Source organism: Pleurodeles waltl, unplaced genomic scaffold, assembly GCF_031143425.1.
Source record: "Pleurodeles waltl isolate 20211129_DDA unplaced genomic scaffold, aPleWal1.hap1.20221129 scaffold_65, whole genome shotgun sequence".
Classification (NCBI taxonomy): Eukaryota; Metazoa; Chordata; class Amphibia; order Caudata; family Salamandridae; genus Pleurodeles; species Pleurodeles waltl.
The window spans coordinates 1,630,145-1,702,233 of NW_027150363.1; the positions used below are offsets into that span (position 1 = coordinate 1,630,145).

At 47.8% G+C, this 72,089-nt stretch overlaps 1 protein-coding gene across 1 annotated transcript; it reads left to right on the top strand.

Annotated features, from left to right (window-relative positions):
* Nucleotides 1-29,460: 29,460 nt before the first annotated feature.
* On the top strand, nucleotides 29,461-47,057 carry LOC138278821 (avidin-related protein 4/5-like). The gene is made up of 4 exons (XM_069219331.1): nucleotides 29,461-29,553; nucleotides 36,060-36,243; nucleotides 37,164-37,284; nucleotides 46,870-47,057. Exons 1-4 carry the CDS (start codon nucleotides 29,479-29,481, stop codon nucleotides 46,991-46,993), a joined length of 504 nt encoding a protein of 167 aa, XP_069075432.1. The 5' UTR covers nucleotides 29,461-29,478; the 3' UTR covers nucleotides 46,994-47,057.
* The last annotated feature ends 25,032 nt before the right edge of the window (nucleotides 47,058-72,089 follow it).

Consider the following 72,089-nt stretch of genomic DNA (forward strand, 5'->3'; position numbering starts at 1 on the left):
ATGTTAGAACTAGGAGTGGTTGAGCACTCTGAAAGTCCATGGGCTTCTCCTGTGGTACTTGTACCAAAACCCCATTCCAAAGATGGAAAGAAGGAAATGCGGTTTTGTGTAGACTATAGAGGTCTCAACTTGGTAACCAAAACTGATGCTCACCCTATACCCAGGGCAGATGAGCTCATAGATACACTGGCATCTGCCAAGTATCTAAGCACTTTTGATTTGACTGCAGGGTATTGGCAGATCAAATTGTCAGAAGATGCTAAACCTAAGACTGCATTTTCAACCATTGGAGGACATTACCAGTTTACTGTAATGCCTTTTGGTTTGAAAAATGCACCTGCCACTTTTCAGAGGTTGGTGAACACAGTCCTGCAAGGGCTGGAAGCTTTCAGTGCAGCATATTTGGACGATATAGCTGTCTTTAGCTCCAGCTGGGATGATCACCTGGTCCACCCATGGAAAGTTTTGGAGGCCCTGCAAAAGGCAGGCCTCACTATCAAGGCTTCAAAGTGCCAGATAGGGCAGGGTAAGGTGGTTTATCTGGGACACCTTGTTGGTGGGGAACAGATTGCACCACTACAGGGGAAAATCCAAACAATTATTGATTGGGTTCCCCCTACTACACAGACTCAGGTGAGAGCCTTCCTATGCCTCACTGGGTATTACAGGAGGTTCATTAAGAACTATGGCTCCATTGCAGCCCCTCTTAATGACCTCACTTCCAAAAAGATGCCTAAAAAGGTATTATGGACAGCAAACTGTCAGAAAGCTTTTGAGGAGCTGAAGCAGGCCATGTGCTCTGCACCTGTCCTGAAAAGCCCTTGTTACTCTAAAAAATTCTATGTCCAAACTGATGCATCTGAATTAGGAGTAGGGGCAGTCCTATCACAACTTAATTCTGAGGGCCAGGATCAACCTGTTGCTTTTATTAGTAGGAGGTTGACCCCTAGAGAAAAGCGTTGGTCTGCCATTGAGAGGGAGGCCTTTGCTGTGGTCTGGGCTCTGAAGAAGTTGAGGCCATACCTGTTTGGCACTCACTTCATTGTTCAGACAGACCACAAACCTCTACTTTGGCTAAAACAAATGAAAGGTGAAAATCCTAAATTGTTGAGGTGGTCCATATCCCTACAGGGAATGGACTATACAGTGGAACATAGACCTGGGAGTAGCCACTCCAATGCAGATGGACTCTCCAGATATTTCCACTTAGACAATGAAGACTCATCAGGTCATGGCTAGTCTTATTGTCTTTCGTTTGGGGGGGGGGTTGTGTAGGAAAGTACCATCTTGCCTGGCATGTTACCCCCATCTTTCACTGTATATATGTTGTTTTAGTTGTATGTGTCACTGGGACCCTGGTAACCCAGGGCCCCAGTGCGCATAAGTGTGCCTGAATGTGTACCTGTGTAGTGACTAACTGTCTCACTGAGGCTCTGCTAATCAGAACCTCAGTGGTTATGCTCTCTCATTTCTTTCCAAATTGTCACTAACAGGCTAGTGACCATTTTTACCAATTTACATTGGCTTACTGGAACACCCTTATAATTCCCTAGTATATGGTACTGAGGTACCCAGGGTATTGGGGTTCCAGGAGATCCCTATGGGCTGCAGCATTTCTTTTGCCACCCATAGGGAGCTCTGACAATTCTTACACAGGCCTGCCACTGCAGCCTGAGTGAAATAACGTCCACGTTATTTCACAGCCATTTTACACTGCACTTAAGTAACTTATAAGTCACCTATATGTCTAACCTTTACCTGGTAAAGGTTAGGTGCAAAGTTACTGAGTGTGAGGGCATCCTGGCACTAGCCAAGGTGCCCCCACATTGTTCAGAGCCAATTCCCTGAACTTTGTGAGTGCGGGGACACCATTACACGCGTGCACTACATATAGGTCACTACCTATATGTAGCTTCACAATGGTAACTCCGAATATGGCCATGTAACATGTCTATGATCATGGAATTGCCCCCTCTATGCCATCCTGGCATAGTTGGCACAATCCCATGATCCCAGTGGTCTGTAGCACAGACCCTGGCACTGCCAAACTGCCCTTCCTGGGGTTTCACTGCAGCTGCTGCTGCTGCCAACCCCTCAGACAGGCATCTGCCCTCCTGGGGTCCAGCCAGGCCTGGCCCAGGATGGCAGAACAAAGAACTTCCTCTGAGAGAGGGTGTGACTGTAGGAGGCTGGACTGGCTTGTAGTGAGTACCAAGGGGTACTTGCACCTTGCACCAGGCCCAGTTATCCCTTATTAGTGTATAGGGTGTCTAGCAGCTTAGGCTGATAGATAATGGTAGCTTAGCAGAGCAGCTTAGGCTGAACTAGGAGACGTGTGAAGCTACTACAGTACCACTTAGTGTCATATGCACAATATCATAAGAAAACACAATACACAGTTATACTAAAAATAAAGGTACTTTATTTTTATGACAATATGCCAAAGTATCTTAGAGTGTACCCTCAGTGAGAGGATAGGAAATATACACAAGATATATATACACAATAGCAAAAATATGCAGTATAGTCTTAGAAAACAGTGCAAACAATGTATAGTTACAATAGGATGCAATGGGGAAACATAGGGATAGGGGCAACACAAACCATATACTCCAAAAGTGGAATGCGAACCACGAATGGACCCCAAACCTATGTGACCTTGTAGAGGGTCGCTGGGACTATTAGAAAATAGTGAGAGTTAGAAAAATAACCCTCCCCAAGACCCTGAAAAGTGAGTGCAAAGTGCACTAAAGTTCCCCTAAGGACAAAGAAGTCGTGTTAGAGGAATAATGCAGGAGAGACACAAACCAGCAATGCAACAACTGTGGATTTCCAATCTAGGGTACCTGTGGAACAAGGGGACCAAGTCCAAAAGTCACAAGCAAGTCGGAGATGGGCAGATGCCCAGGAAATGCCAGCTGCGGGTGCAAAGAAGCTTCTACTGGACAGAAGAAGCTGAGGTTTCTGAAGGAACGAAAAGGGCTAGAGACTTCCCCTTTGGTGGACGGATCCCCCTCGCCGTGGAGAATCGTGCAGAAGTGTTTTTTGCCGCCGAAAGAATGGCAACAAGCCTTGCTAGCTGCAAATCGTGCAGTTAGCGTTTTTGGGCGCTGCAGTGGCCCTGGAGGGACCAGGAGGTCGCAAATTGAACCAGCAGAGAGAGGGGACGTCGAGCAAGACAAGAATCCCTCTCTGAAGCAGGTAGCACCCGGAGAAGTGCCAGAAACAGGCACTACGAGGATGCGTGAAACGGTGCTTGCCGAAGTTGCACAAAGGAGTCCCACGTCGCCGGAGACCAACTTAGAAAGTCGTGCAATGCAGGTTAAAGTGCCGTGGACCCAGGCTTGGCTGTGCACAAAGGATTTCCGCCGGAAGTGCACAGGGGCCGGAGTAGCTGCAAAAGTCGCAGTTCCCAGCAATGCAGCCCAGCGAGGTGAGGCAAGGACTTACCTCCACCAAACTTGGACTGAAGAGTCACTGGACTGTGGGGGTCACTTGGACAGAGTCGCTGGATTCGAGGGACCTCGCTCGTCGTGCTGAGAGGAGACCCAAGGGACCGGTAATGCAGCTTTTTGGTGCCTGCGGTTGCAGGGGGAAGATTCCGTCGACCCACGGGAGATTTCTTCGGAGCTTCTGGTGCAGAGAGGAGGCAGACTACCCCCACAGCATGCACAAGCAGGAAAACAGTCGAGAAGGCGGCAGGATCAGCGTTACAGAATTGCAGTAGTCGTCTTTGCTACTATGTTGCAGGTTTGCAGGCTTCCAGCGCGGTCAGCAGTCGATTCCTTGGCAGAAGGTGAAGAGAGAGATGCAGAGGAACTCGGATGAGCTCTTGCATTCGTTATCTAAAGTTTCCCCAGAGACAGAGACCCTAAATAGCCAGAAAAGAGGGTTTGGCTACCTAGGAGAGAGGATAGGCTAGCAACACCTGAAGGAGCCTATCACAAGGAGTCTCTGACGTCACCTGGTGGCACTGGCCACTCAGAGCAGTCCAGTGTGCCAGCAGCACCTCTGTTTCCACGATGGCAGAGGTCTGGAGCACACTGGAGGAGCTCTGGACACCTCCCAGGGGAGGTGCAGGTCAGGGGAGTGGTCACTCCCCTTTCCTTTGTCCAGTTTCGCGCCAGAGCAGGGCTAAGGGGTCCCCTGAACCGGTGTAGACTGGCTTATGCAGAATTGGGCACATCTGTGCCCAACAAAGCATTTCCAGAGGCTGGGGGAGGCTACTCCTCCCCTGCCTTCACACCACTTTCCAAAGGGAGAGGGTGTCACACCCTTTATCAGAGGAAGTTCTTTGTTCAGCCATCCTGGGCCAGGCCTGGCTGGACCCCAGGAGGGCAGATGCCTGTCTGAGGGGTTGGCAGCAGCAGCAGCTGCAGTGAAACCCCAGGAAGGGCAGTTTGGCAGTACCAGGGTCTGTGCTACAGACCACTGGGATCATGGGATTGTGCCAACTATGCCAGGATGGCATAGAGGGGGCAATTCCATGATCATAGACATGTTACATGGCCATATTCGGAGTTACCATTGTGAAGCTACATATAGGTAGTGACCTATATGTAGTGCACGCGTGTAATGGTGTCCCCGCACTCACAAAGTTCAGGGAATTGGCTCTGAACCATGTGGGGGCACCTTGGCTAGTGCCAGGGTGCCCACACACTAAGTAACTTTGCACCTAACCTTTACCAGGTAAAGGTTAGACATATAGGTGACTTATAAGTTACTTAAGTGCAGTGTAAAATGGCTGTGAAATAACGTGTGCGTTATTTCACTCAGGCTGCAGTGGCAGGCCTGTGTAAGAATTGTCAGAGCTCCCTATGGGTGGCAAAAGAAATGCTGCAGCCCATAGGGATCTCCTGGAACCCCAATACCCTGGGTACCTCAGTACCATATACTAGGGAATTATAAGGGTGTTCCAGTAAGCCAATGTAAATTGGTAAAAATGGTCACTAGCCTGTTAGTGACAATTTGAATGAAATGAGAGAGCATAACCACTGAGGTTCTGGTTAGCAGAGCCTCAGTGAGACAGTTAGGCACCACACAGGGAACACATACATATAGGCCACAACCTTATGAGCACTGGGGTCCTGACTAGCAGGGTCCCAGTGACACATAACAAATATACTGAAAACATAGGGTTTTCACTATGAGCACTGGGCCCTGGCTAGCAGGATCCCAGAGAGACAGTGAAAACACCCTGACATACACTCACAAACAGGCCAAAAGTGGGGGTAACAAGGCTAGAAAGAGGCTACTTTCTCACACAACCCCCCCCCCCCCCCAAACGAAGGACAATAAGGCTAACCTTGGCCAGTTGAGACTTTATTGTCTAAGTGGTGATAAGTAGAGAGTAGCTCTGCAATAGACTGGTTACTCCCTTTATCATCCACTATATGGTTACTTCCCTGTGGGGATGTAAACCACCCTGTTTGAAGTTTTTTAGCTAAGCAACAATGTGAAGATGTATTTTCAGAGTTTCTATCAGTAAGTTTTAGTTTAGAGCAGTGGGAATTGTCCACTGAACCTATTTGTAGTGATGGAAATGCCAGACAGGGATGCTGTCTCAGAAAAGCCATAGCTGGGCAAAAACTTTGTCCATATGGCTGGAAGAGAGAACAGGGATGCTGTTTCTCTTGGGTTGGAGCAGGACAGGGCTGCTGTCCTATCAGCTCCACACTAGGGCAGGGATGCTGTCCTAAGTGTTGTGAGGCAGTGCAGGGTTTCTGCACTAAAGTTTCTCTGGGAGGGTTGGAGGGATGCTCCATGTTAACTAAAATGGTGCTCTTTTTCTCACCAATGTTAGTTATCCCACAGAGAGGTACTTCCACCTCAAGGAGTCCAGTTTTGCCAACTGATGATTCACTTGGAACAGGTGCCACCCCAGGAGAGGTTTCTCCCACCACAGGAATGGTATCCTGAATGGTAGGGTGGTTAGGGGATACTGTGATACCCTTTTTACCTGTTGATGGAGAGGGATCCTGAGTTTTCAGGCCTTCTCTCCTTTGCTTTTTCATTTCAGTAGAAATGAGAGGGAACAATTCCTCTGGGATGCCCAGCATGGCTGCATGGGCATAAAACTCTACATCAGCCCAACCTGAGGCCTCTAGGTCATTACCTAAGAGACAGTCTACAGGTAAGTTAGGTGATACCACCACCTGCTTAGGGCCAGTAACTCCACCCCAACTAAACTGAATTATAGCTCAGGGAAGAAACTTAGTGGAGTTATGGACATCAATGATCTTATACTGTTGTCCAATGATGTGTTGATCAGGGTGCACTAGGTTTTCAGTCACCAAAGTGATACTGGCACCTGTGTCCCTGTAGGCCAAGGCCTCAACACCATTTATTGAAACTGTCTGCTTGTACTTATCCATTGTAAGGGGACAAGCAGCCAGTGTGGCAAGGCCAATGCCACTAGGTGTGACAGAAACTGTCTTGGGACTGACTACCCCAGTTTCTATGATGGACCCATAAGTGAACCCAACTACACCCTTTGCTTGACTGTTGCCAGCAGTCCCACCACTAGTACCACTACTGCTAGGGGCACTAGAGCTTGATGTATTAGTGGTGGTAGGCTCAGGGGGTTTACCTGGATAGGACTTATCCCCTGGCCTATGGCCTCTGTTTTTACACACAAAGCACCAAGGCATTTTAATGTGTGTGGGTTAAGAAGAAGAGGAAGAATTTGTTTTATCCCCACCCTCTGAAGAGTGTTTAAGATTTGAAGTGGGATCTTTGGTTTTACCCTTATCCCCATGCTTATCTTGAGATTTTTCACCATCTTTCTTCTTATTGCCATCTTTGTCACCCCCTGTATGAACTTTTCTGTTCACCCTTGTTCTGACCCATTTGTCTACCTTCTTTCCCAATTCTTGGGGAGAGGTCAGATCAGAGTCTACCAGGTACTGGTGCAACAAATCAGACACACAATTATTAAGAATATGCTCTCTCAGGATCAAGTTATACAGGCTGTCATAATCAGTAACTTTACTGCCATGTAACCACCCCTCCAAGGCCTTCACTGAATGGTCAATGAAATCAACCCAGTCTTGTGAAGACTCCTTTTTGGTCTCTCTGAACTTTATCCTGTATTGTTCAGTGGTTAAGCCATAACCATCCAGGAGTGCATTCTTAAGAACTTGGAAATTATTAGCATCATTTTCTTTCACAGTAAGGAGCCTATCCCTACCTTTTCCACTAAATGATAGCCATAGGATAGCAGCCCACTGCCTTTGAGGGACATCCTGTACAACACAGGCCCTCTCAAGTGCAGCAAACCACTTGTTAATGTCATCCCCCTCCTTATAAGGGGGAACTATCTTGTGCAGATTCCTGGAATCATGCTCTTTTGCAGGATGACTATGGGGAATACTGCTGCTGCCACCATGGGTTTCTAAATCCAGTTTCTGTCTCTCCTTCTCTACTTCTAAAGTCTGTCTATCCAAATCCAGCTGTTGCTTCTTGAGCTTCAGTCTGGTTTGTTCCACTCTCAATCTATTGAGCTCCCTTTCTAACAATCTGTCATCAGGGTGGGTGGGAGGGACATGCCTTGAAACAGAAGTATGGTGAGAATGGACAGAAGGAGACCTGTCCCTTACAGAAGCCACCCTAACAGCTTGGCTAACAGAAACATCACTACCAGTATGGTGAGAATAAATGCTTTTGCTATGATGTGAGACAACACTATTTATATGGTGTGGCTCATCATCATTACCAACTATGCTAGACTGTCTAGTAATGGGCAGGCTAGGAAGTTTCTTTCCTGAATCTTTTCCTGGGGGAGTCCCTGGATCAGATTGAGAACCAGTAGCTACTTTTTCAACAGATTGGGCACTTATGGCCTTATCCTGTACTCTAAGCATGTTAATTAACAGTTCTAAGGAAGGATTCTTCCCTACACTCAAACCTCTCTCTATGCAGAGATTCCTTGCTCCTTTCCAGCTAAGGTGATCATATGCAAGTTTGGACAGATCAACATTTTGGACTGTGCCAGACATTTTTAGAGAGAGTTAAAGTGATAGAAAAAGAGAAAAAGTTTGTCTGAGCTTTTAGAAAGACAGAGAAAAAAACTTTTAAAACTTTTTAGAACTTTTTAGAAAGTTAGAAGTACTTTTCAGCACTTAGAAAAGAGTGAAAAGAGGAAATGCAAAACTTTTTGGCTATGTGTATATACGCTGACCTTGTTTTGTATATTTTTCTCTTATGAAAAGTACAATGACAAGAGTGGTAAGTAGTCTCAAAGCACTTATCCCACCGCTGCACAACCAATGTAGGAGGCTGGACTGGCTTGAAGTGAGTACCAAGGGGTACTTGCACCTTAAACCAGGCCCAGTTATCCCTTATTAGTGTATAGGGTGTCTAGCAGCTTAGGCTGATAGATAATGGTAGCTTAGCAGAGCAGCTTAGGCTGAACTAGGAGACGTGTGAAGCTACTACAGTACCACTTAGTGTCATATGCACAATATCATAAGAAAACACAATACACAGTTATACTAAAAATAAAGGTACTTTATTTTTATGACAATATGCCAAAGTATCTTAGAGTGTACCCTCAGTGAGAGGATAGGAAATATACACAAGATATATATACACAATAGCAAAAATATGCAGTATAGTCTTACAAAACAGTGCAAACAATGTATAGTTACAATAGGATGCAATGGGGAAACATAGGGATAGGGGCAACACAAACCATATACTCCAAAAGTGGAATGCGAACCACGAATGGACCCCAAACCTATGTGACCTTGTAGAGGGTCGCTGGGACTATTAGAAAATAGTGAGAGTTAGAAAAATAACCCTCCCCAAGACCCTGAAAAGTGAGTGCAAAGTGCACTAAAGTTCCCCTAAGGACAAAGAAGTCGTGTTAGAGGAATAATGCAGGAGAGACACAAACCAGCAATGCAACAACTGTGGATTTCCAATCTAGGGTACCTGTGGAACAAGGGGACCAAGTCCAAAAGTCACAAGCAAGTCGGAGATGAGCAGATGCCCAGGAAATGCCAGCTGCGGGTGCAAAGAAGCTTCTACTGGACAGAAGAAGCTGAGGTTTCTGCAGGAACGAAAAGGGCTAGAGACTTCCCCTTTGGTGGACAGATCCCTCTCGCCGTGGAGAGTCGTGCAGAAGTGTTTTCCCGCCGAAAGAACGCCAACAAGCCTTGCTAGCTGCAAATCGTGCCGTTAGCGTTTTGGGCGGTGCTGTGGCCCTGGAGGGACCAGGAGGTCGCAAATTAGACCAGCAGAGAGAGGGGACGTCGAGCAAGACAAGGAGCCCTCTCTGAAGCAGGTAGCACCCTTGAGAAGTGCCAGAAACAGGCACTACGAGGATGTGTGAAACGGTGCTCGCCGAAGTTGCACAAAGGAGTCCCACGTCGCCGGAGACCAACTTAGAAAGTCGTGCAATGCAGGTTAGAGTGCCGTGGACCCAGGCTTGTTTGTGCACAAAGGATTTCCGCCGGAAGTGCACAGGGGCCGGAGTAGCTGCAAAAGTCGCGGTTCCCAGCAATGCAGCCCAGCGAGGTGAGGCAAGGACTTACCTCCACCAAACTTGGACTGAAGAGACACTGGACTGTGGGGTCACTTGGACAGAGTCGCTGGATTCGAGGGACCTCGCTCGTCGTGCTGAGAGGAGACCCAAGGGACCGGTAATGCAGCTTTTTGGTGCCTGCGGTTGCAGGGGGAAGATTCCGTCGACCCACGGGAGATTTCTTCGGAGCTTCTGGTGCAGAGAGGAGGCAGACTACCCCCACAGCATGCACAAGCAGGAAAACAGTCGAGAAGGCGGCAGGATCAGCGTTACAGAGTTGCAGTAGTCGTCTTTGCTACTATGTTGCAGGTTTGCAGGCTTCCAGCGCGGTCAGCAGTCGATTCCTTGGCAGAAGGTGAATAGAGAGATGCAGAGGAACTCGGATGAGCTCTTGCATTCGTTATCTAAAGTTTCCCCAGAGACAGAGACCCTAAATAGCCAGAAAAGAGGGTTTGGCTACCTAGGAGAGAGGATAGGCTAGCAACACCTGCAGGAGCCTATCACAAGGAGTCTCTGACGTCACCTGGTGGCACTGGCCACTCAGAGCAGTCCAGTGTGCCAGCAGCACCTCTGTTTCCAAGATGGCAGAGGTCTGGAGCACACTGGAGGAGCTCTGGACACCTCCCAGGGGAGGTGCAGGTCAGGGGAGTGGTCACTCCCCTTTCCTTTGTCCAGTTTCGCGCCAGAGCAGGGCTAAGTGGTCCCCTGAAACGGTGTAGACTGGCTTATGCAGAATTGGGCACATCTGTGCCCAACAAAGCATTTCCAGAAGCTGGGGGAGGCTACTCCTCCCCTGCCTTCACACCATTTTCCAAAGGGAGAGGGTGTCACACCCTCTCTCAGAGGAAGTTCTTTGTTCTGCCATCCTGGGCCAGGCCTGGCTGGACCCCAGGAGGGCAGATGCCTGTCTGAGGGGTTGGCAGCAGCAGCAGCTGCAGTGAAACCCCAGGAAGGGCAGTTTGGCAGTACCAGGGTCTGTGCTACAGACCACTGGGATCATGGGATTGTGCCAACTATGCCAGGATGGCATAGAGGGGGCAATTCCATGATCATAGACATGTTACATGGCCATATTCGGAGTTACCATTGTGAAGCTACATATAGGTAGTGACCTATATGTAGTGCACGCGTGTATTGGTGTCCCCGCACTCACAAAGTTCAGGGAATTGGCTCTGAACCATGTGGGGGCACCTTGGCTAGTGCCAGGGTGCCCACACACTAAGTAACTTTGCACCTAACCTTTACCAGGTAAAGGTTAGACATATAGGTGACTTATAAGTTACTTAAGTGCAGTGTAAAATGGCTGTGAAATAACGTGTGCGTTATTTCACTCAGGCTGCAGTGGCAGGCCTGTGTAAGAATTGTCAGAGCTCCCTATGGGTGGCAAAAGAAATGCTGCAGCCCATAGGGATCTCCTGGAACCCCAATACCCTGGGTACCTCAGTACCATATACTAGGGAATTATAAGGGTGTTCCAGTAAGCCAATGTAAATTGGTAAAAATGGTCACTAGCCTGTTAGTGACAATTTGAATGAAATGAGAGAGCATAACCACTGAGGTTCTGGTTAGCAGAGCCTCAGTGAGACAGTTAGGCACCACACAGGGAACACATACATATAGGCCACAACCTTATGAGCACTGGGGTCCTGACTAGCAGGGTCCCAGTGACACATAACAAATATACTGAAAACATAGGGTTTTCACTATGAGCACTGGGCCCTGGCTAGCAGGATCCCAGTGAGACAGTGAAAACACCATGACATACACTCACAAACAGGCCAAAAGTGGGGGTAACAAGGCTAGAAAGAGGCTACTTTCTCACAGTGACACCCTCTCCCTTTGGAAAATGGTGTGAAGGCAGGGGAGGAGTAGCCTCCCCCAGCCTCTGGAAATGCTTTGTTGGGCACAGAGGTGCCCAATTCTGCATAAGCCAGTCTACACCGGTTCAGGGGACCCCTTAGCCCTGCTCTGGCGCGAAACTGGACAAAGGAAAGGGGAGTGACCACTCACCTGACCTGCACCTCCCCTGGGAGGTGTCCAGAGCTCCTCCAGTGTGCTCCAGACCTCTGCCATCTTGGAAACAGAGGTGCTGCTGGCACACTGGACTGCTCTGAGTGGCCAGTGCCACCAGGTGACGTCAGAGACTCCTTGTGATAGGCTCCTTCAGGTGTTGCTAGCCTATCCTCTCTCCTAAGTAGCCAAACCCTCTTTTCTGGCTATTTAGGGTCTCTGTCTCTGGGGAAACTTTAGATAACGAATGCAAGAGCTCAGCCGAGTTCCTCTGCATCTCTCTCTTCACCTTCTGCCAAGGAATCGACTGCTGACCGCGCTGGAAGCCTGCAACACTGCAACAAAGTAGCAAAGACGACTACTGCAACTCTGTAACGCTGATCCTGCCGCCTTCTCGACTGTTTTCCTGTTTGTGCATGCTGTTGGGGTAGTCTGCCTCCTCTCTGCACCAGAAGCTCCGAAGAAATCTCCTGTGGGTCGACGGAATCTTCCCCCTGCAACCGCAGGCACCAAAAAGCTGCATTACCGGTCCCTTGGGTCTTCTGTCAGCACGACGAGCGAGGTCCCTCGAATCCAGCAACTCTGTCCAAGTGGCCCCCACAGTCCAGTGACTCTTCAGTCCAAGTTTGGTGGAGGTAAGTCCTTGCCTCACCTCGCTAGACTGCATTGCTGGGAACCGCGACTTTTGCAGCTACTCCGGCCTCCGTGCACTTCTGGCGGAAATCCTTTGTGCACAGTCCAGCCTGGGTCCACGGCACTCTAACCTGCATTTCACGACCTCCTAAGTTGTTCTCCGGCGACGTGGGACTTCTTTGTGCGACTTCGGGTGAGCACCGGTTTCACGCATCCTCGTAGTGCCTGTTTCTGGCACTTCTCCGGGTGCTACCTGCTGTTGAGAGGGCTTCTTGTCTTGCTCGACGTCCCCTCTCTCTCCTGGTCCAATTTGCGACCTCTTGGTCCCTCCACGGCCACAGCAGCGTCCAAAAAAGCTAACCGCACGATTTGCAGCTAGCAAGGCTTGTTGGCAATCTTTCGGCGGGAAAATACTTCTGCACGACTCTCCACGGTGAGTGGGATACGTCCACCAAAGGGGAAGTCTCTAGCCCTTTTCGTTCCTGCAGAAACCGCAGCTTCTTCTGTCCAGTAGAAGCTTCTTTGCACCCGCAGCTGGCATTTCCTGGGCATCTGCCCATCTCCGACTTGCTTGTGACTTTTGGACTTGGTCCCCTTGTTCCACAGGTACCCTAGATTGGATATCCACAGTTGTTGCATTGTTGGTTTGTGTCTTTCCTGCATTATTCCTCTAACACGACTTCTTTATCCTTAGGGGAACTTTAGTGCACTTTGCACTCACTTTTTAGGGTCTTGGGGAGGGTTATTTTTCTAACTTTCACTATTTTCTAATAGTCCCAGCGACCCTCTACAAGGTCACATAGGTTTGGGGTCCATTCGTTGTTCGCATTCCACTTTTGGAGTATATGGTTTGCGTTGCCCCTATCCCTATGTTTCCCCATTGCATCCTATTGTAACTATTCATTGTTTGCACTGTTTTCTAAGACTATACTGCATATTTTTGCTATTGTGTATATATATCTTGTGTATATTTCCTATCCTCTCACTGAGGGTACACTCTAAGATACTTTGGCATATTGTCATAAAAATAAAGTACCTTTATTTTTAGTATAACTGTGTATTGTGTTTTCTTATGATATTGTGCATATGACACTAAGTGGTACTGTAGTAGCTTCACACGTCTCCTAGTTCAGCCTGAGCTGCTCTGCTAAGCTACCATTATCTATCAGCCTAAGCTGCTAGACACCCTATACACCAATAAGGGATAACTGGGCCTGGTGCAAGGTGCAAGTACCCCTTGGTACTCACTACAAGCCAGTCCAGCCTCCTACAATCACCTTAGCTGGAAAGGAGCAAGGAGTCTCTGCATAGAGAGAGGTTTGAGTGTAGGGAAGAATCCTTCCTTGGAACTGTTACTTAACATGCTTAGAGAACAAGAAAAGGCTATAGGTGCCCCATCTGTTGAAAAAGTACCTAATAGTTCCCAATCTGATTCAGGGACTCCCCCAGGAAAAGATTCAGGAAAGAAACTTCCTAGCCTGCCCATTACTAGACAGTCTAGCATAGTTGGTAATGATGATGAGCCACACCATACAAATAGTGTTGTCTCACATCATAGCAAAAGCATTTATTCTCACCATACTGGTAGTAATGTTTCTGTTAGCCAAGCTGTTAGGGTGGCTTCTGTAAGGGACAGGTCTCCTTCTGTTCATTCCCATCATACCTCTGTATCTAGGAATGTCCCTCCCACCAACCCTGATGACAGAATGTTAGAGAGGGAACTCAATAAGTTGAGGGTGGAACAAACCAGACTGAAGCTTAAAAAGCAACAGCTGGATTTGGATAGACAGTCTTTTGAACTAGAGAAGGAAAGACAGAAGTTGGGTTTAGAAACCCATGGTGGCAGCAGCAGTATTCCCCATAGTCATCCTGCAAAAGAGCATGATTCCAGGAATCTGCACAAGATAGTTCCCCCTTATAAGGAGGGGGATGACATTAACAAGTGATTTGCTGCACTTGAGAGGGCCTGTGTTGTACAGGATGTCCCTCAAAGGCAGTGGGCTGCTATCCTATAGCTATCATTTAGTGGAAAAGGTAGGGATAGGCTCCTTACTGTAAAAGAAAATGATGCTAATAATTTCCAAGTTCTTAAGAATGCACTCCTGGATGGTTATGGCTTAACCACTGAACAGTACAGGATAAAGTTCAGAGAGACTAAAAAGGAGTCTTCACAAGACTGGGTTGATTTCATTGACCATTCAGTGAAGGCCTTGGAGGGGTGGTTACATGGCAGTAAAGGTGCTGATTATGACAGCCTGTATAACTTGATCCTGAGAGAGCATATTCTTAATAATTGTGTGTCTGATTTGTTGCACCAGTACTTGGTGGACTCTGATCTGACCTCTCCCCAAGAATTGGGAAAGAAGGCAGACAAATGGGTCAGAACAAGGGTGAAAAGAAAAGTTCATACAGGGGGTGACAAAGATGGCAACAAAAAGAAGGATGGTAAGTCTTCTGACAAGGGTGGGGACAAATCTGAAAATGAGTCTTCATCAGGCCCACAAAAACACTCTGGTGGGGGTGGTGGGCCCAAATCCTCTTTTAATCAGAACAAGGAAAAGAAACCATGGTGCTATTTATGTAAAATAAAAGGCCATTGGACAACAGATCCCAGTTGTCCAAAGAAAAGCACCAATGCTCCTACCACTACAACCCCTACTGCTACCCCTAGTGTCCCTACTAATAGCAGTGGTGGTGGGATCAAACCTACTAATAGCCAATCCAAGGGAGTAGCTGGGCTTACTATTGGTAACTTAGTTGGGGTTGGCCTTGTTAGGGAGGCCACAGAGGCTGTTAGTCTCTGAGGGGGCTATTGATTTAGCCACCTTAGTTGCTTGTCCCCTTAATATGGATAAGTACAAGCAGCTACCCCTAATAAATGGTGTTGAGGTTCAGGCCTACAGGGACACTGGAGCCAGTGTGACTATGGTCATAGAGAAACTGGTCCACCCTGAACAACACCTACTTGGTCACCAGTACCAAGTAACCAATGCTCACAACAACACACTTAGCCACCCCATGGCTGTTGTTAATCTCAACTGGGGGGGGGTTACTGGTCCAAAGAAAGTTGTGGTAGCCTCAGATTTACCTGTAGACTGTCTATTAGGGAATGATTTGGAGACATCAGCTTGGTCAGATGTGGAGTTGGAGGCCCATGCAGCAAGGCTGGGCATCCCAGGGCATATTTTTGTTTTGACAAGGGTTCAGGCCAAAAAGCAAAAAGGACAGGGAAGCTTGGATCCTGGAACAATGGACCAAGTGCTCCCTAAAGCTAGGGCTAGTAGAAGCCAACCACTTCCTACTATCCCTCCCTCTACAGTGGATTCAACTTCTGAGGAAGAAGAATTCCCTCCCTGTGCAGAACCTACACCAGAGGAGCTGGAAGCAGACACTGCTGAGCTTTTGGGTGAAGGGGGGCCTGCCAGGGAGGAGCTGAGTGTGGCACAGCAAACCTGTCCCACATTAGAGGGTCTCAGACAGCAGCTGTCAAACAGGCTAATGGGGATGTCAGTGACTCTCACAGAGTTTACTGGGAGGACAACCTCTTGTACACTGAGCATAGGGATCCTAAACCTGGAGCTGCCAGGAGATTAGTGATTCCTCAGGAGTACAGAAAGTTCCTCCTAACACTGGCACATGACATTCCCCTAGCTGGGCATCTAGGACAAATGAAAACTTGGAACAGGCTTGTTCCCCTGTTTCATTGGCCTAGAATGTCTGAGGACACAAAGGAATTTTGTAAGTCTTGTGAAACCTGTCAAGCCAGTGGCAAGACAGGTGGCACCCCAAAGGCACCCCTTATTCCACTGCCTGTGGTTGGGGTTCCCTTTGAAAGGGTAGGGGTTGACATAGTTGGCCCCCTTGACCCTCCTACTGCTTCAGGCAATAGGTTTATCTTGGTGGTAGTGGACCATGCCACAAGATATCCTGAAGCTATTCCTTTAAGGACCACTACAGCACCTGCAGTGGCAAAGGCCCTCCTGGGAATATTTTCCAAGGTGGGCTTCCCAAAGGAAGTGGTATCAGACAGGGGAAGCAATTTCATGTCTGCATACTTAAAGGCCATGTGGAAGGAGTGTGGTGTAACGTACAAGTTCACAACACCCCATCATCCACAAACAAATTTACTGGTGGAGAGATTTAATAAAACTCTCAAAGGCATGATTATGGGTCTCCCTGAAAAACTCCGCAGGAGATGGGATATCCTTCTACCATGCCTCCTTTTGGCCTACAGGGAGGTACCCCAGAAAGGAGTGGGCTTCAGCCCCGTTGAACTTCTTTTTGGACACCCTGTTAGGGGTCCACTCACACTTGTAAAGGAGGGTTGGGAACAACCTTTAAAAGCTCCTAAGCAGGATATTGTGGATTATGTACTTGGCCTCAGATCAAGAATAGCTGAGTACATGGAAAAGGCCAGTAAAAACCTTCAGGCCAGCCAAGAGCTCCAGAAGCAATGGCATGATCAGAAGGCTGTTTTGGTTCAGTACCAACCAGGGCAGAAAGTGTGGGTCTTGGAGCCTGTGGCCCCAAGAGCACTCCAAGATAAATAGAGTGGTCCCCACACAATTGTTGAGAAAAAGGGTGAAGTCACCTATTTAGTTGACTTAGGCACTGCAAGGAGTCCCCTTAGGGTACTCCATGTAAACCGCCTGAAACCCTACTATGACAGGGCTGACCTCACCCTGCTCATGGCAACTGATGAGGGACAGGAAGAAGACAGTGATCCTCTACCTGATCTCTTCTCTTCCACAGAACAAGATGCTTTTGGCTGATTGTCTTACTGCTGAGCAGAAAGACCATTGCATAAATCTCCTAGATCAATTCTCTGAACTCTTCTCTACTGTGCCAGGTACCACTTCTTGGTGTGAGCACACTATAGATACTGGAGACAGTTTACCTGTCAAAAGTAAGATCTATAGGCAGCCTGACCATGTCAGGGACTGCATAAAGCAAGAGGTCCAGAAAATGTTAGAACTAAGAGTGGTTGAGCACTCTGAAAGTCCATGGGCTTCTCCTGTGGTACTTGTACCAGAACCCCATTCCAAAGATGGAAAGAAGGAAATGCGGTTTTGTGTAGACTATAGAGGTCTCAACTTGGTAACCAAAACTGATGCTCACCCTATACCCAGGGCAGATGAGCTCATAGATACACTGGCATCTGCCAAGTATCTAAGCACTTTTGATTTGACTGCAGGGTATTGGCAGATCAAATTGTCAGAAGATGCTAAACCTAAGACTGCATTTTCAACCATTGGAGGACATTACCAGTTTACTGTAATGCCTTTTGGTTTGAAAAATGCACCTGCCACTTTTCAGAGGTTGGTGAACACAGTCCTGCAAGGGCTGGAAGCTTTCAGTGCAGCATATTTGGACGATATAGCTGTCTTTAGCTCCAGCTGGGATGATCACCTGTTCCACCTATGGAAAGTTTTGGAGGCCCTGCAAAAGGCAGGCCTCACTATCAAGGCTTCAAAGTGCCAGATAGGGCAGGGTAAGGTGGTTTATCTGGGACACCTTGTTGGTGGGGAACAGATTGCACCACTACAGGGGAAAATCCAAACAATTATTGATTGGGTTCCCCCTACTACACAGACTCAGGTGAGAGCCTTCCTAGGCCTCACTGGGTATTACAGGAGGTTCATTAAGAACTATGGCTCCATTGCAGCCCCTCTTAATGACCTCACTTCCAAAAAGATGCCTAAAATGGTATTATGGACAGCAAACTGTCAGAAAGCTTTTGAGGAGCTGAAGCAGGCCATGTGCTCTGCAAACATTCTATGTCCAAACTGATGCATCTGAATTAGGAGTAGGGGCAGTCCTATCACAACTTAATTCTGAGGGCCAGGATCAACCTGTTGCTTTTATTAGTAGGAGGTTGACCCCTAGAGAAAAGCGTTGGTCTGCCATTGAGAGGGAGGCCTTTGCTGTGGTCTGGGCTCTGAAGAAGTTGAGGCCATACCTGTTTGGCACTCACTTCATTGTTCAGACAGACCACAAACCTCTACTTTGGCTAAAACAAATGAAAGGTGAAAATCCTAAATTGTTGAGGTGGTCCATATCCCTACAGGGAATGGACTATACAGTGGAACATAGACCTGGGAGTAGCCACTCCAATGCAGATGGACTCTCCAGATATTTCCACTTAGACAATGAAGACTCATCAGGTCATGGCTAGTCTTACTGTCCTTCGTTTGGGGGGGGGGGTTGTGTAGGAAAGTACCATCTTGCCTGGCATGTTACCCCCATCTTTCACTGTATATATGTTGTTTTAGTTGTATGCGTCACTGGGACCCTGGTAACCCAGGGCCCCAGTGCTCATAAGTGTGCCTGAATGTGTACCTGTGTACCTGTGTAGTGACTAACTGTCTCACTGAGGCTCTGCTAATCAGAACCTCAGTGGTTATGCTCTCTCATTTCTTTCCAAATTGTCACTAACAGGCTAGTGACCATTTTTACCAATTTACATTGGCTTACTGGAACACCCTTATAATTCCCTAGTATATGGTACTGAGGTACCCAGGGTATTGGGGTTCCAGGAGATCCCTATGGGCTGCAGCATTTCTTTTGCCACCCATAGGGAGCTCTGACAATTCTTACACAGGCCTGCCACTGCAGCCTGAGTGAAATAACGTCCACGTTATTTCACAGCCATTTTACACTGCACTTAAGTAACTTATAAGTCACCTATATGTCTAACCTTTACCTGGTAAAGGTTAGGTGCAAAGTTACTTAGTGTGAGGGCATCCTGGCACTAGCCAAGGTGCCCCCACATTGTTCAGAGCCAATTCCCTGAACTTTGTGAGTGCGGGGACCCCATTACACGCGTGCACTACATATAGGTCACTACCTATATGTAGCTTCACAATGGTAACTCCGAATATGGCCATGTAACATGTCTATGATCATGGAATTGCCCCCTCTATGCCATCCTGGCATAGTTGGCACAATCCCATGATCCCAGTGGTCTGTAGCACAGACCCTGGCACTGCCAAACTGCCCTTCCTGGGGTTTCACTGCAGCTGCTGCTGCTGCCAACCCCTCAGACAGGCATCTGCCCTCCTGGGGTCCAGCCAGGCATGGCCCAGGATGGCAGAACAAAGAACTTCCTCTGAGAGAGGGTGTGACACCCTCTCCCTTTGGAAAATGGTGTGAAGGCAGGGGAGGAGTAGCCTCCCCCAGCCTCTGGAAATGCTTTGTTGGGCACAGAGGTGCCCAATTCTGCATAAGCCAGTCTACTCCGGTTCAGGGGACCCATTAGCCCTGCTCTGACGCGAAACTGGACAAAGGAAAGGGGAGTGACCACTCCCCTGACCTGCACCTCCCCTGGGAGGTGTCCAGAGCTCCTCCAGTGTGCTCCAGACCTCTGCCATCTTGGAAACAGAGGTGCTGCTGGCACACTGGACTGCTCTGAGTGGCCAGTGCCACCAGGTGACGTCAGAGACTCCTTGTGATAGGCTCCTTCAGGTGTTGCTAGCCTATCCTCTCTCCTAAGTAGCCAAACCCTCTTTTCTGGCTATTTAGGGTCTCTGTCTCTGGGGAAACTTTAGATAACGAATGCAAGAGCTCAGCCGAGTTCCTCTGCATCTCTCTCTTCACCTTCTGCCAAGGAATCAACTGCTGACCACGCTGGAAGCCTGCAACACTGCAACAAAGTAGCAAAGACGACTACTGCAACTCTGTAACGCTGATCCTGCCGCCTTCTCGACTGTTTTCCTGCTTGTGCATGCTGTGAGGGTAGTCTGCCTCCTCTCTGCACCAGAAGCTCCGAAAAAATCTCCCGTGGGTCGACGGAATCTTCCCCCTGCAACCGCAGGCACCAAAAAGCTGCATTACCGGTCCCTTGGGTCTCCTCTCAGCACGACGAGCGAGGTCCCTCGAATCCAGCAACTCTGTCCAAGTGACTCCCACAGTCCAGTGACTCTTCAGTCCAAGTTTGGTGGAGGTAAGTCCTTGCCTTCCCACGCCAGACTGCATTGCTGGGAACTGTGACTTTTGCAGCTACTCCGGCCTCTGTGCACTTCCGGCGGAAATCCTTTGTGTACAACCAAGCCTGGGTTCACGGCACTCTAACCTGCATTGCACGTCTTTCTACGTTGTCCTCCGGCGACGTGGGACTCCTTTGTGCAACTTCGGGTGAGCACCGTTTCACTCCTCTTTGTAGTGCCTGTTCCGGCACTTCTGCATGTGCTGCCTGCTTCTGAGAGAGTTCCTTGTCTTGCTCGATGCCCTCTCTGTCCCCAGACGCAATTGGCGACATCCTGGTCCCTCCTTGGCCACAGCAGCATCCAAAAACGCTAACTGCACGACTTGCAGCTAGCAAGGCTTGTTGGCAGTCTTTCGGCGGGAAAACACTACTGCACGACTCTCCACGGCATGAGGGATCCGTCCTCCAAAGGGGAAGTCTCTAGCCCTTGTCGTTCCTGTAGAAAACTAAGCTTCTACTGTCCAGTAGCAGCTTCTTTGCACCCACAGATGGCATTTCCTGGGCATCTGCCCATCTCCGACTTGCTTGTGACTTTTGGACTTGGTCCCCTTGTTCCACAGGTACCCTCGACTGGAAATCTATCGTTGTTGCATTGTTGGTTTGTGTCTTTCCTGCAGAATTCCCCTATCACGACTTCTATGTCCTTTGGGGAAATTTAGTGCACTTTGCACTCACTTTTCAGGGCCTTGGGGTGGGCTATTTTTCTAACCCTTACTATTTTCTAATAGTCCCAGCGACCCTCTACAAGGTCACATAGGTTTGGGGTCCATTCGTGGTTCGCATTCCACTTTTGGAGTATATGGTTTGTGTTGCCCCTATCCCTATGTGTCCCCATTGCATCCTATTGTAACTATACATTGTTTGCACTGTTTTCTAAGACTATACTGCATATTTTTGGTATTGTGTACATATATCTTGTGTATATTTGCTATCCTCATACTGAGGGTACTCACTGAGATACTTTGGCATGTTGTCATAAAAATAAAGTACCTTTATTTTTAGTATATCTGTGTATTGTGTTTTCTTATGATATTGTGCAAGTGACACTAGTGGTACTGTAGGAGCTTCACTCATCTCCTAGTTCAGCCTAAGCTGCTCTGCTAAGCTACCATTATCTATCAGCCTAAGCTGCTAGACACCCTATACACTAATAAGGGATAACTGGGCCTGGTGCAAGGTGCAAGTACCCCTTGGTACTTACTACAAGCCAGTCCAGCCTCCTACATTGGTTGTGCAGCGGTGGGATAAGTGCTTTGAGACTACTTACCACTCTTGTCATTGTACTTTTCATAAGAGAAAAATATTTAAAACAAGTTCAGTGTGTGTACACATAACTAAAAAGTTTTGCATTTCCTCTTTTCACTCTTTTCTAAGTGCTGAAAAGTACTTCTAAACTTTCTAAAAGTTCTTAAAAAGTTTTGAAAGTTTTTTTCTGTCTTTCCAAAAGTTCTGAAAAACGTTTTCTTCTTTTTTTCTATCACTTAAACTCTTTCTAAAACGTCTGGCACAGGCCACAATGTTGATCTGTCCAAACTTGCATATGATCACCTTAGCTGGAAAGGAGCAAGGAGTCTCTGTGTAGAAAGAGGTTTGAGTGTAGGGAAGAATCCTTCTTTGGAATTGTTGCTTAACATGCTTAGAGAACAGGATAAGGCCAGAAGGGCCCCATCTGTTGAAAAAGTAGCTAATGGTTCCCAATCTGATCCAGGGACTCCCCTAGGAAAAGATTCAGGAAAGAAACTTCCTAGCCTGCCCATTACTATTATTCCCTTGTATATGGTACTTAGGTACCCAGGGTATTGGGGTTCCAGGAGATCCCTATGGGCTGCAGCATTTCTTTTGCCACCCATGGGGAGCTCAGACAATTCTTACACAGGCCTGCCACTGCAGCCTGAGTGAAATAACGTCCACGTTATTTCACAGCCATTTTTCACTGCATATAAGTAACTTATAAGTCACCTATATGTCTAACCTTCACCTGGTGAAGGTTGGGTGCCAAGTTACTTAGTGTGAGGGCACCCTGGCACTAGCAATGGTGCCCCCACAATGTTCAGGGCAAATTCCCCGAACTACCTATGTATAGCGTCACAATGGTAACTCCGAACATGGCCATGTAACATGTCTAAGATCATGGAATTGTCACCCCAATACCATTCTGGTTTTGGGGGGACAATTCCATGCATCCCCGGGTGTAGGAAAGTACCATCTTGCCTGGCATGTTACCCCCATATTTCACTGTATATATGTTGTTTTAGTTGTATGTGTCACTGGGACCCTGCCAGCCAATGCCCCAGTGCTCATAAGTGTGCCCTGTATGTGTTACCTGTGTTATGACTAACTGTCTCACTGAGGCTCTGCTAATCAGAACCTCAGTGGTTATGCTCAGTGGTCACTCCCCTTTCCTTTGTCCAGTTTCGCGCCAAAGCAGGGCTGAGGGGTCCCTGAACCGGTGTAGACTGGCTTATGCAGAAATGGGCACCATCTGTGCCCATCAAAGCATTTCCGGAGGCTGGGGGAGGGTACTCCTCACCTGCCTTCACACCATTTTCCAAAGGGAGAGGGTGTAACACTGTGAGAAGGTAGCCTCTTTCTAGCCTTGTTACCCCCACTTTTGGCCTGTTTGTGAGTGTATGTCAGGGTGTTTGTCACTGTTTTCACTGTCTCACTGGGATCCTGATAGCCAGGCCTCAGTGCTCATAGTGAAAACACTATGTTTTCAGTATGGTTGTTATGTGTCACTTGGATCCTGCTGGTCAGGACCCCAGTGCTCATAGGTTTGTGGCCTATATGTATGTGTCACTGGGACCCTGTCCCACAGGGCCCCAGTGCTCATAGGTGTGCATGTATATGTTCCCTGTGTGGTGCCTAACTGTCTCACTGAGGCTCTGCTAACCAGAACCTCAGTGGTTATGCTCTCTCATTACTTTTAAATTGTCACTAACAGGCTAGTGACCAATTTTACCAATTCACATTGGCTTACTGGAACACCCTTATAATTCCCTAGTATATGGTACTAAGGTACCCAGGGTATTGGGGTTCCAGGAGATCCCTATGGGCTGCAGCATTTCTTGTGCCACCCATAGGGAGCTCTGACAAATCTTACACAGGCCTGCCACTGCAGCCTGAGTGAAATAACGTCCACGTTATTTCACAGCCATTTTACACGGCACTTAAGTAACTTATAAGTCACCTATATGTCTAACCTTTACCTGGTAAAGGTTGGGTGCAAAGTTACTTAGTGTGAGGGCACCCTGGCACTAGCCAAGGTGCCCCCACATTGTTCAGAGCCAATTCCCTGAACTTTGTGAGTGCGGGGACACCATTACACGCGTGCACTACATATAGGTCACTACCTATATGTAGCTTCACAATGGTAACTCCGAATATGGCCATGTAACATGTCTATGATCATGGAATTGCCCCCTCTATGCCATCCTGGCATAGTTGGCACAATCCCATGATCCCAGTGGTCTGTAGCACAGACCCTGGTACTGCCAGAGTGCCCTTCCTGGGGTTTCACTGCAGCTGCTGCTGCTGCCAACCCCTCAGACAGGCAGCTGCCCTCCTGGGGTCCAGCCAGGACTGGCCCAGGATGGCAGAACAAAGAACTTCCTCTGAGAGAGGGTGTGACACCCTCTCCCTTTGGAAAATGGTGTGAAGGCAGGGGAGGAGTAGCCTCCCCCAGCCTCTGGAAATGCTTTGTTGGGCACAGAGGTGCCCAATTCTGCATAAGCCAGTCTACACCGGTTCAGGGACCCCTTAGCCCCTGCTCTGGCGCGAAACTGGACAAAGGAAAGGGGAGTGACCACTCCCCTGACCTGCACCTCCCCTGGGAGGTGTCCAGAGCTCCTCCAGTGTGCTCCAGACCTCTGCCATCTTGGAAACAGAGGTGCTGCTGGCACACTGGACTGCTCTGAGTGGCCAGTGCCACCAGGTGACGTCAGAGACTCCTTGTGATAGGCTCCTTCAGGTGTTGCTAGCCTATCCTCTCTCCTACGTAGCCAAACCCTCTTTTCTGGCTATTTAGGGTCTCTGTCTCTGGGGAAACTTTAGATAACGAATGCATGAGCTCAGCCGAGTTCCTCTGCATCTGTCACTTCACCTTCTGATAAGGAAACGACCGCTGACCGCGCTGGAAGCCTGCAAACCTTCAACATAGTAGCACAGACGACTACTGCAACTCTGTAACGCTGATCCTGCAGCCTTCTCGACTGTTTTCCTGCTTGTGCATGCTGTGGGGGTAGCCTGCCTCCTCTCTGCACCAGAAGCTCCGAAGAAATCTCCCGTGGGTCGACGGAATCTTCCCCCTGCAACCGCAGGCACCAAAAAGCTGCATTACCGGTCCCTTGGGTCTCCTCTCAGCACGACGAGCGAGGTCCCTCGAATCCAGCGACGCTGTCCAAGTGACCCCCACAGTCCAGTGACTCTTCAGCCCAAGATTGGTGGAGGTAAGTCCTTGCCTCACCTCGCTGGGCTGCATTGCTGGGAACCGCGACTTTGCAGCTACTCCGGCCCCTGTGCACTTCCGGCGGAAATCCTTTGTGCACAGCCACGCCTGGGTCCACGGCACTCTAATCTGCATTGCACGACTTTCTAAGTTGATCTCCGGCGACGTGGGACTCCTTTGTGCAACTTCGGCGAGCACCATTTCACGCATCCTTTTAGTGCCTGTTTCTGGCACTTCTCCGGGTGCTACCTGCTTCAGTGAGGGCTCTTTGTCTTGCATGACGTCCCTTCTCTCTTCAGGTCCAATTTGCGACCTCCTGGTCCCTCCTGGGCCCCAGCAGCGTCCAAAAACGCCAAACGTACAATTTGCGTGTAGCAAGGCTTGTTAGCGTCCTTCCGGCGGGAAAACACTTCTGCACGACTGTCCAAGGCGAGAGGGATCCGTCCACGAAAGGGGAAGTCTCTAGCCCTTTTCGTTCCTGCAGAAACCTCAGCTTCTTCTGTCCAGTCGAAGCTTCTTTGCACCCGCAGCTGGCATTTCCTGGGCATCTGCCCATCTCCGACTTGCTTGTGACTTTTGGACTTGGTCCCCTTGTTCCACAGGTACCCTAGATTGGAAATCCACAGTTGTTGCATTGCTGGTTTGTGTCTTTCCTGCATTATTCCTCTAACACGACTCTTTTGTCCTTATGGGAACTTTAGTGCACTTTGCACTCACTTTTCAGGGTCTTGGGAGGGTTATTTTTCTAACTCTCACTATTTTCTAATAGTCCCAGCGACCCTCTACAAGGTCACATAGGTTTGGGGTCCATTCGTGGTTCGCATTCCACTTTTGGAGTATATGGTTTGTGTTGCCCCTATCCCTATGTTTCCCCATTGCATCCTATTGTAACTATACATTGTTTGCACTGTTTTCTAAGACTATACTGCATATTTTTGCTATTGTGTATATATATCTTGTGTATATTTCCTATCCTCTCACTGAGGGTACACTCTAAGATACTTTGGCATATTGTCATAAAAATAAAGTACCTTTATTTTTAGTATAACTGTGTATTGTGTTTTCTTATGATATTGTGCATATGACACTAAGTGGTACTGTAGTAGCTTCACACGTCTCCTAGTTCAGCCTAAGCTGCTCTGCTAAGCTACCATTATCTATCAGCCTATGCTGCTAGACACCCTATACACTAATAAGGGATAACTGGGCCTGGTGCAAGGTGCAAGTACCCCTTGGTACTCACTACAAGCCAGTCCAGCCTCCTACAAACACCCTCTCTGTGAGGAAGTCCTTTGTTCTGCCTTCCTGGGCCAGGGCTGCCTGGACCCCAGGGGGGCAGAAACCGGTCTGAGGGGTTGGCAGCAGCAGCAGCTGCAGTGCAGACCCTGAAAAGGCAGTTTGGCAGTACCCGGGTCTGTGCTAGAGACCCGGGGGATCATGGGATTGTCTCCCCAATGCCAGAATGGCATTGGTGGGGCAATTCCATGATCTTGGACATGTTACATGGCCATATTTGGAGTTACCATTGTGAAGCTACACATAGGTAGTGACCTATATGTAGTGCACGCGTGTAATGGTGTCTCCGCACTCACAAAGTCTGGGGAATTGGCCCTGAACAATGTGGGGGCACCTTGGCTAGTGCCAGGGTGCCCACACACTAAGTACCTTAGCACCCAACCTTTACCAGGTAAAGGTTAGACAAATAGGAGACTTATAAGTTACTTAAGTGCAGTGAAAAGAGTAACGTGGACGTTATTTCTCTCAGGCTGCAGTGGCAGGCCTGTGTAAGAATTGTCTAAGCTCCCTATGGGTGGCAAAAGAAATGCTGCAGCCCATAGGGATCTCCTGGAACCCCAATACCCTGGGTACCTCAGTACCATATACTAGGGAATTATAAGGGTGTTCCAGTATGCCAATGTAAATTGGTAAAATTGGTCACTAGCCTGTTAGTGACAATTTGGAAAGAAATGAGAGAGCATCACCACTGAGGTTCTGATTAGCAGAGCCTCAGTGAGACAGTTAGTCATAACACAGGTAACACATACAGGGCACACTTATGAGCACTGGGGCCCTGGCTGGCAGGGTCCCAGTGACACATACAACTAAAACAACATATATACAGTGAAATATGGGGGTAATATGCCAGGCAAGATGGTACTTTCCTACACCCGGGGATGCATGGAATTGTCCCCCCAATACCAGAATGGTATTGGGGTGACAATTCCATGATCTTAGACATGTTACATGGCCATGTTCGGAGTTACCATTGTGACGCTATACATAGGTAGTGACCTATGTATAGTGCACGCGTGTAATGGTGTCCCCGCACTCACAAAGTTCGGGGAATTTGCCCTGAACAATGTGGGGGCACCATTGGCTAGTGCCAGGGTGCACTCACACTAAGTAACTTGGCACCCAACCTTCACCAGGTGAAGGTTAGACATATAGGTGACTTATAAGTTACTTATATGGAGTGAAAAATGGCTGTGAAATAACGTGGACGTTATTTCACTCAGGCTGCAGTGGCAGGCCTGTGTAAGAATTATCTGAGCTCCCTATGGGTGGCAAAAGAAATGCTGCAGCCCATAGGGATGTCCTGGAACCCCAATACCCTGGGTACCTATGTACCATATACAAGGGAATTATATGGGTGTACCAGTGTGCCAATGAGAATTGGTAAATTTAGTCACTAGCCTGCAGTGACAAATTTAAAAAGCAGAGAGAGCATAAACACTGAGTTTCTGGTTAGCAGAGCCTCAGTGATACAGTCAGGCACCACACAGGGAACATACACAGGGCACATACTATGAGCACTGGGGTCCTGCCTAGCAGGATCCCAGTGACACAGGGGCTAAAACATACATACATACAATGAAAATGGGGGTAACATGCCAGGCAAGATGGGACTTTCCTACACCCAGGTAACCAGAAACACAGGACACTCAGTTTCATCATCATTCATCTACATGTTAAGTGGGTCTTCCTGGGCTGGAAGGGTGGAGGGTCTGATACCTAAATTACAAAGGCCAGTGGCCTGCCCTCACACAATAGACTGATTAACCCCCCACTAGGACCCTGGCAGACAGGACTGGACTAAAGTGGGAACTTGTGCACTTCAAAACCACTCTTTGAAGTCTCCCTCACTTTGTAGGCATTTGTGGGCATATGAACTGGGTCTTTGACCCCTCCAACTCAGACCCTTCGGGACCTACAGCTGCATCCAGTCAAGAGGAACTGACTGGCTGCCCAAAGGACTCATCTGGACTGATTTGCTGAGAAGGACTGCTGCCCTGCTGTTGCCCTGCTGGCCTCCGACTTAGCTGAGAAGGACTCTGCCTTCCCCATGAGTGCTCTCCAAGGGCTTGGATTGAGCCTGCCTCATGTTTTCTGAAGTCTCAGGGTCAAAAAGACTTCATCTCTTCAGGAAATTCCTTGTGCATCAAAAACTTGATGCACCGCCTGCCGAAACTGAGGTGAAACCTGCATTGCGACCGAAAAATCGCTGCACAGCTGACCAGAACAACATAGCCTGACTTCCTGACTGGAAATTCAACGCAGCGCCTGCCTTGCAATAGAAAATTAGACTCATCGCCTACCGGATCGACACAGCACCTGTGCCTTCTGCCAGCCCATCAAGGATTTTCCATGCATTGTCCCTGGGCTTCAAAATATCCCCCCATCGCAGTGAGGAACCAAGACTTCACACCGAAAAGCGAAGGAAGCCCGTTTCAATGTGGAAAGAAACAACGCATCGTCTATGCTGCGTCGGAAAATTCAACGTACACCTTATTTTTCCACGCATCTCTTCCTCTGCGGTCTCCGTGCGTCGTTATTTTTGACCCATACCAGGTACTGAGTGTAACAAGGAGACAACTGATTATTTCTAAGGATTAAGACTCTTTTAAACCTTTTTAAAAGTGATATTTCAACTTGTTTTTATTGGATGTTTGTCGTTTTGACCTTAGTTTATTGAGATAAATATTATCTATTTTCCTAAACCTGAGTGGTGTATTTTTCTGGTGTTTTTACTGTGTCACTGTATGATTGATTGCACAAATACTTTACACATTGCCTTTTAAGTTAAGCCTGACTGCTCAGTGCCAAACTACCAGCGGGTGGCCACAGGATAATTTGGATTGTTTGTGACTTACCGTGTCTAGGATTGCGGTCCCTTCTTGGACAAGGCTGTATACCTCTGCCAACTAGAGACCCTATTTCTAACATGCTGCAAGAGCAATAACCAATTATCATACTTCCTACTGCTCTTCAACAGAACTTCACACTGTGGTTAGAAAGAAGACAGAATCTCATGAAAAAAGAGGAAAATTTTAAGCATCTGGGGAGATAATCTTGTCCACCCTACTTCTATACAACAAATTTGCCTTGTGCAAGGTTCTTCTCAGTGTGCGTATGATGCTCTGCCAAGTAGGCACTGCACTACACGGTACCCACATGGGCCACGCCAAAGAATAATGATTCCAAGTTTCATTGCTCATGTATGGGGCAGGGTGGAGCAGTGATGATTCATCAGTGTGTAGGTTTCTGTGTTAATGAAGCGCACTTGTGTAAAGTGGGAGAGACGCGTTTTATACACTATTATGCTGTCACCATCACGATAAGAGCTCATTATTTGGAGGTGGTCAGTCTCATCCTCTTAAACCATGATTTCAAAGAAAAACACCATGTTGAGTATGCATCCTCCGCCCTGATATGATGAAACATTCCTTGGGTGTGGATCATCTGGTTTTAACAACATGTCGCAACAGGTTATTACTCATATTTTAATAGGGAGTCGACATGTTTTGGTAGCGCATGTCACATGCAGAGGTATATAAGAAAGTGGCACAGTGCATATGAATGTTCTTCTTTGACAGCACCATGGCTCTCCACTGCCTTTCCGGGATCATTGCACTGGTACTCCTAGTGGCTATCGCTAATTCTGCCCATGGAAAGGTAAGATACATTGAAATTATATTAAATTCGTAATCCTTCCTAGGATCCTGTAGGGTGACAAGCATCAGACCCTCATTTTAAGATTGGCGGTAAATGCCGCCTACCACCGCGGCGACGGCCGCCAAAAGACCGTTGCCGCGGCTAACATCCATCCGTCAAATTATGACCACAGCCGGAGTTCCGCCATAAGAAGGGCGGAAATCCGGCTGTGGCCATACTGGCGGATGGTGTTAAGGTGGCGCTGCTACCACCAGCTGCGCCACACCAGTAGACCGCCACCAGCCGTATTATGACAAATAATACGGCCTGGCGGTGTTCTGCTAGCGGGCTCTACTGGCTGTAGCAGCGCCCGTCCTGTTCCCCGACAGAAGACCCACTGGATGCAGGAAAGTTGGGTTTCCGACAGGGGAGGAGGTGGAGGGTGTTGTGTGTGTGTGTATGGGGTTGTGTGCATGAATATGTGAGTGTGTGCGTGAATGTGACTGTGTGTGTAGTGTTGTTTGCGTGGGTGTATGCATGTGTGAGAATGCATGTATGAATGGAAATGTGAATGCGTGTCTGTGTGTCAGTGTGAATGTGTGTACGGATGTGTGCGAGAATGAATGGATGCATGTGTGAATGAATGCATGTATGCCTGTGTGAGTGAGTGTTAGTATGCATGGAGCGTGTCTGTGAGTGTGCATGAATGGGGGTGTGGCGGATTGGAAGAGGGGAGCGTGGATGGAGGTGGGTTGGGGGGCAGCTGGGGAGTGTTTGGGGGGGTGGGTGATGTAAGAGGCTGGACTGGCTTGTAGTGAGTACCTAGGGGTACTTGCACCTTGCACCAGGCCCAGTTATCCCTTATTAGTGTATAGGGTGTCTAGCAGCAGAGGCTGATAGATAATGGTAGCTTAGCAGAGCAGCTTAGGCTGAACTAGGAGACGAGTGAAGCTCCTACAGTACCACTTAGTGTCATATGCACAATATCATAAGAAAACACAATACACAGTTATACTAAAAATAAAGGTACTTTATTTTTATGACAATATGCCAAAGTATCTCAGAGTGTACCGTCAGTGAGAGGATAGGAAATATACACAAGATATATATACACAATACCAGAAATATGCAGTATAGTCTTAGAAAACAGTGCAAACAATGTATAGTTACAATAGGATGCAATGGGGACACATAGGGATAGGGGCAACACAAACCATATACTCCAAAAGTGGAATGCGAACCACGAATGGACCCCAAACCTATGTGACCTTGTAGAGGGTCGCTGGGACTATTAGAAAATAGTGAGGGTTAGAAAAATAGCCCACCCCAAGACCCTGAAAAGTGAGTGCAAAGTGCACCAAAGTTCCCCAAAGGACAAAGAAGTCGTGATAGGGGAATAAGGCAGAAAAGACACAAACCAACAATGCAACAACGCTGGATTTCCAATCTGGGGTACCTGTAGAACAAGGGTGTAGGAAAGTACCATCTTGCCTGGCATGTTACCCCCATTTTTCACTGTATATATGTTGTTTTAGTTGTATGTGTCACTGGGACCCTGATAACCCAGGGCCCCAGTGCTCATAAGTGTGCCTGAATTTGTTACCTGTGTAGTGACTAACTGTCTCACTGAGGCTCTGCTAATCAGAACCTCAGTGGTTATGCTCTCTCATTTCTTTCTAAATTGTCACTAACAGGCTAGTGACCAATTTTACCAATTTACATTGGCTTACTGGAACACCCTTATAATTCCCTAGTATATGGTACTGAGGTACCCAGGGTATTGGGGTTCCAGGAGATCCCTATGGGCTGCAGCATTTCTTTTGCCACCCATAGGGAGCTCTGACAATTCTTACACAGGCCTGCCACTGCAGCCTGAGTGAAATAACGTCCACGTTATTTCACAGCCATTTTACACTGCACTTAAGTAACTTATAAGTCACCTATCTGTCTAACCTTTACCTGGTAAAGGTTGGGTGCAAAGTTACTTAGTGTGAGGGCACCCTGGCACTAGCCAAGGTGCCCCCACATTGTTCAGGGCCAATTCCCTGAACTTTGTGAGTGCGGGGACACCATTACACGCGTGCACTACATATAGGTAACTACCTATATGTAGCTTCACAATGGTAACTCCGAATATGGCCATGTAACATGTCTATGATTATGGAATTGCCCCCTCTATGCCATCCTGGCATAGTTGGCACAATCCCATGATCCCAGTGGTCTGTAGCACAGACCCTGGTACTGCCAAACTGCCCTTCCTGGGGTCTCACTGCAGCTGCTGCTGCTGCCAACCCCTCAGACAGGCATCTGCCCTCCTGGGGTCCAGCCAGGCCTGGCCCAGGATGGCAGAACAAAGAACTTCCTCTGAGAGAGGGTGTGACACCCTCTCCATTTGGAAAATGGTGTGAAGGCAGGGGAGGAGTAGCCTCCCCCAGCCTCTGGAAATGCTTTGTTAGGCCCAATAGATGTGCCCAATTCTGCATAAGCCAGTCTACACCGGTTCAGGGGACCCATTAGCCCTGCTCTGGCGCGAAACTGGACAAAGGAAAGGGGAGTGACCACTCCCCTGACCTGCACCTCCCCTGGGAGGTGTCCAGAGCTCCTCCAGTGTGCTCCAGACCTCTGCCATCTTGGAAACAGAGGTGCTGCTGGCACACTGGACTGCTCTGAGTGGCCAGTGCCACCAGGTGACGTCAGAGACTCCTTCTGATAGGCTCCTTCAGGTGTTGCTAGCCTATCCTCTCTCCTAGGTAGCCAAACCCTCTTTTCTGGCTATTTAGGGTCTCTGTCTCTGGGGAAACTTTAGATAACGAATGCAAGAGCTCATCCGAGTTCCTCTGCATCTCTCTCTTCACCTTCTGCCAAGGAATCGACTGCTGACCGCGCTGGAAGCCTGCAAACCTGCAACATAGTAGCAAAGACGACTACTGTAACGCTGATCCTGCCGCCTTCTCGACTGTTTTCCTGGTGGTGCATGCTGTGGGGGTAGTCTGCCTCCTCTCTGCACTAGAAGCTCCGAAGAAATCTCCCGTGGGTCGACGGAATCTTCCCCGTGCAACCGCAGGCACCAAAAAGCTGCATTACCTGTCCCTTGGGTCTCCTCTCCGCACAACGAGCGAGGTCCCTCGAATCCAGCAACTCTGTCCAAGTGGCCCCCACAGTCCAGTGACTCTTCAGTCCAAGTTTGGTGGAGGTAAGTCCTTGCCTCACCTCGCTAGACTGCATTGCTGTGAATCGCGACTTTTGCAGCTACTCCGGCCTCCGTGCACTTCCGGCGGAAATCCTTTGTGCACAGTCCAACCTGGGTCCACGGCACTCTAACCTGCATTGCACGACCTCCTAAGTTGTTCTCCGGCGACGTGGGACTTCTTTGTGCGACTTCGGGTGAGCACCGTTTCACGCATCCTCGTAGTGCCTGTTTCTGGCACTTCTCTGGGTTCTATCTGCTGCTAAGAGGGCTCCTTGTCTTGCTCGACGTCCCCTCTACCTCCTGGTCCAATTTGCGACTTCCTGGTCCCTCCTGGGCCACAGCAGCATCCAAAAACGCTAACCGCACGATTTGCAGCTAGCAAGGCTTGTTGGCATTCTTTTGGTGGTAAAACACTTCTGCACGACTCTACAAGGCAAGTGGGATCTGTCCTCCAAATGGGAAGTCTCTAGCCCTTTGCGTTCCTGCAGAAACCGCAGCTTCTTCTGTCCAGTAGAAGCTTCTTTGCACCCACAGCTGGCATTTCCTGGGCATCTGCCCATCTCCGACTTGCTTGTGACTTTTGGACTTGGTCCCCTTGTTCCACACGTACCCTAGATTGGAAATCCACAGTTGTTGCATTGTTGGTTTGTGTCTTCCCTGCATTATTCCTCTAACACGACTTCTTTGTCCTTAGGGGAACTTTAGTGCACTTTGCACTCACTTTTCAGGGTCTTGGGGAGGGTTATTTTTCTAACTCTCACTATTTTCTAATAGTCCCAGCGACCCTCTACAAGGTCACATAGGTTTGGGGTCCATTTGTGGTTCGCATTCCACTTTTGGAGTATATGGTTTGTGTTGCCCCTATCCCTATGTTTCCCCATTGCATCCTATTGTAACTATACATTGTTTGCACTGTTTTCTGAGACTATACTGCATATTTTTGCTATTGTGTATATATATCTTGTGTATATTTCCTATCCTCTCACTGAGGGTACACTCTGAGATACTTTGGCATATTGTCATAAAAATAAAGTACCTTTATTTTTAGTATAACTGTGTATTGTGTTTTCTTATGATATTGTGCATTTGACACTAAGTGGTACTGTAGTAGCTTCACCCGTCTCCTAGTTCAGCCTAAGCTGCTCTGCTAAGCTACCATTATCTATCAGCCTAAGCTGCTAGACACCCTATACACTAATAAGGGATAACTGGGCCTGGTGCAAGGTGCAAGTACCCCTTGGAACTCACTACAAGCCAGTCCAGCCTCCTACATTGGTTGTGCAGCGGTGGGATAAGTGCTTTGAGACTACTTAGCACTCTTGTCATTGTACTTTTCATAAGAGAAAAATATACAAAACAAGGTCAGTGTATATACACATTGCCAAAAAGTTTTGCATTTCCTCTTTTCACTCTTTTCTAAGTGCTGAAAAGTACTTCTAACTTTCTAAAAAGTTCTAAAAAGTTTAAAAAGTTTTTTTTCTCTGTCTTTCTAAAAGCTCTGATAAACTTTTTTCTCTTTTTCTATCACTTTAACTCTCTCTAAAAATGTCTGGCACAGGCCAAAATGTTGATCTGTCCAAACTTGCATATGATCACCTTAGCTGGAAAGGAGCAAGGAGTCTCTGCATAGAGAGAGGTTTGAGTGTAGGGAAGAATCCTTCCTTGGAACTGTTACTTAACATGCTTAGAGAACAGGATAAGGCTAGAAGTGCCCCATCTGTAGAAAAAGTAGCTAATGGTTCCCAATCTGATCCAGGGACTCCCCCAGGAAGAGATTCAGGAAAGAAACTTCCTAGCCTGGCCATTACTAGACAGTCTAGCATAGTTGGTAATGATGAAGAGCCACACCATACAAATAGTGTTGTCTCACATCATAGCAAAAGCATTTATTCTCACCACAGTGGTACTGATGTTTCTGTTAGCCAAGCTGTTAGGGTGCCCTCTGTAAGAGACAGGTCTCCTTCTGTCCATTCTCACCATACTTCTGTTTCAAGGCATGTCCCTCCTACAAGGTGTAGTAGCCACATGTCCTTCACAGCTCTCTGTGCTCAATAGAAGGATCACAATTTATGAACTGCGAGTAACAAAAGGATCTCTGTGTTAAAAGCAGTAACCCACTTACCTGCTACATACAATGCACATGTGTCCCCTGCATGTTACATGATGTCCTTTGCAGAAGACACTCTAACCCTCTCTGCTACTTTAATTCAACACTGGGACTGGGCGCTGCAGAGATCCCTGCAGCAAATGTGTAACCTCCAGAGCTATCCTACCGTTATCAGTACTGGCTGAGATCTAGTTGGAACACAAAGGTCTCTGCAGCGGGTGCCTTAACCCCATCAGATATTTTAAAATGCAGACTTTGCAACCAATTAAGCAGAACAGATTTACTGCCACATTTCTCCTTCTTGACAATTTCTTTGTGGCAGGGTTTTAAAAAATACATTTTCTTAGTTGAGGCCAATTTTTTGAGTCAGGGTTGTGACAACCCCGACACAAAATATCATTTGTTAAATATTGTAATGTGGTCACGTGTACTCACGATAGACCTGCTAAACATGTGCGTGCGGTGTTAAGATCTGATGCCACTTCTTGGGATGTCACTTCCTGTGAGGTCATGGATTGTGATGTCACTTCCTGTGATTCTGTGTGTGATGTCATGTGCTGTCACGTGCCATGATGTCACTTGCTTAATGTCCAGCTTGGTTAGTGGCCCCACTTCTATTTTAGGACTTGTGCCCTGAGCTGTGCCTGTTGGTATGACAATAACGTCATGCATTTCCTGATGTTTGTGACCTCTGCCTGTTGGCATGACCATGACGTCACTCGCACCCTGCTTTGTGGTGGACTAGCCTGGTGATAGAGTCATGCCCCTGTTGGAGGGTCGAGGTGTGAAGATGTGACTGTGACTGGCTGGTGCTCTCTGCAGCTCTTGTGGTCTGTAGTGACCTCACACTCGTCTCTTCCCTCCAGTGCAGCCTTGGGGGGTCCTGGAGGAGTGAACATGGCACCCTGCTGTGTGGTGGACTAGCCTGTTGATAGAGTCATGTCCCTGTTGGAGGGTCGAGGTGTGAAGATATGAGTGTGATTGATGCTCTCTGGTGCCCTCTGCACCTCTTGTGGTCTGTAGTGCCCTCACACTCGCCTCTCCCCTCCAGTGCAGCCTCGGGAGGCCCTGGAGGAGTGAACATGGCACCCTGCTGTGTGGTGGACTAGCCTGGTGATAGAGTCATGCCCCTGTTGGAGGGTCGAGGTGTGAAGATGTGACTGTGATTGGCTGGTGCTCTCTGACCCTCTTGTGGTCTGTAGTGACCTCACACTCTCCTCTCCCCTCCAGTGCAGCCTCGGGGGGTCCTGGAGGAGTGAACATGGCACCCTGATGACCATGCGCCTTAGGGTCAACGGGATCATCACCGGCACCTACCAGTCATCCAGCAAAGCCCCGACGTCTGTGCTGATTGGATACCAGCAGCAGGGCGACAACCCAACCTTCGGAGTGACGGTCAAGAACAGCGCTGCACGTGAGTACTGCGCGGCGCTATGTCTTCTCGGCGCTGTGGGAGGCGCACGCCCCTTCTGCGCCCCCTTCTCCCTGTTTCTACTCCCTCCCCGCCTACCTTACACCCCTTTCCTCTTCTTGGGATGTTTTGAACTGTTGCTCTGACATCAGCATCTCACGGGGGTGTCTGGGGAGGGGGGGGGGGGGGGGGGCAGGTACAGGTCACTTCTGCTGACGTCAGCATCTCCTGGGGAGTGGATGGGGAGGGGGCAGGTACAGGTCACTTCTACTGACATCAGCATCTCAAGGGGGTGGATGGGGGGGGGGGCAGGTACAGGTCACGTCTACTGACGTCAGCATCTCATGGGGGGTGGATGGGGAGGGGGCAGGTACAGGCCACGTCTACTGACGTCAGCATCTCATGGGGGGTGGATGGGGAGGGGGCAGGTACAGGCCACGTCTACTGACGTCAGCATCTCATGGGGGTGGATGGGGAGGGGGGGGGCAGGTACAGGTCACGTTTACTGACGTCAGCATCTCATGGGGGGTGGATGGGGAGGGGGCAGGTACAGGCCACGTCTACTGACGTCAGCATCTCATGGGGGGTGGATGGGGAGGGGGCAGGTACAGGTCACGTCTACTGACGTCAGCATCTCATGGGGGGTGGATGGGGAGGGGGCAGGTACAGGTCACGTCTACTGACGTCACAATGTGACTGCACGCACCTTAAGAACTGCCGTCAAAAAATAATGTCTGTAAGTGATGGACATCTCTGCTTAAAATATCTGATCTTAGGCAAATATTCTATTTCACCAAAGCTTTCTTTTCTTCATTATGGCATATGAAATCAGGTTCAGATGTGTGAGATCGGACTAGCAGTTGTACACAACTATCACTTTATTAAACCCTTTTCTCACCGTGCCTTGCTCCCCTCTCTTGCAGCCACCATCACCATGCTGGCAGGGCAGTGCTACACAAAGCCTGATGGAGAACCAACCCTGAGAACCACCTGGATCCTGAGAGAGCCCATGGGAAACCTGACAGAGGACTGGAAGAGCTCACGGTGAGGGGGGGCACTGATGTGTGGGTGGGAGAGCTGCCCAATGGGGGGAGCAGATCTCCCTACTCCGTATCATAACCAGGCTCGAGTCCCGGCGCCGGCTCAACATCCTGTGATTCTGGGAAAATCACTTAATCTGCCCACGAAGAATGAATGTGTCTTTGTGTTACGTAACTGGTGCTCATGTAAAGCGCTTCAATGCCTTCGGACGAGTTAGCGCTATAGAAAACTGCAAAAAAAATGGATGACGTGTCCCTGAGTCTTGCATGCATTAGGGTCTCTGTACTGCTCACTTCTGGCTTCCAAGCGCTTTGATCCATAGCTCTTTCCTTGCCCCTTTGCAGGTAACTGACAGCACTGACTGTGGTTTGTCTGGATAGCTCTATGTAACTCTTTCCGGTCAGGGTTAGCGGCAAAATTGTGACGCTAACCCTGAACAGTACCTATGGGCCCTTTGAAAACAGTGGTGGGCCCCCTTTTAACGCCTGCTCTGAGCAGGCTTTAAAAATGCAGAAAAAAATGATGCAAAGAAATCTTCTAGATTTCTTTGCCCATTTTTTCAGCCCCCCTAACGGGGGAACGCCCCCAGTGCATACATTATGTTTGGTGCAGGTATAATGTGGCGCAAGGGATTACAAAGTGGTGCAATGCATGTATTGCAGGACTTTGTAAATCTGGTGCAGCGTTTTTGCCATAATTTCGTCACATTAGCGTCAAAAAAATGATGCTAATGTGGGGATATTATGGCTCAAGGGGCTCTTACATCTGCCCCATGTTTCATCATAACCCGCATTGCATCACTTTTCTTCGTATTTTCAAGATACATTTCATCAGTGGTTGAAGCGCATTAAAAAAGTATGGGACCCTTGATGCTGTGTGCAAAGGGGCGTGGTTAGTGAGCGTGGAGGTGGGGTCAAAGGCGTGGCAAAAAAACTAAACATTCTGTTTCCTTTCTCAGTCTTTCACCTTCAGGTAACTACGTACAAAATATGGCACAGGTTAAATAAGAAATAAATTCATGTCAGGTTAATCAGTGGGCTACCGTACACCACAAATCCTGTTGGTTAATGCTCTGCAGAGGTCTGTGTGTAACCAGAGAGCCTCTGAACTGACTCCTGGGTGGTGCAGCGGAGAACAGTGACTTGTGTATGTCTAGTGCTACGGGGCCCCAGCCAGTGACAGAAGTCACTGAATATGTAAGTCATTTTTTTTAAATTGGATTGCACACAGTTTTAGATATATTGCTACTAAATGTAGAAAAACATTGAATATAAAGTGGTTCCAAAATCTACATTTTGGTAACATTCAGACTGTACATAGTATATTTTTTATAACTGTCCATTAAAAGCTACACTTCACATCTGAGCTGGTAACTCCCTTGCAATACCACCCAAAAAGAATAAATCTGTGTCATCAGGAAGCTTCAAGTTACTCCATCATTTAAAGCCAATGCTGGCTTCCAGGCACCCTTTACATTTACAGATTAACCAGTAGTGCACATTTATTTCAGGCAGCAGTCCCCTGGCAGGAAGGCTTGTTTAGCCGTCTGCCCCTCCTCGGTTTCACAGACTCCCTGCCTTACATTTCAGCCCAACCATGTCAACTCTCGGAATTAACCATTCTGGAACGGAGCTCTTTTCCGAAAAGTAGGGGAACCATTTTTCTTAAATTAAAAAGTATGGGCTTGTCGTGCCCATCTGATCCCTCCCACTTCAACCACTACACTTCATTTAGAATTATCTGCATAAAGAAACGTCTTTATTAAAAAAACCTTGTTATGCGTACAATAAATAGCAGTAAAGAGCAAACACAATGCAGATGAAGTGCAAAACAGGATCTCTGCGTCCATTTCATGAGGAGCGTTAAATACCACTGGGGTCTGAGGGCCCCTCACATCACCGTCCCTCGAACGCTAAGTAGAACCATCTAAACCTCCTTCTGCCTCAGTACTAATGACACCCTCAGCAACAAAACCTGCACCTTGAGGACACAGTGACACAAGCAACACAATGGATGTCCAGGCAGAGCCGTTACTTATGCCAAGACAAGGTGTGTTACCTTCAGGACACTTATCTTGTAGACACAACTTACAAAACAGCAGGTCCCACCACCATCCACTCCAGAGATACAGCTCAAATGTGCAGCTAGGGCCATAGAATGTTTACCACAAGTCCAATAATTGTGGAAATACTTTGAAGATTAACAGTAAGTGATGAGAAATAAAAGTATTTGGTGAGGACCGGGTGGCCTCCCCACAGATCTCCTGCAGAGAAGACCCTGCTGCCTCTGACCAAGAAGTGGAAACTGACCTAAACATTTTCTGAAACTAGGTGGTCACTTGAAGTGTAACCTTGTGGGATCGCTTGCCAAACCCTTAGAAACGCCTGACCCTTCTGCATGTCTGATAGGTTTATAACAAATGTTTTTGCTGTTCTGGGAGAAGACTGCAGTCGATGATGAACCTCAATGAATCAATCTGTCAATCATACTTTATAAAGCACACTACTCACCCGCAAGGGTCTCAAGGCGCTATGCGGCTTTGATCCTCTTTGCTTCAGTCGAGGAGCCAGGTCTTAAGGTCCTTCCTGAATTGAGGTAACAATGGTGACTGCCTGAGATGAAGAGGAAAGGTGTTCCAGCTCTTTGCCGCGAGGTAGGCGAAGGGTCTTCCTCCAGCCGGGGTCTTCCGTATACAGGGTACGGTGGCTAGAGCAGCTTGAACCGCCAGACCAGGTTCTCCCTTGACTGGAACACCAGAACCCAGGACCAGTGTCACCTTTATTAGGGTTCTTCAGTAGGATTAGAGAAGTCTGCAGATGTAAGTGCCTTCTCAGTGTCAGATCTTACTCTCACCTGACTGCAGGGGTGAGACGTTCATGTAATTCTAGGGGTCTGCAGATGTAAGTGCTGTCTCAGTGTCACATCGTGATCTCACCTGACTGCAGGGTGAGACATTCGTGTAAGTCTAGAGAAGGCTTCAGATATAAGTGCTGTCTCAGTGCTAGAGCCTCGTCTCCCCTGATGGAGTGGAGAGACATTCAGGTAAGTCGAGGTTGGGCAGCAGATGTGAGTGCAGTCTCAGTGCTAGATGCTGGTCTCACCCAACTGCATGGGAGAGACACTGATGTAAGTCAAGAGGGGCTTCTCAACAATTTGTTGCCCTTCAGAGTGGCATGTGTTTGTAGCAGAAAAGTACACAGATTTCCTTGCCTTCTGGGCAGGGATGGTTAGGCCATTTTGTTTCTGCTATTTTAATCTGCTCTTTTTTGGACTTCAGTTTATCACTATATCATGGGTCACAATGGGCCTAAGGCCTGGAGTGCCATCAGAGGACATTACCACCTCTTGTAAAACCGAAGCACATCGTCACAGCTCAACTCTCTCCTCCAAAGACCAACAGATTCAACTAAATATGGTGGTCAGGCTTCCTGGTCATGGCTCACTTGAAAGCCCAAGGCAACCATTGCGTGACATCTATCGAGATCACGCAATGAGAGGTTGGTCAATAATTTTAGGATCAGACCCGAAAACTATGATGTGGTTGGTAATTGTTGGCTGCCAGTTTCACATATCCTTGTACTCAGTATTCCAGACTGAGAGCCAGACCAACTGAGCCTGAGGGACATCTGCACTTTGATCACATCTGAAGGGACTTGTCTCAGTACGCTGGACCAGGATTAGAGGCGCTGCTCCTGCTGTCCTGGATCCAGGATGTGGTGGTGGTGTGGTGGGGGGGCTGGGGAGGGGATTCAGAAACTACACAGTGCTCTTCATTGTGTCTAGGATGTGTCAGAAGGCCTACCCAGTGAGTCATCAGCCAAGACTCATGGTGATGGAGACAGGCAGGGACATCTTAAGGGTTTGGTGGGCCCAGAACAACTTTGAATATATGATCCAGCGTCACCTCTTTCATGTGTTCTTTGGCCAGGTCACTGACAGTCCACAGGTAGACTATTCCACATTCTAAATATGTTTATATCGAATACTCAGCGATAGTGAAATGGTTTCAAGATTTAACACAGAAGCAGCTCACTAATATTACTGAAAATAGTGTCTGTGACCCCCCCCCGTTCTCTTATGTGCTGGCCTGTTTTGGTCTAAAAGAGGGGTTGCATGAAACATAAACACAACGAGCCAGATCTACAAGAAAGTGTGCAGTCCCTGCCCCGCCTAACGACACCGCGGTTGGCTCGTTTCCACAACAGCGTTATTGTGGCACTTTGCTGGATTACTATTACTGCTACTACTGCTACCTCTACTACTACTACTGCTGCTACTACTACTGGTAGTACTATTGCTATTTCTACCTCTTCTACTATTTCTACTACCACTACTCTTGGTATTACTGCTACTACTACTACCTCAACTATCACTACTACTATTGCTACTGCTACTATTACTACCTCTACTACTAATACTATGACCTTTACTACTACTGCTATTTCTACCTCTACTACTTGTAATACCACTACCATAACTATTACTGCTACTGCTTCTACTACTACTATTACCACCATTGCTATTACTACCACTATTACTACTGCAGCTAATACTACTGCAACTATTACTAATACCTCTACTGCTACCACTCCTATTAATGCCACTATTACTACTGGTGCTACTACTGCTGCTACTACTGCTACTACTACTATTTGTATTACTGCTGCTACTACTAGTTCTACTACTACTGCTAGTACTACTAGTATTTCTACTGCTACAACTATTCATACTACCACTACTCTTGGTATTACTGATACTATTACTACTATTACTACCTCTACTACTACTAATACTACTATGACCTTTACTACTACTACTACTTCTACCTCAACTATTACTTATAATACCAGTACTGTAATGATTACTGCTACTGCTGCTACTACTACTATTATTGCCACTGCTACCACTACTTGTAATACTACTACTATTACTACTGCTGCTATGACTAATGCTACTATTACTACTACCTTCACTACTATAGCTCCTACTACTTCTACTACTATTACTGCTATTATTGCTACAGCTCCTACTACTGCTCCTACTACCTCTACTACTATTTGTATTACTGCTGCTCCTACTGATGCTGCTACTACCGCTACTAATACTACGACTCCTGCCTCTACTACCACTACTAATACTATTGATTCTACTACTTCTACCTCTACTATTTCCACTACTACTATTACTACTAATGCTGCAGCTGCTACTGCTAATACTACTGCTACTACTATCTTTACTACTACTAATACTACTGCCACTACTACTGCTAGTACTACTGCTATTTGTTCCTCTACCACTACTTCTACTACCACTACTGTTACTGCAACTATTACTCCTACTACCTCTACTACAGCTACTATTACTACTGCTGCTAATACTGCTACTACTACTCCTACCTCTACTACTACTGCTACTACTGCTATTACAACTACTGCTACAGGAGAGAACTAAAGAGTGGATCCGAGGGTCCTATTTTTATACCTGTTGCCAATGCCTGCACACCTGCCCTGGCCCCAGTCTATCTGCAATCATAACAGGCTAGAGTGAGGGTCTTTAAAGTGCAAATGTAACAGGTGACAGCTCTGCCCCTCCGATCAAGTCAAGATGGCCCATCTTGCCAACACCCAATGTCTCTATTGTATAGCAGTTTGGGAGGAATACACAAAGGCCATCTGCCAACTACAACTAGTCATGTGACTCAGAAAACAGGCTGCAGGCACCAATGGGTTAGTTCATGCAAAAAACAAATGTCTAAAAGTGGCATTTTCATAACTGTCACTCAAAATCTGAGTTCATTATAAAAAGGCATTTTAAATTATAAATGTTCAGACACCAAACATGAGAATACCTGCTCTCAAACGAACTTTAACACGTAATAAATGTAACATGGTGACCCAATGCTATCCCATGGGAGAGGAAGCCCTTGTAATAGTGAAAAACAAAGTTGAGAGTTTTTCACTACCAGGAGAAGTAAAACTTTAGAATATATGTCCAACTTTTTAAAATACAATACAACCTTCCCTATGGGTTGTTGAGGGCCTACCCTAGAGATGACTTACATGTATTAAAAAGGAAAGCTTAGGCCTGGCTAAGGGTTTATTTTGCCAGGTCTAAATGGCCCTTTAAAACTACACAGACGAGCTGCAATGACAGGCCTTGGACATGTCTTAAAGAGCTACTCAAGTGGGTGGCACAATACGTGTTGCAGGCCTACTAGTAGCATTTCATTTGCAGGCCCTGAGTACCCGTAGTACCACTTTACAAGGGTCTTATAAGTAAATTAAATGTGCCAATTGGGTGTTAGCCAATTTTACAATTTTTAAAGGAGATAGTGCAAGCACTTTAGCCCTAGCTAGACGTGTGTTAAAGCCACCAAACATTGAAGTTAGTACAACAGGAGGGTTAAAGGCAAAAGGGTATGGGATGACCCTGCAGAGAGGGTCAAATCCAACAGGAATTGTAGGGCTTCACTTAGTTTCTGTTCTGTTTCCAAAACCCTCTAAGGCCCCAGGTCTCAGGGAGTCATGGGGTTACCATGACAACTACATTAATACTTTTCTAAGGGAATGTTTGGGGAATTTAATGAATAAATCACAGTTCTTGGTTTGTTTTGACATCTTGCAAAGCCTTATTGGGCTCTACAGTGTCACGGCATTCTGGCACACCCATTGACTTGGTGTTCTCTTCTCATGTCTGGAACTAAAACTTGGATCAGGGCTGCAATGCGACTAAGGATCTCACTGAGGAGCTAGAAAAATAATGTTATGTAGAGTAATTCCAACACGGTGCATTTTCACAGATTAAGGATGCATTTAGTGATATGAAGCCTCATGGTACTTCATATATCATCAGCCAGTGTGGCCCCTTTCACGGTCATTGCCTTATCTGGAAGGATTTCAATCAATTTAAAATATCGGAAATTGAATGATTTCATTTTTTAATACATCACCTTCTCAAATTAAACACCCTAAACATATGTCAAAGAATGCTAGCTAAATAATGGTACAACACAGCCTGTGGATCTGTGGTACTTTTGGGAAAAGATGTGATGACTCCGTATTGTGTATAGTGAAACGGATAGTTTACATGTATCTACCTAATGAGGGCTGATTTTATACAAATCCTTAACCTATCCACTCTCTGGTATCATTTCATCATTACCCCCTTCCCTCAGCGCCTTGAGACCCTCACCGGTGAGTAGTGCGCTTTACAAATACTCTGATTGATTGATTAATTATATTAGAGAACCTTCATCAGGACAGAAGACAGAGAATGCATGTGAAATGTGTCACCTGTGATCTTAAACAGGGAGGAGAGTAGTTTATGAAAACTTTCAATTAGATGTCTTTCTCAAGGGGGTCCCAGCTAGTACAGGGAACCCTTGTTTCATGTTGTTGGCACAGCAGAGTCATGGGGTTTATATTACGTTAAGGGGGAAACTGATGACAAAGTTACATCAGGTGACTACACTCTACAAGGAACTAGCGTGTACAAGATGCAAGGGCACTGTGAAGTGTGCCAGTAAGCAATACCCTCTTTTGTAGTTAACATGCTCTTTGCATGTGTGCTTGTCTGCATGTGTGCTCTCTGCACGTGTGCTTGTCTGCATGTGTGCTCTTGGAATGTGTGCTCTCTGAATGTGTGCTCTTGGAATGTGTGCTTTTCTGCATGTGTGCTTGTCTGCATGTGTGCTCTTGGAACGTGTGCTTGTCTACATGTGTGCTTGTCTGTATGTGTGCTCTCTGCATGTGTGCTTGTCTGCATGTGTGCTTGTCTGCATGTGTGCTCTCTGCATGTGTGCTCTCTGCATGTGTGTTTGTCTGCATGTGTGCTCTCGGAATGTGAGCTTGTCTGCATGTATGCTTGTCTGCATGTGCTCTCTGCATGTGTGCTCTCTGCATGTGTGCTTGTCTGCATGTGTGCTCTCTGCATGTGTGCTCTCTGCACATGTGCTCTCTGCATGTGTGCTTGTCTGCATGTGTGCTTGTCCACATGTGCTCTCTCTGCATGTGTGCTCTCTGCATGTGTGCTTGTTTACATGTGTGCTCTCTGCATGTGTGCTCTTTGCATGTGTGCTCTCTGCATATGTGCTCTCTAAACGTGTGCTTGTCTGCATGTGTGCTCTCTGAATGTGTGCTTGTCTGCATGTGTACTATCTGCATGTGTGCTCTGTGAATGTGTGCTTGTCTGCATGTGTACTCTGGATGTGTGCTCTCTGCATGTGTGCTTTCTGCATATGTGCTCTCTGCATGTGTGCTCTGTCTGCATGTGTGCTCTCTGCATGTGTGCTTGTCTGCATGTGTGCTCGCTGCATGTGTGCTTGTCTGTATGTGTGCTTGTCTGCATGTGTGATTGTCTACATGTGTCCTCTTTGCGTGTGTACTTGCTGAATGTATGTTTGCTGCATGTGTGCTTGTTACATGTGTGTTTGTCTGCGTGTGTGCTTGTCTGCATGTGCGATTGTCTACATGTGTCCTCTTTGCATGTGTGCTTGCTGTATGTGTGCTTGCTGCATGTGTGCATGTTACGTGTGTGCTTGTCTGCATGTGTGATTGTCTACATGTGTCCTCTTTGCATGTGTGTTCGCTGCATGTGTGCTTGCTGCATGAGTGCCTGTTGCATGTGTGCATGTCGGCATATATGATTGTCTACATTTGTGCTCTTTGCATGTTTGCTCTTTGCATGTGTGCATATCTGCATGTGTGATTGTCTACATGTTTGCTCTTTGCATATGTGCTCTTTGCATGTGTCCTCTTTGCATGTGTGCTTGCTGCATGTGTACTCTCTGCATGTGTGCTTGTTGCATGTGTGCTTGTCTGCATCTGTGATTGTCTGCATGTGTGCTCGCTGCATGTGTGCTCTCTGCATGTTTGCTCTCTGAATGTGTGCTCTCGGAATGTGTGCTTGTCTGCATGTGGGCTCGCTGCATGTGTGCTCTGCATGCGTGCTCTCTGCATGTGTGCTTCCCTCATGTGTGCTTGCTGCATGTGTGCTTGCTGCATGTGTTGTCTGCATGTGTGATCGCTGCATGTGTGCTCTCTGCATGTGTGCTCGATACATTTGTGCTCTCTGCATGTGTGCTCTGCATGTGTGCTAGCTGCACGTGTGCTCTCTGCATGTGTGCTCGCTGCATGTGTGCTCTCTGCATGTGTGCTCTCTGCATGTGTGCTCGCTGCATGGGTTCTCTCTGCATGTGTGCTCACAGCATGTGTGCTCCTTGCATGTGTGCTCTCTGCATTTGTGCTCTCTGCATGTGTGCTCGATTCATGTGTGCTTGCTGCATGTGTGCTCGCTGCATGTGTGCTCTCTGCATGTGTACTCTCTGCATGTGTGCTCTGCATGTGTGCTCTCTGCATGTGTGCCCGCTGCATGTGTGCTTACTGCATGTGTGATTGTTTACATGTGTGCTCTCTGCAAGTGTGCTCTGCATGTGTGCTCGCTGCATGTGTGCTCACTGCATGTGTGCTTGGTTTGATTCCTTTTCTATCTTCTGTTTTCAATATTGAGAACAATATGCCAGCATTACCCCTCTTTGTTTTCTACTCTTCATGACATCTTCCTAACATATTTGTTATTCCTGTAACACAGGTTTGGGACCGCCAGTTTCTCAACGAATGATAATGTAAATGGTGAAGCGGCAGGACAGTGGACTGGGGGCCAGAGTCAGATACACCGCACCCCGAAACCAACTGAAGGCAAAGTGAAGAGCTAGTGTTGGGTGCAAAGCCTGCTTCTGACACCCTGAGAATGCCACATCCATGGATGCTGTGTTCAGCAGCCTCTCTTCCACCATTAATGGCTTCTTCAAATGTATAGTTCATTTTAAATATTGTTAATAAAACAGTTGTGAAGGTGCTCGTGTGTATTTGACTTTGTAGCCATTTGTGTAGAGGTGAACACCTCCAGGATAAGGACATTAATATTCTCTTTCAAATGTGCATTATTTCAGCCTACACAATACATGCAATGCCCTGGTTAAGAGCAAATTATATGACATTGATTTCACTATGTGGGCCTATTAGTACCTCCTTCTTCTTTCCGTCACCTGACTTCTCTTCATATGTAGCTTCCATTGTCCTCTCCACATCTCATGCCTTCTTCTCCTGATGTATCCTTAATGATATACCTCACCCTACCCGTGGCCAGCTCACACTCCTGGGATTGAGGTTGTCTTTAGGTGCTCTCTCTGCACATGACAGATGAGCAGAGTCAGGTGTGAACATACATTCAACCCTGACATGGACACTTACTCCACCCAAGGTTGATTCCTGAAGGGTGGTGACCAAAGGGCTTGTCTCAGGAGTAGATGAAGCAACCAGAGCCACACCAGAATGGCTTGGTACGTTTGTAACTCAAGATGAGCTTCAACGTTAGAGACAATGTCCTGGATTGTCCTGGAAGCTGCACATGAGAAGCTTCTTTGAGTCAGAGCATCATCTGCCTCCTCCTCTCCTTGGGTCTCCTGAATCTCTTCATCCCGCGTTGATGCTGTTGGACCTCTTTGCAGGCCCTGATGGTTTCATCATCTGCCTCCTCCTCTCCTTGGGTCTCCTCAATCTCTTCATCCTGCGTTGATGCTGTTGGACCTCTTTGCAGGCCCTGATGGTTTCATCATCTGCCTCCTCCTCTCCTTGGGTCTCCTGAATCTCTTCATCCTGCATTGATGCTGTTGGACCTCTTTGCAGGCCCTGATGGTTTTATGGACATTCTCCTCCTGGGATTCTCTGCTTAATCAGAGTGTTCTTGGCACATTCACCTCTGCTCTACCACACTTAGGCTCTCCATGGAAGACAGATCCCCCTCCATTGTTCCAAAAAAGCACTTAAGGTGCACAAATGTAAGTAAAATGGAATTTAGGAAAATCAAACATTACACAATAAAGGACATTATGCCAATGAAAGATTAGATTTTTTTTTTTTGCTGTTAATTAAATTAAGGGATTTTTAAGTTCAACTTTTAAAACTGTGTGGAATTGCAAAATGCAAGTTCTGGGTCCCACTACTGGACACCAATCTGCAAGCATGAATTATTAATTAGGGGTTGGTTGGAAGCCCACTTCTAGTAATAAAGTCACCAACCAGTTAGTCCCAGTCACAGGTTTGAGTGATTTAAACCTGATCTCAATCCCTGCTCGCTAAGGCACAGAGCAGACAAGGCTTAACTTAAAGAAAATGTATAAAACATTTGGAATCACTAAAACAGTTAAAAAGTCAAAGGCACATCCGAATAAAAATCCCACTCCAGTTTACAAAATATGAAGAAAGGTGTGATGAGCAAAATGTCACGAAGATGAAAATTTTTTAATTAGGGTGGCAGGAGATGAGAATTTTGAAAGATTTAGCAGAAAAACAACCATAAAAAAATAAAACAGCAAGGTAAGTCAGTGATCGCCACAGACTTAAACCAAGGTGCAAATTCAAGCTGACTACTGTATGGTGCAACCTGGGTCAGACACATCAAGTGAATTGGTCCCAATGAAAGTCTGGACATCAAAAAGTTCAAAAACGTTTCTTAGTCCCACTTCAGAAATGGACTTTGTCACTTTCTTGTAGAAAAATATTATAATTTCTTCTAGGACCCGATGAAGATTGAGATTTTGTCACTTTGGAGGAGAAAATTCTCTTCACGCAGCGCATTGCTGAAATTGTTGCCAATACTATGGAACCAAAGGCCATATTTCTATAACAGGCGGGTCCCTCTGGTGTGCTGGAGCTTGCAACATTTCTCACTGAAAATGATCTAAGTAGGACTGCAGAATGGCAGTTAGTAATTTTTCCAGAGGTATGGATGTCGTCGGGTGGGACAAAATTGAAATCCAATTCCACACTGTGGAACTGCCGGGCACGTCCCATTCTGAAGGAAAAGTTTTCAAAAGTTTCCATACTTTCTTCTGGTTCCAGCCTGACCAGGAGCGAAAAAGCTGAGGCTTTTCTAGGGGTCACCTGATATTTAGATTTTTTCACTTTATTTATACATTTCCAAAAATACCTTGTTCAACATTTAGCGGGTCATTTTGACCTCAGCGGTGGGTGGTAATGTGGCGGTGGTACCGCCAACAGTTGGTGGTACATACTGCCACATTATGACATTGGCGGGTTGCCTGAAGCCGCTATTGTACCGCCTCAGGCTATTGTACCGCTATTGTTCTGCTATTGTAATGCCATGAAAACCATGGCGGTAGGTGCTACCAGTGACAGGGAATTCCAACAAAAAGGTACTGCATGTTAAGTACAAATTGTTCGGCTACAATCCCTCAACATGATATGAAACCAGCTGGAGACCCCCGAGTTCAAGTGAAGGGTGCGTTAGCTCCCTATGAAGCCTGATCAACAGCGAGAGTTGACAAGTCACAAAGCTTCTTATATTGTAAGATTTAGATCAATTTAGAGTTTTTAGATTCACTTGTTATACACAGTTTGTAATTCTTAGTAGAACCAAATTAGGGGGCCCTGGAACCATATTGCACAATGTGCCCTGGGGTGCAACTGACACGTATGCCTGCTGTGTGTGTCCCAGGGGCACTCTTGTACTACCGTAGGGGTTGCAGATGTTTGTGTGGTGCTGTCCAATTCTGGTCGCACTGGCATGTGAGAAAGTAGCCTCTTTCTAGCCTTGTTCCCCCCACTTTTGACCTGTTTGTGAGTGTATGCCAGGGTGTTTTCACTGTCTCACTGGGATCCTGCCAGCCAGGGCCCAGTGCTCATAGTGAAAACCCTATGTTTTCAGTATGTTTGTTATGTGTCACTGGGACCCTGCTAGCCAGGACCCCAGTGCTCATAAGTTTGTGACCTATATGTATGTGTTCCGTGTGTGATGCCTAACTGTCTCACTGAGGCTCTGCTAATCAGAACCTCAGTGGTTATGCTCTCTCATTTCTTTCCAAATTGTCACTAACAGGCTAGTGACCAATTTTACCAATTTACATTGGCATACTGGAACACCCTTATAATTCCCTAGTATATGGTACTGAGGTACCCAGGGTATTGGGGTTCCAGGAGATCCCTATGGGCTGCAGCATTTCTTTTGCCACCCATAGGGAGCTCTGACAATTCGTACACAGGCCTGCCACTGCAGCCTGAGTGAAATTATGTCCACATTATTTCACAGCCATTTTACACTGCACTTAAGTAACTTATAAGTCACCTATATGTCTAACCTTTACCTGGTAAAGGTTGGGTGCTAAGTTACTTAGTGTATGGGCACCCTGGCATTAGCCAAGGTGCCCCCACATTGTTCAGGGCCAATTCCCCGGACTTTGTGAGTGCGGGGACACCATTACACGCGTGCACTATACATAGGTCACTACATATGTATAGCTTCACAATGGTAACTCCGAATATGGCCATGTAACATGTCTAAGATCATGGAATTGCCCCACCAATGCCATCCTGGTATTGGGGAGACAATCCCATGATTCCCCGGGTCTCTAGCACAGACCCGGGTACTGCCAAACTGCCTTTCCCGGGGTTTCACTGCATCTGCTGCTGCTGCCAACCCCTCAGAAAGGTTTCTGTCCTCCTGGGGTCCAGTCAGGCTTGGCCCAGGAAGGCAGAACAAAGGACTTCCTCAGAGAGAGGGTGTTACACCCTCTCCCTTTGGAATAAGGTGTCAGGGCTGGGGAGTAGTAGCCTCCCCCAGCCTCTGGAAATGCTTTGATGGGCACAGATGGTGCCAATCTCTGTATAAGCCAGTCTACACCGGTTCAGGGATCCCTCAGCCCTGCTCTGGCGTGAAACTGGACAAAGGAAAGGGGAGTGACCACTCCCCTGACCTGCACCTCCCCTGGGAGGTGCCCAGAGCTCCTCCAGTGTGCTCCAGACCTCTGCCATCTTGGAAACAGAGGTGCTGCTGGCACACTGGACTGCTCTGAGTGGCCAGGGCCAGCAGGTGACGTCACAGACTCCTTCTGATAGGCTCCTTCAGGTGTTGCTAGCCTATCCTCTCTCCTAAAAAGCCAAACCTCCTTTTCTGGATATTTAGGGTCTCTGCTTTGGGGAATTCCTTAGATAACTAATGCAAGAGCTCATCAGAGTTCCTCTGCATCTCTCTCTTCACCTTCTGCCACGGAATCGACTGCTGACCGCGCTGGAAGCCTGCAAAACTGCAACAAAGTAGCAAAGACGACTACTGCGACCTTGTAACGCTGATCCTGCCGCCTTCTCGACTGTTTTCCTGGTGGTGCATGCTGTGGGGGTAGTGTGAGAAGGTAGACTCTTTCTAGCCTTGTTACCCCCACTTTTGGCCTGTTTGTGAGTGTATGTCAGGGTGTTTGTCACTGTTTTCACTGTCTCACTGGGATCCTGATAGCCAGGCCTCAGTGCTCATAGTGAAAACACTATGTTTTTAGTATGTTTGTTATGTGTCACTGGGATCCTGCTGGTCAGGACCCCAGTGCTCATAGGTTTGTGGCCTATATGTATGTGTCACTGGGACCCTGTCACACAGGGCCCCAGTGCTCATAGGTGTGCATGTATATGTTCCCTGTGTGGTGCCTAACTGTCTCACTGAGGCTCTGCTAACCAGAACCTCAGTGGTTATGCTCTCTCATTTATTTCAAATTGTCACTAACAGGCTAGTGACCAATTTTACCAATTTACATTGGCTTACTGGAACACCCTTATAATTCCCTAGTATATGGTACTGAGGTACCCAGGGTATTGGGGTTCCAGGAGATCCCTATGGGCTGCAGCATTTCTTTTGCCACCCATAGGGAGCTCTGACAATTCTTACACAGGCCTGCCACTGCAGCCTGAGTGAAATAACGTCCACGTTATTTCACAGCCATTTTACACTGCACTTAAGTAACTTATAAGTCACCTATATGTCTAACCTTTACCTGGTAAAGGTTAGGTGCAAAGTTACTTAGTGTGAGGGCACCCTGGCACTAGCCAAGTTGCCCCCACATTGTTCAGAGCCAATTCCCTGAACTTTGTGAGTGCGGGGACACCATTACACGTGTGCACTACATATAGGTCACTATCTATATGTAGCTTCACAATGGTAACTCCGAATATGGCCATGTAACATGTCTATGATCATGGAATTGCCCCCTCTATGCCATCCTGGCATAGTTGGCACAATCCCATGATCCCAGTGGTCTGTAGCACAGACCCTGGTACTGCCAAACTGCCCTTCCTGGGGTTTCACTGCAGCTGCTGCTGCTGCCAACCCCTCAGACAGGCAGCTGCCCTCCTGGGGTCCAGCCAGGCCTGGCCCAGGATGGCAGAACAAAGAACTTCCTCTGAGAGAGGGTGTGACACCCTCTCCCTTTGGAAAATGGAGTGAAGGCAGGGGAGGAGTAGCCTCCCCCAGCCTCTGGAAATGCTTTGTTGGGCACAGAGGTGCCCAATTCTGCATAAGCCAGTCTACACCGGTTCAGGGGACCCCTTAGCCCTGCTCTGGCGCGAAACTGGACAAAGGAAAGGGGAGTGACCACTCCCCTGACCTGCACCTCCCCTGGGAGGTGTCCAGAGCTCCTCCAGTGTGCTCCAGACCTCTGCCATCTTGGAAACAGAGGTGCTGCTGGCACACTGGACTGCTCTGAGTGGCCAGTGCCACCAGGTGACGTCAGAGACTCCTGCTGATAGGCTCCTTCAGGTGTTAGTAGCCTGTCCTCTCTCCTAGGTAGCCAAACCCTCTTTTCTGGCTATTTAGGGTCTCTGTCTCTGGGGAAACTTTAGATAACGAATGCATGAGCTCAGCCGAGTTCCTCTGCATCTCTCTCTTCACCTTCTGATAAGGAATCGACCGCTGACCGCGCTGGAAGCCTGCAAACCTGCAATATAGTAGCAAAGACGACTACTGCAACTCTGTAACGCTGATCCTGCCGCCTTCTCGACTGTTTTCCTGCTTGTGCATGCTGTGGGGGTAGCCTGCCTCCTCTCTGCACCAGAAGCTCCGAAGAAATCTCCCGTGGGTCGACGGAATCTTCCCCCTGCAACCGCAGGCACCAAAAAGCTGCATCACTGGTCCCTTGGGTCTCCTCTCAGCACGACGAGCGAGGTCTCTCGAATCCAGTGACTCTGTCCAAGTGACCCCCACAGTCCAGTGACTCTTCAGCCCAAGTTTGGTGGAGGTAAGTCCTTGCCTCACCTCGCTGGGCTGCATTGCTGGGAACCGCGACTTTGCAGCTACTCCGGCCCCTGTGCACTTCCGGCGGAAATCCTTTGTGCACAGCCAAGCTTGGGTCCACGGCACTCTAACCTGCATTGCACGACTTTCTAAGTTGGTCTCCGGCGACGTGGGACTCCTTTGTGCAACTTCGGCGAGCACCGTTTCACGCATCCTCATAGTGCCTGTTTCTGGCACTTCTCCGGGTGCTACCTGCTTTAGTGAGGGCTCTTTGTCTTGCTCGACGTCCCCTCTCTCTTCAGTTCCAATTTGCGACCTCCTAGTCCCTCCTGGGCCCCGGCAGCGTCCAAAAACGCCAAACGCACGATTTGCGCCTAGCAAGGCTTGTTGGCGTCCTTTTGGCGGGAAAACACTTCTGCACGACTCTCCAAGGCAAGAGGGATCCGTCCACCAAAGAAGAAGTCTCTAGCCCTTTTCGTTCCTGCAGAAACCTCAGCTTCTTCTGTCCAGTTGAAGCTTCTTTGCACCCGCAGCTGGCATTTCCTGGGCATCTGCCCATCTCCGACTTGCTTGTGACTTTTGGACTTGGTCCCCTTGTTCCACAGTTACCCTAGATTGGAAATCCACAGTTGTTGCATTGCTGGTTTGTGTCTTTCCTGCATTATTCCTCTAACACGACTACTTTGTCCTTAGGGGAACTTAAGTGCACTTTGCACTCACTTTTCAGGGTCTTGGGGAGGGTTATTTTTCTAACTCTCACTATTTTCTAATAGTCCCAGCGACCCTCTACAAGGTCACATAGGTTTGGGGTCCATTCGTGGTTCGCATTCCACTTTTGGAGTATATGGTTTGTGTTGCCCCTATCCCTATGTTTCCCCATTGCATCCTATTGTAACTATACATTGTTTGCACTGTTTTCTAAGACTATACTGCATATTTTTGCTATTGTGTATATATATCTTGTGTATATTTCCTATCCTCTCACTGAGGGTACACTCTAAGATACTTTGGCATATTGTCATAAAAATAAAGTACCTTTATTTTTAGTATAACTGTGTATTGTGTTTTTTTATGATATTGTGCATATGACACTAAGTGGTACTGTAGTAGCTTCACACGTCTCCTAGTTCAGCCTAAGCTGCTCTGCTAAGCTACCATTATCTATCAGCCTAAGCTGCTAGACACCCTATACACTAATAAGGGATAACTGGGCCTGGTGCAAGGTGCAAGTACCCCTTGGTACTCACTACAAGCCAGTCCAGCCTCCTACATTGGTTGTGCAGTGGTGGGATAAGTGCTTGAGACTACTTACCACTCTTGTCATTGTACTTTTCATAAGAGAAAAATATACAAAACAAGGTCAGTGTATATACACATAGCCAAAAAGTTTTGCATTTCCTCTTTTCACTCTTTTCTAAGTGCTCAAAAGTACTCCTAAACTTTCTAAAAGTTCTTAAAAGTTTAAAAAGTTTTTTTCTGTCTTTCCAAAAAGTTCTGAAAACTTTTGTCTCTTTCTCTATCACTTTAACTCTCTCAAAAAAATGTCTGGCACAGGCCAAAGTGTTGATCTGTCCAAACTTGCATATGACAACCTTAGCTGGAAAAGAGCAAGGAGTCTCTGTATAGAGAGAGGTTTGAGTGTAGGGAAGAATCCTGCCTTGGAACTGTTAATTAACATGCTTAGAGAACAGGATAAGGCCATAGGTGCCCCATCTGTTGAAAAAGTACCTAATAGTTCCCAATCAGATTCAGGGACTCCCACAGGAAAAGATGCAGGAAAGAAACTTCCTAGCCTGCCCATTACTAGACAATCTAGCATAGATGGTAATGATGATGAGCCACACCAAATACATAGTTTTGTCTCACATCATAGCAAAAGCATTTATTCTCACCATACTGGTAGTAATGTTTCTGTAAACCAAGCTGTTAGGTTGGCTTCTGTAAGGGACAGGTCTCCTTCTGTTCATTCCCATCATAGCTCTGTTTCTAGAAATGTCCCTCCCACCAACCCTGATGACAGAATGTTAGAGAGGGAACTCAATAAGTTGAGGGTGGAACAAACCAGACTGAAGCTTAAAAAGCAACAGCTGGATTTGGATAGACAGTCTTTTGAATTAGAGAAGGAAAGACAGAAGTTGGGTTTAGATACCCATGGTGGCAGCAGCAGTATTCCCCATAGTCATCCTGCAAAAGAGCATGATTCCAGGAATCTGCACAAGATAGTTCCCCCTTATAAGGAGGGGGATGACATTAACAAGTGGTTTGCTGCACTTGAGAGGGCCTGTGTTGTACAGGATGTCCCTCAAAGGCAGTGGGCTGCTATCCTATGGCTATCATTTAGTGGAAAAGGTAGGGATAGGCTCCTTACTGTGAAAGAAAATGATGCTAATAATTTCCAAGTTCTTAAGAATGCACTCCTGGATGGTTATGGCTTAACCACTGAACAGTACAGGATATAGTTCAGAGAGACCAAAAAGGAGTCTTCACAAGACTGGGTTGATTTCATTGACCATTCAGTGAAGGCCTTGGAGGGGTGGTTACATGGCAGTAAAGTTACTGATTATGAAAGCCTGTATAACACAATCCTGAGAGAGCATATACTTAATAATTGTGTGTCTGATTTGTTGCACCAGTACCTGGTAGACTCTGATCTGACCTCTCCCCAAGAATTGGGAAAGAAGGCAGACAAATGGGTCAGAACAAGGGTGAACAGAAAAGATCATACAGGGGGTGACAAAGATGGCAATAAGAAGAAAGATGGTGAACAATCTCAAGATAAGCATGGGGATAAGGGTAAAACCAAAGATCCCACTTCAAATCTTAAACACTCTTCAGAGGGTGGGGATAAAACGAATTCTTCCTCTTCTTCTCAACCTGCACACATTAAAAAGCCTTGGTGCTTTGTGTGTAAAAACAGAGGCCATAGGCCAGGGGATAAGTCCTGTCCAGGTAAACCCCCTGAGCCTACCACCACTAATACATCAAGCTCTAGTGCCCCTAGCAGTAGTGGTACTAGTGGTGGGACTGCTGGCAACAGTCAAGCAAAGGGTGTAGTTGGGTTCACTTATGGGTCCATAGTGGAAACTGATGTAATCAGTCCCAAGACAGTTTCTGTCACACCTAGTGGCATTGGCCTTGCCACACTGGCTGCTTGTCCCCTTACAATGGATAAGTACAGGCAGACAGTTTCAATAAATGGTGTTGAGGCCTTGGCCTACAGGGACACAGGTGCCAGTTTCACTTTGGTGACTGAAAACCTAGTGCACCCTGATCAACACATCATTGGACAACAGTATAAGATTATTGATGTCCATAACTCCACTAAGTTTCTTCCCTTAGCTATAATTCAGTTTAGTTGGGGTGGAGTTACTAGCCCTAAGCAGGTGGTGGTATCACCTAGCTTACCTGTAGACTGTCTCTTAGGTAATGACCTAGAGGCCTCAGGTTGGGATGATGTAGAGTTTTATGCCCATGCAGCCATGCTGGGCATCCCTGAGGAATTGTTCCCTCTAATTTTACTGAAATGAAAAAGCAAAGGAGAGAAGGCCTGAAAACTCAGGAACCCTCTCCATCAACAGGTAAAAAGGGTATCACAGTATCCCCTAACCACCCTACCATTCAGGATACCATTCCTGTGGTGGGAGAAACCTCTCCTGGGGTGGCACCTGTTCCAAGGGAATCATCAGTTGGCAAAACTGTACTCCCTGAGGTGGAAGTACCTCTCTGTGGGATAACTAACATTGGTGAGAAAAAGAGCACCATTTTAGTTAACATGGAGCATCCCTCCAACCCTCCCAGAGAAACTTTAGTGCAGATCTCTGCACTGCCTCACAACACTTAGGACAGCATCCCTGCCCTAGTGTGGAGCTCATAGGACAGCATCCCTGCCCTGCTCCAACTCAAGAGAAACAGCATCCCTGTTCTCTCTTCCAGCCATTTGGACAAAGTTTTTGCCCAGCTATGGCTTTTCTGAGACAGCATCCCTGTCTGGCATTCCCATCATTACAAATAGGTTCAGTGGACAATTCCCACTGCTCTAAACTAAAACTTACTGATAGAAACTCTGAAAATACATCTTCACATTGTTGCTTAGCTAAAAAACTTCAAACAGGGTGGTTTACATCCCCACAGGGAAGTAACCATATAGTGGATGATAAAGGGAGTAACCAGTCTATTGCAGAGCTACTCTCTACTTATCACCACTTAGACAATAAAGTCTCAACTGGCCAAGGTTAGCCTTATTGTCCTTCGTTTGGGGGGGGGTTGTGTGAGAAGGTAGACTCTTTCTAGCCTTGTTACCCCCACTTTTGGCCTGTTTGTGAGTGTATGTCAGGGTGTTTGTCACTGTTTTCACTGTCTCACTGGGATCCTGATAGCCAGGCCTCAGTGCTCATAGTGAAAACACTATGTTTTTAGTATGTTTGTTATGTGTCACTGGGATCCTGCTGGTCAGGACCCCAGTGCTCATAGGTTTGTGGCCTATATGTATGTGTCACTGGGACCCTGTCACACAGGGCCCCAGTGCTCATAGGTGTGCATGTATATGTTCCCTGTGTGGTGCCTAACTGTCTCACTGAGGCTCTGCTAACCAGAACCTCAGTGGTTATACTCTCTCATTTATTTCAAATTGTCACTAACAGGCTAGTGACCAATTTTACCAATTTACATTGGCTTACTGGAACACCCTTATAATTCCCTAGTATATGGTACTGAGGTACCCAGGGTATTGGGGTTCCAGGAGATCCCTATGGGCTGCAGCATTTATTTTGCCACCCATAGGGAGCACTGACAATTCTTACACAGGCCTGCCACTGCAGCCTGAGTGAAATAACGTCCACGTTATTTCACAGCCATTTTACACTGCACTTAAGTAACTTATAAGTCACCTATATGTCTAACCTTTACCTGGTAAAGGTTAGGTGCAAAGTTACTTAGTGTGAGGGCACCCTGGCACTAGCCAAGGTGCCCCCACATTGTTCAGAGCCAATTCCCTGAACTTTGTGAGTGCGGGGACACCATTACACGCGTGCACTACATATAGGTCACTATCTATATGTAGCTTCACAATGGTAACTCCGAATATGGCCATGTAACATGTCTATGATCATGGAATTGCCCCCTCTATGCCATCCTGGCATAGTTGGCACAATCCCATGATCCCAGTGGTCTGTAGCACAGACCCTGGTACTGCCAAACTGCCCTTCCTGGGGTTTCACTGCAGCTGCTGCTGCTGCCAACCCCTCAGACAGGCAGCTGCCCTCCTGGGGTCCAGCCAGGCCTGGCCCAGGATGGCAGAACAAAGAACTTCCTCTGAGAGAGGGTGTGACACCCTCTCCCTTTGGAAAATGGTGTGAAGGCAGGGGAGGAGTAGCCTCCCCCAGCCTCTGGAAATGCTTTGTTGGGCACAGAGGTGCCCAATTCTGCATAAGCCAGTCTACACCGGTTCAGGGGACCCCTTAGCCCTGCTCTGGCGCGAAACTGGACAAAGGAAAGGGGAGTGACCACTCCCCTGACCTGCACCTCCCCTGGGAGGTGTCCAGAGCTCCTCCAGTGTGCTCCAGACCTCTGCCATCTTGGAAACAGAGGTGCTGCTGGCACACTGGACTGCTCTGAGTGGCCAGTGCCACCAGGTGACGTCAGAGACTCCTGCTGATAGGCTCCTTCAGGTGTTAGTAGCCTGTCCTCTCTCCTAGGTAGCCAAACCCTCTTTTCTGGCTATTTAGGGTCTCTGTCTCTGGGGAAACTTTAGATAACGAATGCATGAGCTCAGCCGAGTTCCTCTGCATCTCTCTCTTCACCTTCTGATAAGGAATCGACCACTGACCGCGCTGAAAGCCTGCAAACCTGCAACATAGTAGCAAAGACGACTACTGCAACTCTGTAACGCTGATCCTGCCGCCTTCTCGACTGTTTTCCTGCTTGTGCATGCTGTGGGGGTAGCCTGCCTCCTCTCTGCACCAGAAGCTCCGAAGAAATCTCCCGTGGGTCGACGGAATCTTCCCCCTGCAACCGCAGGCACCAAAAAGCTGCATCACCGGTCCCTTGGGTCTCCTCTCAGCACGATGAGCGAGGTCCCTCGAATCCAGCGACTCTGTCCAAGTGACCCCCACAGTCCAGTGACTCTTCAGCCCAAGTTTGGTGGAGGTAAGTCCTTGCCTCACCTCGCTGGGCTGCATTGCTGGGAACCGCGACTTTGCAGCTACTCCGGCCCCTGTGCACTTCCGGCGGAAATCCTTTGTGCACATCCAAGCCTGGGTCCACGGCACTCTAACCTGCATTGCACGACTTTCTAAGTTGGTCTCCGGCGACGTGGGACTCCTTTGTGCAACTTCGGCGAGCACCGTTTCACGCATCTTCGTAGTGCCTGTTTCTGGCACTTCTCCGGGTACTACCTGCTTCAGTGAGGGCTCTTTGTCTTGCTCGACGTCCCCTCTCTCTTCAGGTCCAATTTGCGACCTCCTAGTCCGTCCTGGGCCCCGGCAGCGTCCAAAAACGCCAAACGCACGATTTGCGCCTAGCAAGGCTTGTTGGCGTCCTTTCGGCGGGAAAACACTTCCGCACGACTCTCCAAGGTGAGAGGGATCCGTCCACCAAAGGGGAAGTCTCTAGCCCTTTTCGTTCCTGCAGAAACCTCAGCTTCTTCTGTCCAGTTGAAGCTTCTTTGCACCCGCAGCTGGCATTTCCTGGGCATCTGCCCATCTCCGACTTGCTTGTGACTTTTGGACTTGGTCCCCTTGTTCCACAGGTACCCTAGATTGGAAATCCACAGTTGTTGCATTGCTGGTTTGTGTCTTTCCTGCATTATTCCTCTAACACGACTACTTTGTCCTTAGGGGAACTTTAGTGCACTTTGCACTCACTTTTCAGGGTCTTGGGGAGGGTTATTTTTCTAACTCTCACTATTTTCTAATAGTCCCAGCGACCCTCTACAAGGTCACATAGGTTTGGGGTCCATTCGTGGTTCGCATTCCACTTTTGGAGTATATGGTTTGTGTTGCCCCTATCCCTATGTTTCCCCATTGCATCCTATTGTAACTATACATTGTTTGCACTGTTTTCTAAGACTATACTGCATATTTTTGCTATTGTGTATATATATCTTGTGTATACTTCCTATCCTCTCACTGAGGGTACACTCTAAGATACTTTGGCATATTGTCATAAAAATAAAGTACCTTTATTTTTAGTATAACTGTGTATTGTGTTTTTTAATGATATTGTGCATATGACACTAAGTGGTACTGTAGTAGCTTCTCACGTCTCCTAGTTCAGCCTAAGCTGCTCTGCTAAGCTACCATTATCTATCAGCCTAAGCTGCTAGACACCCTATACACTAATAAGGGATAACTGGGCCTGGTGCAAGGTGCAAGTACCCCTTGGTACTCACGACAAGCCAGTCCAGCCTCCTACAGGTAGTCTGCCTCCTCTCTGCACTAGAAGCTCCGAAGAAATCTCCCGTGTGTCGACGGAATCTTCCCCCTGCAACCGCAGGCACCAAAGAACTGCATCACTGGTCCTCTGGGTCTCCTCTCAGCACGACGAGCGAGGTCCCTTGAACTCAGCAACTCTGTCCAAGTGACTCCCACAGTCCAGTGACACTTCAGTCCAAGTTTGGTGGAGGTAAGTCCTTGCCTCCTCACGCTAGACTGCATTGCTGGGAACCGCGTGTTTTGCAGCCACTCCGGCTCCTGTGCACTCACTGAGGATTTCCTTCATGCACAGCCAAGCCTGTGTCCCCGGCACTCTAACCTGCATTGCACGACCTCCTGAGTTGTCCTCCGGCGGCGTGGGACTCTCTTGTGCGACTTCGGGTGAGCACTGATTCACTCCACTTCGTAGTGCCTGTTCCGGCACTTCTGTGGGTGCTGCTTGCTTCTGAGTGGGCTCCTTATCTTGCTGGACGCCCCCTCTGTCCCCTCACGCAATTGGTGACATCCTGGTCCCTCTTGGGCTACAGCAGCATCCAAAAATCCTAACTGTGATCCTTGCAGCTAGCAAGGCTTGTTTGCGGTCTTTCTGCGGGAAAATACTTCTGCATGACTCTTCACGACGTGGGACATCCATCCTCCAAAGGGGAAGTTTCTAGCCCTTGTCGTTCGTGCAGAATCCTCAGCTTCTACCATCCGGTGGCAGCTTCTTTGCACCCACAGCTGGCATTTCCTGGGCATCTGCCCACTCCCGACTTGATCGTGACTTTTGGACTTGGTCCCCTTGTTCCACAGGTACCCTCGTCTGGAAATCCACTGTTGTTGCATTGCTGGTGTTTGTTCTTCCTGCAGAATCCCCCTATCACGACTTCTGTGCTCTCTGGGGGTTGTAGGTGCACTTTACACCTACCTTTCAGGGTCTTGGGGTGGGCTGTTTTTCTAACCCTCACTGTTTTCTTACAGTCCCAGCGACCCTCTATAAGCTCACGTAGGTTTGGGGTCCATTTGTGGTTCGCATTCCACTTTTGGAGTATATGGTTTGTGTTGCCCCTATACCTATGTGCTCCTATTGCAATCCATTGTAACTTTACACTGCTTGCATTACTTTTCTTGCTATAACGTGCATAAGTTTGGTTTGTGTACATATATATTGTGTATATAACTTATCCTCATCCTGAGGGTACTCACTGAGATACTTTTGGCATATTGTCATAAAAATAAAGTACGTTTATTTTTATTACTTCTGTATATTGTGTTTTCTTATGATATTGTGTATTTGACACCAGTGGTATAGTAGGAGCTTTACATGTCTCCTAGTTCAGCCTAAGCTGCTTTGCCATAGCTACCTTCTATCAGCCTAAGCTGCTAGAAACACCTCTTCTACACTAATAAGGGATAACTGGACCTGGCACAAGGTGTAAGTACCTGTGGTACCCACTGCAAGCCAGGCCAGCCTTCTACAAGTAGACCATCTCCAAGAGCTGCTGAAGAGTCCAGGAAGAACAGGAGCCCCTGCTAACCCGGATGAAGGTGCAAAAGTGAAACCTCCGGTTGGAAGAACAAGTCAGAAATGCACCAAAGAAGACAGCTGCGGGGTACTGCCTGATGCAGGAGATGTCCCACGTTGAGTAGATGAATACAGGCTGTTTTTCGTCACTGGATTCCACCAACAAGCCTCGGCTCACGCAAGAAGCGCATTTGGCGGGTCGCAACTCAGGATGAGGAGACAGAGGTGGCTCTCAGCACTTTAGAGAGTCCTCAGAGGACCAAGCAGCACCCACAGGAGTCCCAGGACATGGGGACAAAGGAGTTCCAAATGGCAGTCGTCACAGCACTACACAAAGGGATCCCACACCATTGTTAGACACCTCACATGGCCATACTCGCAGTTACAATTGTGAAGCTATATATATGAATTGACCTATATGTAGTGCAAACTTATAATGGCGTCCCCGCACTCACAAACTCTGGGCAAATGGGCCTGGATGACGTGGGAGGACCTCTGCTAGTGCAGGGGTGCCCTCACACACAGGTGCTATACACCTATCTTTCAGGGTCTGAAGGTTAGACATATAGGTGACTTATAAGTGACCTGGTGCAGTGAAAATGGCTGTGAAATAGTTCTTACTCTATTTCAGTCACACTGCATTGGCAGTCCTAAAAAAGTGTTTGTATGGTCTCCTTATGGGTGGCAAAAGAAATGCTGCAGCCCTTAAGGATTCCCTGAAACCCTAATGCCCTGGGTACCTAGGTACCATATACTAGGGACTTATAAGGGGGTGTCCAGTATGCCAATTTAGAATGAAATACTGAGTTAGTATGTAGGGATAAATTTAAAAACAGATAGAGGATGAGCACTGGAGTTCTGATGAGCAGGACTCCAGTGACAATTTAGAAAACACACTGACAAGCAGGCCACAAACTATAAGCACTGGGGTCCTGGCTAGCAAGATCCCAGTGACACAGTCAAAACACACTGACAATCAGGCAGAATTAGAGGGTAACATGCCAAGAAAGATGGTACTTTCCTACATGAATGTGTCTGACAGAGGCACAAACATCATGTCTGCATACATGAAATCCATGTGGGATGCCTGCGGAGTGACCTACAAGTTCACCACCCCCTATCATCCTCAATCCCATGGTCTTGTGGAGAGATTCAACAGGACCTTGAAGGGCATGATCACAGGCCTTTCTGAGGCCATTCAGCGTAAGTGGGTCATCCTCTTGCCATGCCTTCTCTTTGCATATACAGTAGTACCCCAGAAGGAGGTAGGGTTCAGTCTCTTTGACCTTCTCTATGGGTACCCTGTCAGAGGATCCCTAAGCATTGTGAAAGAGGGGTGGGAGAAAGCTCCCAAGAAACCCCCCAGGATGTGGTCAGCCACATGTTGTTCCTCTGCAACCAAATGCACAACTTATTGAAGAAGGGCAAAAACAACGTTGAGGCCAGTCAAGAAGGTATGAAACGCTGGTATGACTGGAAGACCACCTTGGTAGAGTTTCAGCCTGGAGACAAAGTTTGGGTGATGAACCAGTAGAGCCTAGAGCTCTCCAGGACTGCTGGACTGGCCCATATGTATGAGATAAAGGAGTGGAAAAGGGAGGCCACTTACTTAATGGATCTCCAGTCCCCTAGGACCCCTTAAGGGCACTCCATGTGAATAGACTGAAGCCTCATTTTGAGATGACTGAAGTAAAAATGCTTCTAGTAACTGATGAGGGTGTGGAGGATGAGAGTGAACCTCTCACCGACCTCCTCTCTGCCCAAGAAGGTGATGGGTCAGTGGAGGGTTTTAATCTCTCTGTCTCCCTGACCATGTACCAGCGAGGGGACAGCTACCAGCTACTGTAGCAGTACTCTTCCCTGTTTTCCCTCACCCCTTGACTCACACACTTGTGTGTGCATGATATTGACACAGGAGACAGTCACCCTGTAAAGAATAACACTTACAAGTGTCAGACAGGGAGAAGGCCAGCATCATTGAGAAAGTTGCCAAGATGCTGACTCTAGGGGTAATTCAGAAATCCAGCAGTCCCTGGTCCAGCCCTGTGGTAAAGGTACCAAAGGCTGACCCAGTCATAACTTAGTACTACCGGGGTCTCAATTCTGTCAGTAAAACTGACGCTCACTACATCCCCGAGCTGATGAGCTCATAGACAGGCAAGGTGCTGCCAAATTCCTCTCTACTTTGATCTCATATCAGGGTGCTGGCAGATCGCCTTAGGGGGCCAAAGAGAGACCTGCTTTTTCCACTCCTGAGGGACATTACCAGTTCAGAAAGATGCCCTTTGGTAGGTCCCGCTACCTTCCAGCGTTTGATTAATGGGGTCCTGGCTGGTAAAGATGCGTTCTGCGCCTTCCTATCTAGACAACATTGCCGTCTACAGTTCCAGCTGGGAGGAACACCTGCTCCACCTCCAGGAGGTGCTCCAGGCCCTGCAACAGGCAGGCCTGACAATCAAGGCTAGTAAGTGCCAGATTGGGCAGGGTTCTGTGGTGTACTTGTGACATCTAGTAGGTGATGGCAAGGTGCAGCCCCTCCAGGCCAAGATTGAGGAAATTACTGACTGGCAACCAGCTATAACCCAAACAGAGGTGAGAGCCTTCCTATGTGTCACTGGGTACAACCGTAGGTTTGTTAAGGGTCATGGCATGATTGTGGCACCCTTAACAGAACAAACTTCCAAAAAGCAACCTAGGTTGGTGATTTGGACAGAGGCTTGTCAGAAAGCCTTTGACTCCCTAAAGGAAGCCATGTGCACCGTAACTGTGCCGAGGGCCCCTGACTACTCCAAAGAGTTGTAGGAGGCTGGACTGGCTTGTAGTGAGTACCAAGGGGTACTTGCACCTTGCACCAGGCCCAGTTATCCCTTATTAGTGTATAGGGTGTCTAGCAGCTTAGGCTGATAGATAATGGTAGCTTAGCAGAGCAGCTTAGGCTGAACTAGGAGACGTGTGAAGCTACTACAGTACCACCTAGTGTCATATGCACAATATCATAAGAAAACACAATACACAGTTATACTAAAAATAAAGGTACTTTATTTTTATGACAATATGCCAAAGTATCTTAGAGTGTACCCTCAGTGAGAGGATAGGAAATATACACAAGATATATATACACAATAGCAAAAATATGCAGTATAGTCTTAGAAAACAGTGCAAACAATGTATAGTTACAATAGGATGCAATGGGGAAACATAGGGATAGGGGCAACACAAACCATATACTCCAAAAGTGGAATGCGAACCACGAATGGACCCCAAACCTATGTGACCTTGTAGAGGGTCGCTGGGACTATTAGAAAATAGTGAGAGTTAGAAAAATAACCCTCCCCAAGACCCTGAAAAGTGAGTGCAAAGTGCACTAAAGTTCCCCTAAGGACAAAAGAGTCGTGTTAGAGGAATAATGCAGGAAAGACACAAACCAGCAATGCAACAACTGTGGATTTCCAATCTAGGGTACCTGTGGAACAAGGGGACCAAGTCCAAAAGTCACAAGCAAGTCGTAGATGGGCAGATGCCCAGGAAATGCCAGCTGCGAGTGCAAAGAAGCTTCAACTGGACAGAAGAAGCTGAGGTTTCTGCAGGAACGAAAAGGGCTAGAGACTTCCCCTTTGGTTGACGGATCCCTCTCGCCTTGGAGAGTCGTGCAGATGTGTTTTCCTGCCGGAAGGACGCCAACAGGCCTTGCTACACGCAAATCGTTCGTTTGGCATTTTTGGACGCTGCTGGGGCCCAGGAGGGACCAGGAGGTCGCAAATTGGACCTGAAGAGAGAGGGGACGTCGAGCAAGACAAAGAGCCCTCACTGAAGCAGGTAGCACCCGGGGAAGTGCCAGAAACAGGCACTACGAGGATGCGTGAAACGGTGCTTGCCGAAGTTGCACAAAGGAGTCCCACGTCGCCGGAGACCAACTTAGAAAGTCGTGCAATGCAGGTTAGAGTGCCGTGGACCCAGGCATGGCTGTGCACAAAGGATTTCCGCCGGAAGTGCACAGGGGCCGGAGTAGCTGCAAAGTCGCGGTTTCCAGCAATGCAGCCCAGCGAGGTGAGGCAAGGACTTACCTCCACCAAACTTGGGCTGAAGAGTCACTGGACTGTGGGGGTCACTAGGACAGCGTCGCTGGATTCGAGGGACCTCGCTCGTCGTGCTGAGAGGAGACCCAAGGGACCGGTAATGCAGCTTTTTGGTGCCTGCGGTTGCAGGGGGAAGATTCCGTCGACCCACGGGAGATTTCTTCGGAGCTTCTGGTGCAGAGAGGAGGCAGGCTACCCCCACAGCATGCACAAGCAGGAAAACAGTCGAGAAGGCGGCAGGATCAGCGTTACAGAGTTGCAGTAGTCGTCTTTGCTACTATGTTGCAGGTTTGCAGGCTTCCAGCGCGGTCAGCGGTCATTTCCTTATCAGAAGGTGAAGAGAGAGATGCAGAGGAACTCGGCTGAGCTCATGCATTCGTTATCTAAAGTTTCCCCAGAGACAGAGACCCTAAATAGCCAGAAAAGAGGGTTTGGCTACCTAGGAGAGAGGAAAGGCTACTAACACCTGAAGGAGCCTATCAGCAGGAGTCTCTGACATCACCTGGTGGCACTGGCCACTCAGAGCAGTCCAGTGTGCCAGCAGCACCTCTGTTTCCAAGATGGCAGAGGTCTGGAGCACACTGGAGGAGCTCTGGACACCTCCCAGGGGAGGTGCAGGTCAGGGGAGTGGTCACTCCCCTTTCCTTTGTCCAGTTTCGCGCCAGAGCAGGGGCTAAGGGGTCCCTGAACCGGTGTAGACTGGCTTATGCAGAATTGGGCACATCTGTGCCCAACAAAGCATTTCCAGAGGCTGGGGGAGGCTACTCCTCCCCTGCCTTCACACCATTTTCCAAAGGGAGAGGGTGTCACACCCTCCCTCAGAGGAAGTTCTTTGTTCTGCCATCCTGGGCCAGGCCTGGCTGGACCCCAGGAGGGCAGCTGCCTGTCTGAGGGGTTGGCAGCAGCAGCAGCTGCAGTGAAACCCCAGGAAGGGCAGTCTGGCAGTACCAGGGTCTGTGCTACAGACCACTGGGATCATGGAATTGTACCAACAATGCCAGGATGGCATAGAGGGGGCAATTCCATGATCATAGACATGTTACATGGCCATATTCGGAGTTACCATGGTGAAGCTACATATAGGTAGTGACCTATATGTAGTGCACGCGTGTAATGGTGTCCCCGCACTCACAAAGTTCAGTGAATTGGCTCTGAACAACGTGGGGGGCACCTTGGCTAGTGCCAGGGTGCCCTCACACTATGTAACTTTGCACCTAACCTTTACCAGGTAAAGGTTAGACATATAGGTGACTTATAAGTTACTTAAGTGCAGTGTAAAATGGCTGTGAAATTGTATATTTTTCTCTTATGAAAAGTACAATGACAAGAGTGGTAAGTAGTCTCAAGCACTTATCCCACCACTGCACAACCAATGTAGGAGGCTGGACTGGCTTGTAGTGAGTACCAAGGGGTACTTGCACCTTGCACCAGGCCCAGTTATCCCTTATTAGTGTATAGGGTGTCTAGCAGCTTAGGCTGATAGATAATGGTAGCTTAGCAGAGCAGCTTAGGCTGAACTAGGAGACGTGTGAAGCTACTACAGTACCACCTAGTGTCATATGCACAATATCATAAGAAAACACAATACACAGTTATACTAAAAATAAAGGTACTTTATTTTTATGACAATATGCCAAAGTATCTTAGAGTGTACCCTCAGTGAGAGGATAGGAAATATACACAAGATATATATACACAATAGCAAAAATATGCAGTATAGTCTTAGAAAACAGTGCAAACAATGTATAGTTACAATAGGATGCAATGGGGAAACATAGGGATAGGGGCAACACAAACCATATACTCCAAAAGTGGAATGCGAACCACGAATGGACCCCAAACCTATGTGACCTTGTAGAGGGTCGCTGGGACTATTAGAAAATAGTGAGAGTTAGAAAAATAACCCTCCCCAAGACCCTGAAAAGTGAGTGCAAAGTGCACTAAAGTTCCCCTAAGGACAAAAGAGTCGTGTTAGAGGAATAATGCAGGAAAGACACAAACCAGCAATGCAACAACTGTGGATTTCCAATCTAGGGTACCTGTGGAACAAGGGGACCAAGTCCAAAAGTCACAAGCAAGTCGTAGATGGGCAGATGCCCAGGAAATGCCAGCTGCGGGTGCAAAGAAGCCTCGACTGGACAGAAGAAGCTGAGGTTTCTGCAGGAACGAAAAGGGCTAGAGACTTCCCCTTTGATGGACGGATCCCTCTCGCCTTGGAGAGTCGTACAAAAGTGTTTTCCCGCCGGAAGGACGCCAACAGGCCTTGTTACATGCCAATCAAGCGTTTGGTGTTTTTGGATGCTGCTGGGGCCCAAGAGGGACCAGGAGGTCGCAAATTGGACCTGAAGAGAGAGGGGACATCGAGCAAGACAAAGAACCCTCACTGAAGCAGGTAGCACCCGGAGAAGTGCCAGAAACAGGCACTACGAGGATGCGTGAAACGGTGCTCGCCGAAGTTGCACAAAGGAGTCCCACGTCGCCGGAGACCAACTTAGAAAGTCGTGCAATGCAGGTTAGAGTGCCGTGCACCCAGGCTTGGCTGTGCACAAAGGATTTCCGCCGGAAGTGCACAGGGGCCGGAGTAGCTGCAAAGTCGCGGTTCCCAGCAATGCAGCCCAGCGAGGTGAGGCAAGGACTTACCTCCACCAAACTTGGGCTGAAGAGTCACTGGACTGTGGGGGTCACTTGGACAGCATCGCTGGATTCGAGGGACCTCGCTCGTCGTGCTGAGAGGAGACCCAAGGGACCTTTAATGCAGCTTTTTGGTGCCTGCGGTTGCAGGAGGAAGATTCCGTCGACCCACGGGAGATTTCTTCGGAGCTTCTGGTGCAGAGAGGAGGCAGGCTACCCCCACAGCATGCACAAGCAGGAAAACAGTCGAGAAGGCGGCAGGATCAGCGTTACAGAGTTGCAGTAGTCGTCTTTGCTACTATGTTGCAGGTTTGCAGGCTTCCAGCGCGGTCAGCGGTCGTTTCCTTATCAGAAGGTGAAGAGAGAGATGCAGAGGAACTCGGCTGAGCTCATGCATTCATTATCTAAAGTTTCCCCAGAGACAGAGACCCTAAATAGCCAGAAAAGAGGTTTTGGCTACCTAGGAGAGAGGAAAGGCTACTAACACCTGAAGGAGCTTATCAGCAGGAGTCTCTGACGTCACCTGGTGGCACTGGCCACTCAGAGCAGTCCAGTGTGCCAGCAGCACCTCTGTTTCCAAGATGGCAGAGGTCTGGAGCACACTGGAGGAGCTCTGGACACCTCCCAGGGGAGGTGCAGGTCAGGGGAGTGGTCACTCCCCTTTCCTTTGTCCAGTTTCGCGCCAGAGCAGGGGCTAAGGGGTCCCTGAACCGGTGTAGACTGGCTTATGCAGAATAGGGCACATCTGTGCCCAACAAAGCATTTCCAGAGGCTGGGGGAGGCTACTCCTCCCCTGCCTTCACACCATTTTCCAAAGGGAGAGGGTGTCACACCCTCTCTCAGAGGAAGTTCTTTGTTCTGCCATCCTGGGCCAGGCCTGGCTGGACCCCAGGAGGGCAGCTGCCTGTCTGAGGGGTTGGCAGCAGCAGCAGCTGCAGTGAAACCCCAGGAAGGGCAGTCTGGCAGTACCAGGGTCTGTGCTACAGACCACTGGGATCATGGAATTGTACCAACAATGCCAGGATGGCATAGAGGGGGCAATTCCATGATCATAGACATGTTACATGGCCATATTCGGAGTTACCATGGTGAAGCTACATATAGGTAGTGACCTATATATAGTGCAGGCGTGTAATGGTGTCCCCGCACTCACAAAGTTCAGTGAATTGGCTCTGAACAACGTGGGGGGCACCTTGGCTAGTGCCAGGGTGCCCTCACACTAAGTAACTTTGCACCTAACCATTACCAGGTAAAGGTTAGACATATAGGTGACTTATAAGTTACTTAAGTGCAGTGTAAAATGGCTGTGAAATAACGTGGACGTTATTTCACTCAGGCTGCAGTGGCAGGCCTGTGTAAGAATTGTCAGAGCTCCCTATGGGTGGCAAAAGAAATGCTGCAGCCCATAGGGATCTCCTGGAACCCCAATACCCTGGGTACCTCAGTACCATATACTAGGGAATTATAAGGGTGTTCCAGTAAGCCAATGTAAATTGGTAGAAATGGTCACTAGCCTGTTAGTGACAATTTGGAAAGAAATGAGAGAGCATAACCACTGAGGTTCTGATTAGCAGAGCCTCAGTGAGACAGTTAGTCACTACACAGGTAACACATTCAGGCACACTTATGAGCACTGGGGCCCTGGGTTACCAGGGTCCCAGTGACACATACAACTAAAACAACATATATACAGTGAAAAATGGGGGTAACATGCCAGGCAAGATGGTACTTTCCTACAAGAGTTCATTGTGCAGACAGACACTTCAGAGCATGGCATAGGGGCTGCTCTAGCACAGCTGAATGAGAAGGGCCTAGACCAACTAGTAGCCTTTATTAGCAGAAGGCTAGTACCACGGGAAAAGAGGTTGAGTGCTATTAAGGGAAAACCATTTGCTGTGGTCTAGGCACTGAAGAAGCTGAGACCATAAATGTTTGGGACTCACTTCCCGGTTCGGACAGATCACAGGCCCCACAAATGGCTGATGCAGATGAGAAGTGAAAATCCTAAACTCTTGAGGTGGTCCATCTCCCAACAGGGAATGGACTTTAGAGTGGATCATCACCCTGGGTCTGACCCTGCCAATGATCATGGTCTCTCCAGATTCTTCCACCTTAGTGATGAGAGCACCTAGGGGGTGGGTAGCTCTCCCCACTTTCAGCAGAGGGGGCACATGTTAGACCTGACAGCCTTAGGTTGGTCATCCCCTAACTTTTTGTCTGCCTCCCTCAACTTTTCTGACACTGGTTTTGCTAGTTTTAGGACTCTGTGCACTTTATCACTGTTAACCAGTGTTAAAATACAGATGCTCTCTCACTTAAACATGGTAACATTGGCTCATCCCCAATTGGCATATTTTATTTACTTATAATTATCTAGAAAAGTGCACTACATGTGCCCAAGGCCTGTAAATTAAATGCTACTAGTGGGTCTGCAGCACTGATTGTGCCACCCACATAAGTAGCACCTTAACCATGTCTCAGGCCTGCCATTGCAAGACCTGTGTGCGCAGTCTCACTGCCACTTTGACTTGGCATTTAAAAGTACTTGCCAAGTGTTAAACTACCCTTTTTCTACATGTAAGTCACCCCTAAGGTAGGCCCTATGTAACCCATAGGTCAGGGTGAAATGTAGGTAAAAGGCAAGACGTACATATGTGAAGGAAGCTGACTGGCTTATAGTGGGTACCTTCTGGAACTTACTCCTTGTGCCAGGTCCAGTTTTCCCTTATTAGTAGAATAGAGGTGCCTTTAGCAGCTTAGGTAGCTATGGCAAAGAAGCTTAGGCTGAACTAGGAGGCATGCAAAGCTCCTACCATTCCACTTATATCATATGGCACAATATCATAAGAAAACACAATACTCAGAGTTACTAGAAATAAAGGTATTTTATTTTAGTGACAATATGCCAAAAGAATCTCAGAGGATACCCTCACTTATGAGGTAAGTAATATACACAAATGATATGTACACAAACCCAAAACAGGTAAGTAGCAGATAGAAAAGTAGTGCAAACAATGTATAATCACAATAGGATGCAATAGGTAGACATAGGCCTAAGGGCAACACAAACCATATACTCCAAAAGTGGAATGCGAA

What these genes read in the sequence shown, in the direction of transcription:
- LOC138278821 (XM_069219331.1), top strand. Translation starts at nt 29,479, where the DNA reads ATGGCTCTCCACTGCCTTTCCGGGATCATTGCACTGGTACTCCTAGTG. An exon ending in CTAATTCTGCCCATGGAAAG is followed by an intron (nt 29,554 to 36,059) that starts GTAAGATACATT and finishes TCTCCCCTCCAG; the next exon opens with TGCAGCCTCGGGGGGTCCTG. An exon ending in GGTCAAGAACAGCGCTGCAC is followed by an intron (nt 36,244 to 37,163) that starts GTGAGTACTGCG and finishes CCTCTCTTGCAG; the next exon opens with CCACCATCACCATGCTGGCA.